This window comes from Amblyomma maculatum, chromosome 11, assembly GCF_055883805.1.
Source record: "Amblyomma maculatum isolate TAMU_Amacu chromosome 11, ASM5588380v1, whole genome shotgun sequence".
NCBI lineage: Eukaryota > Metazoa > Arthropoda > Arachnida > Ixodida > Ixodidae > Amblyomma > Amblyomma maculatum.
In genome coordinates, this window is record NC_139354.1 from 40,789,104 (window position 1) to 40,861,192 (window position 72,089).

A 72,089-nucleotide genomic window follows, 5' to 3' on the forward strand; every position below is an offset into this window, starting at 1 on the left:
CGCTTCGACACTACCCGATGTTCTTCAACAAGCTATTGACGCAGATCTTCCACCCGCGCAACGCGATCAACTCTCTGCCCTTCTCCAGAGCTTCACTTCTGCCTTCGACCTTCCTCACACAGCTCTGGGCCGCACGTCTGTCGTTACGCACACGATTGACACTGGTACAAACGCACCATTACGACAGCGTCCTTACCGCGTGTCAGCCTCTGAGCGTCAAGTCATTGCTGATAACGTGGACGATATGCTTCGCCGGGGCGTCATACAGCCATCAAACAGTCCATGGGCTTCTCCGGTTGTTTTGGTCACCAAGAAAGATGGTTCCAGCCGGTTTCGCGTCCATTACCGTAGGCTAAACAAGATCACGCGCAAAGACGTCTATCCTGTGCCACGAATCGACGACGCCTTGGACTGTTTACAGGGAGCCGAGTATTTCTCTTCTTTGGATTTGCGCTCTGGCTACTGGCAGGTGCCGATGGCTGACGATGACCGCTCGAAAACTGCCTTTATAACACCTGATGGCTTATACGAGTTTAACGTTATGCCCTTTGGCCTTTTCAATGCCCCGGCTACTTTCGAGCGCCTGATGGACACTGTTCTTCGTGGACTCAAGTGGCAGACCTGTCTTTGTTATCTGGACGACATCGTAGTTTTTTTCTGCCGACTTTTCTTCTCACCTGCTCCGCCTAAAGGATGTCCTCACGTGTCTCGCCGGCGCTGGCTTTCAGTTGAATTTGAAGAAGTGCCACTTTGCCGCTCGAAAACTCACAATTTTAGACCACGTAGTTTCTAAGGACGGCATTCTTCCCGACCCCACCAAACTTCGCGCAGCTGCCGAATTTCCGAAGCCAACCTCCCTGAAGCAGCTCCGGAGCTTTATCGGGCTCTGCTCCTACTTTCGACGTTTCATCTAGAACTTCGCCTCTATCATCGCTCCTCTGACCTAGCTCCTTGCCGGCAGACAATATATATAAATATTGTCATGTGTTTCGGGGCGTCAAGGGAAGGAAGAAGAGGTTGGAGAGAAGAAGAGACAGAGGCTACAGTGGTGTGTGCTGATGTTCCATGCGGACTTGCAGCGCTTAGACTATCAATAAACACCCCCGACACGTACTGAGTACGTAACAATACATATATATATATATATATATTTAGGGAAATCAGGGTAACGCATGCATGAAGCAAGCAGTTGGCGAGTTCAAGGACAGGATGTGTGAAATTTTCATTTTGTTACGCTATTGACCTGATGAATATTGTGATCATTATAGGAACAAAGATAATTTTTAATTAGAAACCGGAAGGAAAACAACCACACGTTAAGGCAGCCGAACCCACGACTTCCGAAAATCGCGTCCCACGCTCTTACCAACTCAGCTACAGCGACGACTACCCAACGTTATACTTGATTGGGTACTTAAGTTGCCTGTAACCGAACTTTGAGAGCGGTCTCCAGGGCCACCCTCATCCACAGCGACAGCCGTAGAGCTTCCTGTGTTACTGTGAGTATCACGTGGATAGTGATTGAGGGGAAGGGCTGAGGCTGCTCGAGATCCCTCTTGCGGAAGCGGCTAGCGGTAGAGCGTTTTTCTCGGAATCATGGGCGCATCTCCACGCCGTGGTTCTCGTTATTTTCCTTCAACCATCATACATCTGGGAATAAAATTGCTGCTTACAGCCTTTAGTTTTCGTACGGTAGGAAAATCAGCATCCGCGATGGTGTATTGCCGTATTCCAGTCTGTGGATTGATTGGGAAGACAGTAAAGAAATTCGCACTTTAAGAGTTTCGCGTGACAGAGATGTGGAAAAAATATCTAAAAGAATGGGCAGACAGAAGGGAAGCTGCCATCACAGATAAGTTCCTGTGGCTGCGAAAGCAAAATATATCTGAAACATTGACGCTTCACATGGTGTGCGTACGGTAGGCCCCTTCTTTACCGTACATGTTCACTGCATGATCGCTTTTGTTTACGTTTACACGCCCGTCATTTTTGCGCGGATATTCGGAGCAGCAAAACTGCACACTTTTGACTTCACGCTGCGCGCCATCAGGACTTGCGTCTATTCTCTCTTTAAAATTGACGTTAATTTCCAAGAACTGAAAAAGTTTAATTATGTACAAGCGGCCGCAGAAAAGGTTTTCAACTGTGAAATTCAAAGCAGATGATTTCAGAGGTGGCCTGAAGATAGAGAACCTCAAGCTGGACTTCGTGCCGTGGGCTTTCACCCACTACCCGACGTGTCAGGAGCAGCAGGAGAAAAATGAGAAGCGTCTTACAAAATACTAAGCTGAAAAAAGAAGTGATGCTTGTTGGGCGAGTTGGTGGTTCATGATGGTAAAACAGCGCGTAATACGAAGGAGAAAGACGGAACACACAGACAAGACGTGCGCTTTGCACGTCTTGTCTGTACGTTCCTTCTTTGTCCTTCGTATTACGCGCTGTTTTACCATCAAACTGCAAAAACAGCTCCTCCCTCATAAAGAGGGGCCAAGGCGCCTTGACAACTGAAATTTGTAACTATATATTTTCAAACTTTGCAGCATGATTCAGTGGTTTTTAAACAATCATGTAGAAAATTAATTATTGCTCTGCTTACCTCCGTTAAAGTCGTGCTACATAAACATTTGCTTACATAATTTTCATCAGTTCAGTTCAGTCGTTCAGTCGTGTCCGACTCTTCGTGACTCTATAGACCATGTCACGCCACGCTTTCCGGTCTCTCACTATCTTCCTAAGATCACATAACTACATCTGCAGTGCCTCGAGGATGCCATCTAACCATCGCGTTCGCTGCCTACCCCTTCTCCGGTGACTCTCAACCTTTCCCAACATCAAATCTATCTCCAGCGACACCTCTCTTCTCATCAAATGACCAAAGTAGCTGAGCTTTAACTTTAAAATTTGGGTGGATGTAAATATGACTGATGACTCTGTAGTTGAGAACTCAGTCACTATGGACTTACCGCTGCCCATTTTAATGCAACAGCTACTAAATTGCCAGCAGCTGGCAGCCTTGGACATCATCAACGGGAACATATTCCTCAAAGGCAGTTTCTAGAGGCATTAGTTGGTCACAAAAGGCTTTTCACATCACCCTGTACAAGAATCCTGCCCCGATAATTTTCCTGAGCCCAATGCCAGTACAAAATGAGGAAACGTAGGCTTAGATTGAATTTGGTGTAGTAGACGCGACAGCACCTTTAACAGCTTCTTTTCATTACGAGAATCATTTTAAATCTCTAGATGAATCTCTGACATGATTCATACATACAACGCTTCATTGCGTCGGCCCAGGCCCTCGGATCATGCAGAGGGCCTGGTAACCCACACTGTTGGCATCGAATTTATTTGATTGATTTCCGTTTCGTTTCCGACACGTTTTTTTTAATGTTATGTTATGGTGATGGCAAGGCCTTTAAGCCTTAAGAAGGTTTAAATCTTATTAGTTTAAATCACGACACTTGTGCAACGAGGGCACACAAAGTTAATGTTTTCAGGCATAACGAAACTTCAACTGAAGCAAGTGATTACACTGAAGCGGAGATGGCGGAGTTTCGAAAAAAATAGAAACACGAGTGCGAGCTGAGCTGTCTGTACATAGACAGCAGAATAAAAAGACGGTACAGCTTGAAAAAGTATACATTTGCAATTGTTCATGTATATTCGGTGTTGATAACTTGAGTGCTCAGGTTAATCAGCAAACATATTTCACAAATATCCTAACTTTACCGGGAACGCTGCAGCAAGGTGTTGCAAATGCTCATTTACTGCAAGAATAGGTTTTATCTTTCACCAAGCAACAGGCTTGCTGACGGGAGTAAACAATCCGCACTTGTGTAAGTTGACGTGCTAAAGGTCTCCTTACTTTTACGACCCGCTTCGAGAAACGCTTCTATCGTTTCCAATCCACTGGACACTGAAGAGGCGTCGTGATGCATGCAGAGGAGAACTGGTGTCGTCAATTTAGCAAAACCTACAAATGCAGGCAGAACTTCACTTCTAGCAGGAAAATTATTTCACCTCTATATCAATAGTGTAGCCACATTTTGTTATTCGCGTTTTTTGCTTAGTGACAACCGAGCAATAAAGGAGCGCCGACTCCGCTTTTGGGAAGGGCGAAATTCTGCTGCATTTTAGATACCTTTGTGGCGGTTCCGATAGACGACACTCCGATTAACCATCGACGCGGGTGAAGCGTGCCGCCGCGTCGGTCATCTACTTCGTGTCGCTGACGTTTCGTGTCACTTCTGTCAACGCTGGCAAGTATCACTGACCATCGCATTGGTCGTCTTCATCGTGATAGTTCATTGGCGTTTCAGCGTTTCATACCTTGCCTGAATCAACCCCGCCCCCCCTCGCATATATCCCTCAGAGCAACATTTGTCGTTTGCTTCATACAGGCCACATTCCACGCACCGCTGGCGCCTTCGTGTATGGGCTGGCCCCATGAAGACAATGAGTTCCACATCTGTGTTTTCTCTTGCATTCCATAAAGAGCAATTCTAAGAGCATTATAGACGTTCTTATGATTACAAAAACGGCACGGTTTACTTTTTTTTCCGTTGCGATACTCCGGTTCACAGCCAACGGCAAAACACTTCATCGACTAACTTGTGCTTTCGTACTATCAGCCTTGAAATAACAGTACACAGTGTGTGCCTCTCACACGCTTGCCGCTCCGTGCACCACACCGTACGCGTAGTGATGACCTCGGTGCGTGGTTTACAGCCTGCATCCCCTGTCGATTCATTCTCTGGAAAAAACACGGGCGCAGCTTTATTTTAGCTTGTTTCTCAAAAATGCATGTTGTCATACGCACAACGAAGATCACGATTCCACTTGTGTGTTTTCTGGATAGGAGACAACGCGAAAAGCTACCACTCTATCTGCTCTTCGCCTGTCGGTCACAACGCTCGCCCGGTAGCCTGGACATAGCGCGTAGGAAAATTTCGTTTCCTGTCAGTGTCGACAGGTGGCGCGTCGATGAGTCTTTCTTGAAGGAGGACATGGAGAGGAGGAAAGCGTGTCATAAGCCGCGTCGCGAGCAAAGGGGTGTGGAGGAAGAGAATACAGTACGAAACTAAGCGGCCGGACGCGGGCTCGGTGTTAGCGTATTGAAATCTGCCTAAGCCGAATGCATAGGAGCGCACCATAGGCGGCGCTGCTCTCTTACCTTACTCCGTTCAGGTGACAAACGAGATATCCCTAAAGCAGAATAAAGTTTCAACTTTATTCAACGAAGTTGAGGGTGGTCACGATGAATTTCGTAAAGCCGGGAACTTTGTTAAATTTGGAGTAATTTCTTGGTTACTTAAACCGATGTATTTCAGTGTATGGTGTGGTTGAATCTAGCAAGGTACCGCGGCTTCATATTGGCAAAACGCAATTGCACTGAAAATCCAATAGAGGCACGCAGAATCCCCTGACATCACTAGAATGAACGAGTAGAAGAAGCAAATATTGCTTCTTGAACGACAAGAGCCCAAGGAGCTACAAAGTTATATACCAGCAAGGAAGTCGGTAATGCTTGCACGCGCTTTTTAAGCTAACACCGCTCGGATTCTTCGTAAGTTTGGTGTGCGTTCAGCAGGTCTTTTTTTTTCGCTCGTGTGTTTTGCTACAACCGAATAAAGGCACCCACCACTTCATCCGCCATCTGGCGAATCTAATTAAACATTATAAATATAGTTTTGTACAGTTTCGCCAAAGCGGGATGAAGGCGCTGCGCGGTGTTCCCGTTTGGTCGCAATCAATTATCTTTTGGGCGTTCTCAATGAAACAGATCCAAAATTAGTCTTGTACATCATAACGCTGTTTTCAGTTTAAAGAGGTTCTCTAATATTGGGGTAAATAAAAACATTGGCTTTGCTGCTTCCAGTTGCTCAAACATTAGACTATGAGCGTCTGAGGGAAAATGGGGATATCCTAATTTAATCGGACGTTTCGTTAAGTCGGGTTTTGTTAAAAAGTATTTTGACTGTACCAGCTTACAGCCTCAAGTGGCGTACAGCTTTTTTGGCTACGCCGCGAAGTTTACGAGTGAAAGACGCCGGCTTCTACGCTGTAGACCAGATGAAATGCCTACCCGCTAGTTTGCCCATGAGGCAGACATTCGTGACAAATGGCAGAACCTGACTCAGTGACACTAATTAGTTGCAGCCCCTTTATCTTCACAGTGTCCGCCCGGCTTCCCACGTGGAATCAGCTCGCCCATACCATTCTGCGAGCACAGGTTATTGGGAATTCATGACGGTGGGATAAAATTGTAATGACACCATGCGGGTGAGGAAGGTCTGACCAGAAAAAGTGTGTAGGCGTTTAGCCACCTCTCTATATGCCAGTAAAGATGTCAGTTATTGCTCCAAAATAAAGGTGTGTTGCCGCTGTGGAGGAATCTCTATCGTACCGAGAAGCTAACTTCTAGGTTTGGCAACTTATGTGTTATCACGCGCTCGAGAGCTGAAGATGTAAGCCTGTTTTGCTGGTAGCTTCTCTTGTAGCTTCCTATTTATATAGAAAGCTGTCTCCGATTATAGCATATTTTCGCTAAATCTACGTAACGTCCTTGCGATGCGTGCTTACTAAAACGGTCCGGTTTAACTCTACCTTCAATGCCGCATACCAGATCGAGGGTATGGTGGGCGATGCCTAGGTGAGGGTATATTAGGATCCATTATTCTGGACAACATAGAGCACCATCCCTTCTGAGAAGGGATGGTGCTTAAATCGATGTATTTCAGTGTATGGTGTGGTTGCATCTAGCAAGGTACCGCGGCTTCATATTGGCAAAACGCAATTGCACTGAAAATCCAATAGAGGCACGCAGAATCCTCTGACATCACTAGAATGAACGAGTAGAAGAAGCAAACATTGTTTCTTGAACGACAAGAGCCCAAGGAGCTACAAAGTTATATACCAGCAAGGAAGTCGGTAATGCCTGCAGGCGCTTTTTAAGCTAACACCGCTCGCTCGCCCTAAGAGTGAGCGAGTTATATAGTTATAGTTATATAGATATAGTTTCGTACTGTATTCTCTTCCTCCACACCCCTTTGCTCGCGACGCGGCTTATGACACGCTTTCCTCCTCTCCACGTCCTCCTTCAAGAAAGACTCAACAACAGAGGGATCGTCACTGATTGTGAACTGCAGAACAATATCCACGAAGTAGTGCCCTAAATGACCCACAGTATCGAAACGGTTGGGTGACAAAGGATAGAAGCATCGATGCCACGTACAATTATTAAACATGTCGAAGTGATAACGTTACAGGCCCTGTTCCCCAAAGCGCATCTTCGGCATTCTCAGTGCAGTTAGGGACAAATCACGCACGTATCTCTAGCAAGCGGTATTCGGTGTAGCCGGACACTAAACGGTCGTGCGATTGCTTTACATCATGAGACCACATGGCACGGCCACTTTAATCTACGCTGACTCCTCGGGCTTGTTTTGAGGAGTGGCTGCGATCGGAGTGTAGACGTTTGGTCCCGAGTTTCATATACCATTTTGTTGTTAGTGTATTGGCAGTGGGCTCCTCGATTGGACTGAAGCCTACAGGTTCCTGCAGCAGTGGCGCTCGATTTTGACTTTAATAGGTTGCACGACAATAACCACCAGCTGCGAACATAGGCAGCGCTTTCCAGATAGCAATCATACCCGCCTAGATTTTTGGATGCAGCGTCTGGTACACGAATCCTAGGCCTGAAAACATTCGTACAGCTTCGTTTAGTGGGGTTTTCTATCTCGGTTATTCCTTTAAACATCGACAGAGTAGATAATGTTATTGGTCAGCTCAAACAGAGCAAAACTAGGAAAATTGTAATATAAATTTAGATACCCTTGTTAACCGTCTTAAAGCATGAAAATTGGATAAAACATGACTTACTCAAAGTTAAAACTAACATCAATTATTTTCTATCTCCCAAGGACAACGCGGTCAAAGGCCAGGAAGGTTTTTTGAAGTCTGAGGATGTTAGCGCTTAAATCTAAAGATAATTTATTCTGAAATATCAGAGCAAAGGCCCACTCCATCCAACATCCCGCGTCGCCGCTGTCAGCGGAAAAGCAGCAGAGTGCTTATGATACATTGCAGTTGCTAGGTGACATGCCTAGGCGCTAAATGCAATTCGGGTTTTGTCACGTCAGGACAGCCTATGGCATTGCCGCTTTGGCCGGAGCAAGCACCTCGGGCAGCTGATTTCGGGTGGGAGGATGAGATTTGTCTCGGACCCACCGGAGCCCTTCGCCCACTCCAGGCATGCAGCGCCTAGGCCACGGAAGCAAGGTTAGACAAAGCTGCGGGGTTCTATACGTGGCTGCGGCTCCGCTCTCAAAAACCAAACGCCACTCTGCCAGCTCACACCACACTGATGGCCCTAATGACAAACAACACCGAAGACCAAAAGGTTAACCATTTATTGGAGAGATTCTCCGTCGGTCTTTCAAGGCCGCGCGTGCGATCATGCAAAAGCAGAGATGGCATCCAGGTCCGTATGGCGTCGTGGACATGCCCGCCTTAGTCCGCCCCCTTCGCTCGTCCGATTCGCACTCGCTCCTCAGGGCACACTCACGCGCACTCACTCACTCACTCACTCACTCACTCACTCACTCACTCACTCACTCACTCACTCACTCACTCACTCACTCACTCACTCACTCACTCACTCACTCACGTCTGCCGTCTCATACCGCCACCCCCACTGTTTGTCGCCGCCGCAACAGGCAAGAGCGGGAGGGGGGGATAGGAGGCTGGCCACGTTATCTGGAGAGGAGAGGCCGCGAGCTTTTCCTCCCTCGCTGCTGTGGCGTAGCCAGGAGGGGAAGTGCAAGAGAGAGCCGGAGAGGTTGTGCGCCTTCCCACAAGCTTTATTTCTATGTCGTGTGGTTTTTATGTAAGTTGGCATGCTTAACCGTATGTCTTACTGGTTTTTCGTGTGCAATGAGGCTAAACAAGGTGGCGTCCATGAGCTGTGCGACGTCAGTGCACGCTAAGAACCCCAGGTAATCTACGTTTCCGGAGTTCTCCCCTACGGCGTCTCTCATAGTCTGAGCCGCTTTTTCAAATTGAACAATTCGAACAAGCAATGAGAGAGGCTAAAAAAAATGATTAGTGATAAGCGAGTAGCAATGTCTCCACACGAATGAAGTCGCCAAGGGGAGCGCGGTGCTGAACCATTCACGCTGTTTGCGTCATATCCTTAAAACGGAGGTTAAATGACAGGCACAAGTCAATAAAATTTTTGCATGTTTTCTATGATTTTTTATATTTGAGAACGTTTTTACTTCGAGAACGACGATTATTCTAACAAAGGATTTCAATATTTGCAGTTCTTTACCAATTCCTTTTTCATATAGATAACAGTTCAGAAAAAAATATTGACGAACACAATCGACAAGTTTTCAGCAAGAAAAAAGGCAGAAAATAATTTGCCGCTTTAGTACGACACACGATGCGTTTTTTTCTTTCTTTTTGGCTGGTAGAGTTCAGGTTGAACTATATGCTTGCGATGAGAACAGGAAATTTTGTTTAGGCATTCACACAGCTATGCAACCGCTCTCACTCCGAGAGCAATTGGCCTCAAGATTGAGCAGAGTCGCCACCTAGCGGCATAGCGGCGAACCCTACCCAGTGTGGATGCATGTTCGCGCCGCGTGCCAGCCCGCAGTGATTTACGTGCGCGCGCGTGCGGCGTGTACAAAAGTGCTTTTGCTTGTTTCGCGATTCCTGTGCGCTTTTGCTTACATATCTGCCTCTTGCAAAACCACAATAACAAGCTATTACCACATGCTCCATTAAAAAAAAAAAACAACTTGTGCATATCGAGTATTTCACGCTGGAAAGGACATCATCAGTCGGGGTCTTCGGCGCTTGAGGCTCTTTGACAAACGGTATTTGAAACGAAGCGCTGCGGTCGTTAAGCAAAGCAGATTGCCGCCGACAATACACCTTAATGAAAATGCTCAAAATCGTATATTCCCGTTTCTGTTTGAAATATCACAACTACTGAAACATGCGACCGCAGACTGCTGCATATTAAAATCCAGTTGGAACTAGCCACTCTGTGCCTTCTGTATCCACGATAGAGTTATCTGAGTACTTTTTTTTTTTTTGCTGTTAAACCTTTGTCGCGGTATCTTAGTGGTAGGGCGCTCGACTGCTGATTTCGAGAACGGGGGATGCGATCCCGGACGTTTCGAAAGGCGCTCCTCGGCTGTGGGGTTTGACCGCACGTTAAACAATCGTAGTGGTCAACGAGACCGAGGCCTTCCATACATCACCTGTCATACAGCCGATGTCGCATGGTAAGTTAAACCCATATATGCATTTCATTTTTTTTCGTTCAATGATTGTTATCCTCCGTAACAGTGGTAATGAGCACATTTTGCTTCAGTGATATGCTCGAACGTTTCAGATACATCATCGATCGCAGCACCTGTTAATCTAAATAGTACATAATACACATACTAGATGGATGTTCACTGGTAGCAAGTTCATTAGAATAATTATACCACTTTTTCGTCTGGGCTGTCTTTCGAGCAAACTGGTTGTTTCTTACAAGGGGAGTAAAATAGCTTCACACGGGCTTAACCATCGGTGTGTAGTCAAAGAATAAATGTATATTTATAGTCACATGATAAGATGAACTCCATTTGTTTCAGGATAGTTTTATATCCGGCACCTGCTTTGAAAGTAAACGACAGAACCGTCCCCCCCCCCCCCCCAAGCCACTGCTCAACAATAATTACAATGATAAAGAAATCTTCATCCTTCAAACTTCTTTGCCAGAACATGACAGCGAACAAGCGCCGTTTTTACGATGTCTTCGCAGCAACTGATTCGTAGCGTGCACTGTAACATTACTGAAAATTAAACACTGATAGTCCTAATTTCTGTTAAGTGTGTAAAAGTTCTGTCATATGATGAAATTCAATATCATTGAAAAAAAATAATTGCACTACTAATTTCCTGTTTAAAAACATCACACACATAAGAAATTCCTTATACATCTTAAGGTTTCAGGAAATCCTTTAGAGTCACTTCATAGTCCAACACAAACAGCATATCTGACGCAAGAAGTCTCCGCTTTGTTGCGAGCTCGGCAATATCAATCCACTCACTGCTCTACACGGGAGCAGTCAGCTTGCCTGCGGGACGAGGTTTCTTGTACAGTGTCGGCGCAATCTCATTTTTGGGGTATACATTTGCCTCATTGTCTAGCCAGAGTTGATGTCCACTCAGTCTTCGGAAACATGCCGAGCTGTACGCTGTCTATATACATTAACCCTCCTTAATCCTCGAGTCAAGTACGATGTAATGAACCAGGCTGTATCGATTCATTCTAAAGCACTGCAGGTCAGAGTACGAACCTTGTATCTCCGTGGGCTTGACACTACATTTGCCTGCCTAACTCGTATAAGACACACGCACTCTGTTGAAAAACCGATGAGATATGTCATGTTCAGGCTCAAGTATTAGACCTTTGAGCGCGGTACAAAGCAAAAGCGTGCAAAGCGATGCCAGTAAATCTACAGACGGGTGGTTGCGTGCCTTGTTTTCTTAAAATCCGCGCATCTTCTTTTGTTGCAGCATTTGCGAAATTCACAGATTTTGTTTTTGAATATTGGAACACTAAACAATAAATCGCTAATCCATTGCATAAGGCACGTTTTCATCGCCAACAAAACTGCCGTAAACTCGGAAGCAGACATACGCCTCGTGCGGTTCTGCGAGCGCCGCCGGCTGCTGATCCCCGCCATCAACACCATCAAAGCGACGATGGCGTCACCTCTAGGTCGATCTCGCGGCGAATGGCTGTAGGGTAACGAAGCAGCTGCAGTCACTGCCATTTGGCCGATGCGAGTTATTTAAATATGGGGGACTTGCTTTTGATGCGCTATCTCTCTTAGTCTGCCTGTTTTCACATATCCACTTCGACCTTTACCTCTCTGAAGTCTGCCTTCAAATATGCAGCTGTCAGATATCCAGGTCTTTGAGCTACAATTATTCCTGTGCGAAGTGCAGAGTGCAGAGAGACCATCCTCTTGAAATGTGAACACATTCTGGCAAGCATTGTGGTCTTCTTCTCCGAATAGCGCAATCGAGGAGCTGGCGCTGAAAGGTCTTTGAACAAAGAACTTCTTTTCTCTTTTTTCTTAATTTCTGCTTTATGGTGGCTGCTCGTCGAGAAACAAAGGTCATTGTAGCTGTCAATTTTGCAAAAATCTCTGCGAAGCGTAAAATGGGTTTATTATTATAATTCGGACGTGAATGTATATATGTGACGTCTTTTAAAGAAAGTGTCGTCGACTCCGTTGAATCTTTATTCGGACAAAGTTTTCGGCATATTTGCAAATCTTCGGCTGTGGAGACGGATCTTGAGTATTTGGCGATGTCGAGATTGAGGCACAGTTTCTTGTGGTTCTGCCTTATTGCGAACAGCATTGCAGCTTACCGGCAAAAGAGTAAGTTTTTACCATGATCAGTGACCCTTTATTTAGAGAAAATTTGAAGTTACGTTTAGCGTGTCAAGATTTGTAATAATGAAAATCGAACAATTGAAGTTGGTAAAAATTCCAGCAGATATTCCACAGATGAAAAAAAAATGAAGCCTGATGACCATGTTCATAAGAGGGAAGTTCGCCATGGCCTCAGATAGACTCGTGTATACAATTCCCGAAAAGAAGGAAAAGTAACTTAAGTAAAAATTTTAATCACTTTCTGCGTCGTCCTCTTAGCATATCCATGCTTCTCCTTAATCGTAAAGATGAGAATATTTCTCTTGCTGGAACCGTATATGCCAATCAAAACTTCTAACATTTTATAATTATTCAGCCGAAAGTAAAAGGAAAACCCCCAGAAAAAAAACACTGGTGTGTAGAACTAGACCTAGAATTGTAAAGGCGATTGTAGTAAAACAAGTCCTTTATGCAGATGCGCTTGCTTAATTCCCTTTGCACTAGCGCCCTCACTTTGCTCCAGTGCGTGCGATTACGTCTGCTGAGTCACGACATATTGATAATCGTATGGCCTACAGCATCCCTTTGATGGTTGATTGAAAGGAAATGTCTACACCAAATGCCTGTTCTGTGCCGTTTCCTATTCAGATGTTGAACGACATGTGTTGATGTTTAACGTTGATGTTTTGTTTTTAGAATAGTTACAAGATGAACCCTGTACCATGTATTTCTGTTTTATATTATTGTATTATCGACCAATGTATTATGTCACGGTTGTTCCCCCCCTTATGTAATGCCCTAACAAAAGGGCCCTTAAGGGTAAATAAATGATGATGATGATGATGATGATGATGTGTTGAAGCATTCAACTAAAGGGCTCACGAGTTGCAAGGAAACGCTGATGCGCGCGAAATCACAGCTACAGCCATTGACGCGCAGTTTCCGTCAAAAGAAAGAAAAGACAGTAGGGTAAAATTTTGTAAACACATTGCAAGATCTCTGCGGAGGCGTACTATATGTTGTGGCAGCAAAAAGCATTAAAGAAATACTTTTTTGTATCTATTCCTTTCTTTACAGTTGTTTAAAAATTTGCATACGCCACTAAACCTGACCGCAGGTTCGTGTGCTAGACATTTTGTGAACGCGCCGACTGGACAAAGGAAAGTTTATTTAAGAGAGGACTTTGAGCGAAGTGCGATGCGATAACAAGGCTGGGTGTGCATGCGTGTTTTGTTGTATGTGTGTGTGTGTGTGTGTGTGTGTGTGTGTGTGTGTGTGTGTGTGTGTGTGTGTGTGTGTGTGTGTGTGTGTGTGTGTGTGTGTGCGTGCGTGCGTGCGTGCGTGCGTGTGTGGCGCTGCTGTGCATTTCTCGTCTATTCAGTTGCGTTTTTCATCATGTAACAAGGCTGGACATTCAAATGCTAAATTACCGAAGCTCGTAGCAGTGCATTTTTGTGGGGGTCCTGAAGTCAGTTCACATATTTATGAATACCGTGTGCGTCGCGGGGTTTAAAAAAGAGTTTGCACACCTTCGTTCAATATTCCTAAAAGACACGGTTTTGGATACCACGTGGGGAAGCGAGCAAAGACTCCTAAATATTACGCGTGATTCTGTATGTGCCTGGCTTGTGGACACTATTTTAATATTTAGGTGGAGCTACGGCGCATGAATTTGCGGTACAATCATTTCCGAAAAGTTTATAACCCTCCCTACAGCTGGCAACAACCGCTACCTCAATCAACCACGTGTCGCAGAAATCCCGCCATCTTCATTTTATGCGCCCCTAGCGTAGATCTTATTCGTAGCCGAACCCAAGGTGCATCATTTGAGTGGAGATAGTAGAAGAGACGGCACGGGATGTGCGCCATGCGTCACTTGAACTATGAAGGCACTTGGCAACAGCAGCAGTGGCTCCGTCGACAGCGTATCGCCAGTCGACAGCTGCATTGGTCCTTGTATGATAGTGGCAACCTCTCCGCTAACATATGTCACTATAAGCAGAGCCAAAGCGTGCTATGGCAATCACCCACCACGGAACAATCGCCTTAGTCACTATGGTTATGTCGTTTTGCTCTTTTGAACAATTGTGAAGCACCAAATTGTGTCTGCATGTGCGAGTGGAATCACTGATTGAAGACATAAGCGCTGTCGTATCACACGCCATTAAACACGAAGCTTAAGAGGGCTTCCATCTTTTTAGAGAAATAGAGCTTATTCACGTTATGGGATTGCGGCTCCACTGCAACCATGGGCCGCTGTGGTTTTGGTGACTGATGGAACGGCGGGAGAGACTTCGTCACAGTGAGGACTTGCCTAGGACATTTATTCTTCAGTCGTTAGAAAGGAGCAGCCGCGCAATAATTCCAAATTTAAAATTCACATCACGAAGAGAAGAATACCTATGGCGCTTCTTGATACCAAGCCTCAATGATATACGAGCTCTGGTTGGTCGTCTGGGAGCACCCAAAATAGTCTCGTGTGTCGGATGAACAAGCGACGCCTAAGTATCCGGAAGATTTTTTTTGACATTTAAGTTTCGAAGAGCACCACTATTTGGCTCTTGCCGCAGTGCAAGGATGTGCCACCACTGCCACCCGCTACATCTGATAGTGAATAGTATCTATAAATGCCTTAGTGTTAGTGCGAACAAGATTTCCTGTCTCGGTGGGGAATAAATGGAGATGGGCAATAATATTGTTAGGTGGCGGCACGCGATGACAACAGGAGAACAGAGGACAGAGAGAAGATGCTCGATGGTCGTGAGATGACGTTTAATGAATCTGTGAGCGGGACTAGTGTGCGCGCTCTGCCCACGCCACTGCCCTCTTCTTCCTCCTTCGTCCGTAACATGACCCGGGACCACCGAGCAATCGTCCCGATTGCTCAAGGAGGCGGTTCTAGAGAGTCAGAAACAACGCCTAACAACAACGCAGGCGGGTAGGGAAATCCTGTCAAAACTAGGGTTATGGCAGGCACTAAGAACTTCCGAGATCAAATCACAAATTCCGACATCCACAAGATACAACATCTATGTGAACCCGATACCTAAGCACATGCACCATGAGTTACAGAAGGGTCGAAGGAAAGCCAGTGTGAAATCATTAGAAAAACAATTTTCTAAAGACGCGGAAGTTGTCTACGTGGACATAGGGGCTTACGGCGAGCCTGGCAAGTTCACAATAGCTGCAGTTGACCACCAGAAGAGGCCAATTATTCAGGCTTCGATCTATGCCAAGGATCCTGCGGAAGCGGAATCACTGGCAATAGCCGTCACCATAGAAACACAAGACCACCAAAAGAAGTCGTCACACGTAGTGACGGACTCCCAACCAGCCTGCAGGGACTACCTGGCCGGAAAACCTCACAGAAGAGCGTGTGCAATATTACGTTCCATCTCCCAGACGCACACAATTACATGGACACCGGGACACGAAGGCCTAGAAGGAAATGAGGCAGCGAATGATCTAGCCCGAGCTCTCACAAATCGGGCGGATCCCCATCCCTACCCCACCCCTCTCCTAGGACCCTACGGCGACAGGCTGGAACACCTACGGTTAGAAAGAAGAATTTTCTCACCACCACACAAACAACTTCCTTCCTCGGACGCTATAGACTGGAGAAAAATACAAACAAACACATTCCCTAATCTTCACATTTTAAATAAGATAAGCCCAACAAAATACGCGAGTTACTGTTTTTGGTGCGGTGCAAGCCCCACACCCTATCACATCTCTTGGGAATGCCAGGACAAACCTGACCCAACGTTACTAGTGCCATGCCCGACACACGAGCAGTGGGAGGCGGCCCTGACCAGCGACAACCTGGACCAGCAAGCCTGGATTGTCCAGCTAGTCTGCAAGTCAGCTGCTGCCAGCGGAGCCCTGGACTAGGGGCGCCGACCACCCAGCTCCTGCGAATTCTTACTGATTATTATGCTCATTAAAAGTTTTCTCTCTCTCTCCCGATCGTAGACGACGACGTTTACCGATGATGTTTCCATGGTATGACGATTCTTGGCCGATCCCCATGTGTGGGTATGTGCCATCAAATTAGAGGAGAACAACAACAACAACAGTGGGCGCGTCTGGATGCTTGAAGAAGAGCAAGTAGTAAGAATAGAATGGCTTGCCGGCACGATGTCTGATGCATGGGTGATCCGCCTCCGCTGGAGCTGTCAACCATTTGTCACCAGAGTTAATGGGACGATGGCTCGAGTTCACGTCGGGCGGCTTGGGCGGAGGTTTCGTGTTCATGTCCATCGGTTCCTTCGGGTCATTCGGCTCATCTGGGTTCTTCGTCTCGGTTCTCGTTGGTGTGTCTGTTCTCCTTGTCTTCAGGTCCGGGCTGGGCGGGGGTAGTTGGTCAGGTCTGGGCTTGATGGGCAGGGGCGAAGCTGCTCGGCGATGTCCTTGGGCCCTCGGTCGATGGTCCCGGCTTACAGATGGCGTCGATTCCACAAGGTGAGGATGGAGTGACATACGCCGCACCTTCAACCAAATGTTAGGTGGCGGCAAGCGATGACAACAGAACAGAGGACAGAGAGAAGATGCTCGATGGTCGTTTGGTTTGGTTTGGTAAAACGTTATTCCCACAGTAGGGGTCCTGAAGGACACTCGGCTAGGCGCCAGGTGTAGAGGCGCGCTGTCCTGTCGTGCCACTGCCCTCTTCTTCCTCCTTCGTCCGTATAACAGTCGCCATCGCGATGTGCACTACGCCCCAGGCTCTCTCGTTCTGCTCTGGCTCCCATTACGCCGGGTGGGCTTGTGCGAAAAACTTCTACCACGCTACTCAGTCCCCTACCGTATCTTGCGCCGAGTCACCGGCGTCACATACAAAATCGAACCTTTGAACCCGAAGTCTTCCGCATCACAAGCTTCCGACATTATGCATGTGACACGACTCAAGCCGTATTATTCACGCCCAGCTTCGTTTACCTAGAACGCAGCGGGACTGTGCTCCTGCAGCGGGGGTAGAGTTATGTGGTGTATCATGCTGGCATTCAGCAAATGAAGAAATAAGTGTCTGGGTGTGTGGACGAAGACGACGCTATGTGTTGAGTTTTGCGGCTAAGCGGTGCCCAGCGATTTCAGAGTGGTGTTACCCATCGGTGCGTCATTTCCACTCGTAACAATATACACCAGCGTTGAAGGCCCAGTACTGCTGAAAATAATCATCGTTGTTCTCAGCGGAAAATCACCAGCGTATCTCTGGTAGGTAATATCGGCCATTGTTATCTGGTCTTCGAGCTGTTTAACGTCTCAAGACTACCTAAAATGCCCGAGTTATCAGGCGCTTTTTAAGTCGGGAAAATTGGAGACTAAGATGGTATCATATACTCCAAGGCCGTTCGATTCCGAATAAAACGTTCTTCTAGTTGGTAGCACGAGTACGTTATTATCATTTTCAAGCAAGGCTTTATATCTATTACAGGATATCGAACGTAATATAATAACTTATGAGAGTATGCTAATGACAAGTTATTATAGAAACTAAATAAATACTAACAATTAGCCGAGTAGCGAAGCGCTTACGCTCAAGGAAGCGTCCAAAACGAGATTTGTTAAACATCAGTCTTCAACACTGTCGCGTTATACCGGTAAAGTCGGAGCTTAAAGGTCGACGGAAACGGCCCAAAAAAAAACACTGATAAACGTGTTCAGTGTGTAGAACACATCCTTTTGAGCATTAACGCAAAGTATAACTCCTTGGAACAAAGCCAGCGATTTATTATTAATTTTTAAAAACAGCGTTTTTTGAAATTCGCGGGCAGAGAGAATGTCGCTTGGCGGTGTCGCATGGAACCATTTCCTAGTCCCGAGACGTCACGGGTCGGTTGACTGGCAAGGCTTGCTAGAAGCTGCCATTCGCTGCGGTCACTGCAACCATGACGTCACGGACACACTTACGGTAGCTGCGAAAGTCGTCTGCTCGTGCGCTGCTCGAACTCTGTGCGGGCTGTTACACAGCTCGCTGCCCTTATCGGTTAGGTGGCCATTGCCCATTAAGTGCAACAACCGAAGCGACGCAGGGATCGGCAGAACGAAGCTGCATTTACAAATATCTTATTTATATGACGTGGTTTCAGGAGTATCGGAGTGTCGTCCGACGAGGCGACAACAGCACGGTCAAGCACCGCACAATGGCAGCACCTCCTCGACCGCCATAAACACCGCCGCTGTGGCCCCTCCTCCCGCATACCGTTCGCGAACGACACGGCGGATCGTTAGCACCGATGTCCGAAATAAAGCGTGCTAAAATTTGTTGGCTCTGGAATACTGAGCCGAATATCAAGTATGAAGCCCTCCTGAGGATCGCTGACCAGCAGCAAATTGCTGGTAGGAGCGATAGCCGTGATACAAGCTAGTTTCTGCTCAAGCCAGGTGCCGCTGGTGCATTTCGGCTGATCCGATCTGCTCGTACTAGCTCTGCGAATAATGCGTCGGCAGAGTTAATCCTATAATTATTTTACTATGGCAGGATAGGGATCACTATAAGGCAGTTTCATAAGTAGACGATTTACGACAGCGTTGATCATGTTCCAAAGGATCGACCGCCGCGGCTTCGAAGCGAAACAATGTAGGCCTAGCGACGACTAGGGACGGTCACGCACGGCGCCGGCGTTCGCCGCGCTCGCACGTTCCACCCCCGCGGTAATTGTGTAACGTACCTCAGCCTGCTCGCGGCATCCCGTGCTGCAAGCGTTGCAAACTCGTGTACTTTCATAGCTAAGGCCGCGTATTTTTTGACGTTCTGCTCAGCAACAAGCCGTTCAAACGATACTGTAGGCAAGACAAGGCTTCAGTACGCAGTCGCTGCGCTGTCGGCCGTAATCGAAGACGTCGGGCGGCACCATAATCTATACATCGATCTTTAAACGTGATACAGTGGCTAAATGAATAACTTTGTGAAGCGGACCCGCTCGTACGTTTCGCGCACTCGGGCGCCGACGAGTAGCTTCCGTCAACAGACGCCGTCATAACCTCGGTTAACGACGCAAACCGAGGTCGTCAAGCTCGGTTTGCGGTAACCGCGGTTAGTGGTGCAACCATGGTTTGGTCCGCCGTGTAACATAGGATAACCACGGGTTCGCGGTTACACTAACCATCGCTGCGCGAACTGGCGAACTCCTCAGGCGTGTGCGCGCGAGGACGGGTTGGCGCGAGTACGCCAGCGAGCGAGCGCGCGGCAACCGGAAGTTCGTCGAAGTGACGTATGTCTGGGCGGAGCTTTGAACTTGCTTGTATTCTTTGTTTTTTATGGCTCCCTTCGGCGTACGAGTTGAGAGGGAAAATTCGAAGGGTCATTTTTAATCGCCGATATCCTGGTGTTGCAGAAGCTAGATCGAAAATTTTTGCGGGAGAATGATGGGTGGTTCAATAACTATCAGTGTTATGGCGTTGTTTACCCTTCTTTGTGACCCCTTTCAGGGGACCTTTAAGTGTTCTCCAATGTTCTTTATGCACCTTCAGTTGTCGCATATGTGTCAAGGAAGGCATGACCACACGGCATGAAGCAAAATTAATTTTGTATTTTGTTGCTGTATTGAGAGGCTTGTTAGATGAAGAGCCCTACAAACAGCACCTTAATAGAACATTCTGTTGAGCGAGTTGGTGTAGGCTCATTGTTAAAAAAAAACACATTGCAACTAGGGACCAGAATAAAGATATACACGGGACGAGCGCTTATCCTGTGTCTGCCGGTTCCTAGGTTTTTATGCGCTGTCTTTTTCAACAATGTAACTTCAACTATTAGAGCGCTGCTCTTACGCACCCGATCATAGATTCCGTGACGTCGCCTTTGATACCAACGGTGGGGAGCTATAACGTGGTTGAGAAAGTCGCCCTCACACAGCCAGCAATGGACGACCTGGGGCGTGATTCAGCTCAACCTCCTGGAACCCTCCATGCTCATCCAAAATACATACTTCCCGGACAGTGTTATGGATAGCAGCGTTAATTGCCGAGAAACCTCTTGATGCTGCCACGTCCTAAACCTAAATGCGAAGCTTAAGTGTACCCGGGAAAGGAAGGGTGTTCCGGATGGCTACCATACTACAAGTGGCAAAGGCCAATCAGGGGCGTAAGGCTTTCCTATGTCTTGGCCAGCGTTTTATATCCATACGGACTTTGATACATCTGTAAGTGTTGCGAACGGCAGAACAGCAGTAATCAGGCACCCATTAACTGCCTAGCACTTTGGGTTTTTGCATTAGATGCGAATGTTAATTACCACTAATAATTTTTTTATATTAAACAAATATCCGAAAGAATAACGCTAAAAAGGACCCAAAGTGATCACAAGTGTATTTTATCTGCCGGTTGTCCTTTAAAAACTCCAACGCGAATACATTGCCGTGAGAACCACCATTAAGTACCGCGCTAAATGGTGTTTTGATTGCTATCACAAATATTATCCGATTTGCCGCCCTATTGCCACTGCTGCAACGGAACCTGGGGAAATTAACTTCGCAAGATCTTTTTTCACTGGTTCTTAGGTAGCGCTAATCAAATAGGAGGTATGAAAGCTATGTATTCCAGCTAGAGTTTTGACTAGGGAGCCCACTATACACCTCCTGCATAACTTCTCGGTAATTATATTGAACGAGTCAGTGGACTGTGACGCTGTGCGATAGTACAACTGAGAGAATAGATTTCTTCTTGTCTCGCCGCCAACGACAGAGACATCAGGTTACCTGCGAAATAATTAAAATAACCTCAAATTTTGCCTCAGAGGTACCAAAATTGGTGTTTTTTTTTACAACTATGAGGAGTACTGTACCAAAACAATGCCACCTTTTCAAAGGCCTAGAACGCACTTTGATTGTTATATTCATCTGCAAGTAGTGTAAAATTGAAGACGTTTCGAACATAAAGCTGGAAATATTATCCTGATATGGAGTTGTCCAAGGCGAGATGCCTACCGTCATTTTCATTACCACCGATGTGCTAAAACCTCGTCCCGCAGAAATCAGGCATCGGCGTCGCGGGCAATTTTTACTGGCTTATATCTGGTAGGAGATAGCGGGCAGGTCGCAAGGCCCACCACTGATTTATTTCCTGGTTGTACGACGTCACGATACCACATGACATGTAGCAGTTGTAGGAGCTGATATTCTACTAAATTATTTCACATGAGACAGCGATATGGGAATAAAACCTTTTTATGACTTGAATACCAAGACACAGTACTATTAAACCATAAATACGCGCCGTCATCCTTAAACTGAAGAATCATGGTTTGTGTAGGTGGTCTTCCATACCACATGTAAGCTGACTGCTACATCAAGATTACCGCGTGTGTGGGATAACAGTGGCTCAAATCAAGGAATTAGTGATGAAGCTAGTAACAAAGCTTATATACCCTCAAGCTCTTGAGCCATAATATTAAAGGCAAGTTCAAGTGCTTTCTAAATTTAATTTCCTTCACATGCTACCCCCTTTCTTAAAACTGACGTCTGGTTATGCTCGTTCTGTCGTGCAAGTGGCTTCAAATTTTATATTTTGAAAAGCTAGGAAGTTGCCTTATAATTCCAGTTTAAAAGGCAGTGGTAAATACTTCCATTCGACCTGTTCAGGTGTTTTCCTCACCTAAAGATCTGATCTGTGTCTCTATGTGCTTTTTAGCTGTAATAAAACGTTTACTGGGTCAGTTATACAACAAAAGGAAATTTGCGAAACTCAATGTATATGGCAACTGTTTGAGCCCTATTGCATTATTTGCCACCGCTGGCGGTCCAACAGCCTCCAAGAAAGCAAGAAATAGAAGGGCAACGTTCATAATCGTGCACAGTACAAAGTTAAATAAGGCAGCGTTTAAAATGCCAGAACCGCAAAATATCTTCCCCAGCAGTTGCTCTTTTGTATATATGATGACTTGACTCCTTAGTTCATATGTGTCTTGAGTTCCTTGCTGAAGATGTAAATGTCAAAGGCCGCCATATGGTTTTAGTCTTAAGGGCAGTCGCATTTTTTCGTATAGTGCCGTCTCATTCTAACATTTTGAAGCCGTGGACTGCAGCCGTTTTTATTATGGCGAAAGCCTTTAATGTCTCATACTGTCATGGACAAGGTGTGTCCCGCTTTTGAGGCGGCTGTCACATGGCGTTCCTTGGCGTGCGTTCAAGTGTGGGATTGCAGATGGCAGGAACGCTAGACAAGATGAAACTTGTGGAGGAAAAGCGCGGTATCTGTCACACTTTCTCCGACAAGTGTGCGTTTGGATGGTACGCTATCGCTCTTGTCGCGTGGCGTTCATTGACGCTCGTTGAAGTGTAGGATTTCAGATGGCAGGAACGCTAGACAAGATGAGACTCCTTAGGCTTTCGCCTTTCACTACTTTAGTCGCTAAAGTCCCTCGTATTTTTTTTTATTTCCCTTCTCCGCTGTCATCAGTAAACATATAATTTCGCAAACGTGCGAAATGTGAAGCACTTATAGCTTCTAAACTTGTCTTTCACACTAAGACCTCATTCGTATCGTTTGTAGGACCTCATTAGTATCGTCTTGATCAATCTTCCTCATAGTCGTATATTATAATATTGGTTTCGTTTTATTTCTTCTCGATACAACGTCAATTGTTAGAAAAAAAAAGTCGATGTGCTTTTAACGGAATCGGAAAAACCTATGAACATCCCACAGCCACCGCAATGTGCCCGGTCTTGTCACGAATGGCGTTGACACAGTTACTTTTCGTGAAACGGGTTCCTATTGCTAAATCCGGTCAAGTGCATCAAACGCATGGACATGCTTCGTCATTCGTCGCCGTCATTGCCGGTCTCTGCGGTTGGGCGCTGAATAGGCAACATTGCAGTCTTTATCGTTCGTGTTTAAGTGCTAAATTGGCAAGGACTTACGTCTAATGAAAACTTGCTGTGAAATTTGCAGAAATAGCAAATTCGCCTAATTGAGAATGATGTGAAGGCAGGAAATGTATTCGTTCGGGTAATCTCTTTTTGTTTTGGCCACAACCACCGAACCAAACTTCAGGAAAGTACATAGCAGCCATAATCATTGCTGTAGTAAGCGCTAGTGGCATAGTGCGGCATTGCTCTATCAGGTATGGCTGCTCCAATGGTATCTCGTTTCCGATTTGAATAGCTTTTCGCGGATTTGCTCCGTATACCAGGCACAGTCTTTATCAGATGTTTAGAACCCAAGCGGCGTGCTTTTAAATCCCACCGTGAGGCTCGTAATAAATTCCCAGTGATCCAAATCACTAGAGGTTAAGGCTATTGATCTTACCTATCCTGTTAAAGGGAACAGACATTACAAAGATTAGAACCATACCGCCTGGGCGCTAACTTAAAAAAAAATCCTCCGCTTTTTACCATTCCTTAAGCGATTGCTTCATGCATGTTAACAGCCTTGGAAGAACTTCAAAAGTGGGTTTAATGAAAGTTTAAATACAAAGCGTTCCCCCCCAAAAACTGTAGCTCCTTCACTCTAGATGGAAAGCTGAACCGTGCTGCGAGCAATGATATTGCGACCTGGTGCTCTCAGGTGGCGCTTGAAATAAAAGAAAACTAAAGTGGGTTCACGCGCTCTCGGCGGAACGCTGCTTTATCATAAAGCGTCGCCTGCCTCTATCGTCAAGTCTAGACCAGTTTTCTATGGCGTATTTTGGTTGAGGTGCTGGGTGTCGATCCCAATATATGTCCCGCACATTTCCGCAATCTCCGAACTCAATTCCTGTTGTGCCAGTCGTCACCCCTGCGCACCATGCTCGCCGGAGGAATTAAGGCCTGCCCCCTGAGCACGAGCCTTTTTAGTTACGCATAGCCGCCCTTCGACCTGCTATGCAAGCTCCAGGTCGCTAGACCCTGCACAACTCATGACTGCCTCAGCCTTTCCATGGAGGTCAGATCGAAGACGTCGAAGACTGGCTCACCCAGTTTGAATACGTCACCTAGTTTATTCAGCGGGACGACGCCGCCAATCTTAGAAACGTCTTCTTCAGGCTGGAATATGGCGCTCGTACTTTGTACGAGAACCGAGAAGACGCCCTAACATCATGGCGCGAGTTCTGCCGATGCATCTCTGAGACCTACACCAGCGTAGATCAGTGAGAACTCGCACTACGGGCTTTAAAATCTCACATGCAGATGCCGAATGAGACTGCAACCATGTACGTGCAGGACATGACTCGGCTTTTTCGACGATCTGACCCAGCCATGCCTGAAGACAAAAAGATGCACTACCTCATGCGCGACGTTAAAGAGCAACGGTTCGCTGGCCTCGTGCGTAATCCACCTAGCGTGGCTGCCGAATTTCTTGCAGAAGCTGTCGAAATGTAGAGGATGCTGCAGCAGCGGTCTAGAACCTACGACAGACCGGTACTCGTCGCTTCGATTGCGGAGCCGCTTTCGGCCTTTGGGGCCACCCGAATCTACGCGACATCACCCGCTCAGTTTTGTGCGAAGAGCTCTAGACGCTTTTCGGCACTCCCTATTCGATGGTCAGCTCTGTAGCTAGCATTGTTCGCGAATAGCTTCAAGCATTGAGGCCTTCGGTACCGTCTGCTGATCCGCCACCTTTTCCCATGGAGTACTACTGTCCAACTATGCATGTATCTTACAGCCGCCCGATCAAGGCTCACTGTATTCCACACGCACTGAGCCGCATATAGACAACCGATGACCATCCCAGCGGTAGGCGGACCTGTGGCACGCCCAAAATCGCCAGCGCATGTGCTTCCATGGCGGGAAAGCATGTCATCTGTATCGCCAGTGCCAATATTGTCACCTGGGACTGTACGAATGTTTCATCGACATGCCTCGCCCTCTATTAGGCTGACGGCACCTTGAGATTGAGGACTACTTAGCCCAAACGCGCATGTTGCCAACTTCCCAGCGGCAGTCACGCTCCCCATTGCCACGCCGACCATTACCGCAGCCCAGATTCTCCTGGATTGCGCAGCGGTCGACAGCGGCCACGTCCTCGTCGGGAAAGCTAAAGACAGCTACCTCACGGGATCAAGACCGCTTGCAATCGGCGTGACGAAGACCCTCGACCACGAGACCGGTGAGCGAACGCAATTTTACGGCACCGACGACAGTTCCTACACTTGAAGATCGATTCTCGCTTGACATACCCATGGTTCTCAACGGAAATAAGGTTAGTGTATTGGTGGACACTGGTGCCGATTTTTCGATTTTAAACGGGAAGCTAGCGGCGCTTCTTAAAAAAGTAATTACTCCATTATCTGGCACGCAGATTCGCACCGCTGCTGGACATGTCGTAACTCCGAGTGGCCTGTGCACGGCATGAGTTCAAATTTGCAGCTCCACGTTAGTTGGCGCAGCTGCCTCGTTATACCTGACTGCGCTCGTGACTATCTTTGGTGTTGATTTTCTCCGGGCGTATGACGCTATTATCGACCTCCGGAAACGTACAGACATTTTCGACCGAGAAAGCTTCTGGCACAAACACCGAGAATCACTAACGCCGCGAAGCTCTCCGAGTTTCCGCTAAGAGCGTTTCGATTCTTCCACGCGCCAGTGTTTTTGTGAATGTTACCTGCTACGAACTGCGTGACGGGCTTGCGGTCGCGGAAGGCAGCCAGTCTCTTTTGTTCACCCACAGCATCTGCACAGCGCGCAGCCTCATTCACTTACGGGGCGGCCGGTCTGAGCTGCTGGTGACTAACCTCATCAACAAACCTCGGAATCCTTTTCTTGATACTGCCATCGCATTTGCCTATTCCTATGCGGATGTTTCTGAATGTTTTAGGTTTGGAACTGTTAGCATTGTGAACCTGTCCCTTGACCATCTCGATATTAGTCTGGATATCTGGGAAACACAGAAGCGCGACATACGGGCCCTGCTACTAGAGTACAGCACGTATTTCCCGTCCTCATAGAAAGTACGTCAAACGTATCCTGTGAAGCGCCGCATCATTACTCCTGACGACGCCCGCCCTATACGCTAGCAGCCGTACTGTATCTCAACCACGGAACGTGAAGTGATTCAGAAACAGGTTCAGAAGATAGATGCTTTGTGATGGCGTCATAGAACCGTCCAACGTCCCGTGGTAGTCCCTTGTCGTGCTGGTAAAGAAAAAGGATGGGACCCTTCGCTTCTGTGTAGATTACCGAAAGTTGAACGACATCGCTAAAAAAGACATCTACCCGCTGCCCGTATCAACGATTCGCTCAACAAGCTTCGCCGCGCCCAGTACTTCACCTCAACTGACTTGAAGAACGGGTAGTGACAGATTGATGTCGAAGAGCTGGACCCCGAAAAAACTGCTTTTGTACCCCAGGTGGACTGTACGAGAATAAATTGCTGCCTTTCGTTTTATGTGCAGCGCCGGCTACTTTTCAGCGCATGATGGACACTGTTTTCGCCGGCCTCAAGTGGCAAATTTCTTTAGTTTACCTCGACGAGGTTGCGGTGTTTCCTGAAACCTTTAGGGAACACCTTGAACGCCTGCTTGTAGTATTAAATGCCTTCTTGACCGCTGAATTGACGCTCAAGTCCGAGAAGTGCCACTTTGGCAACAAAGAGCTGAAGTTTCTTGGTATTCTTGTGAGCGCCGCAAGAGTTAGATCACACCCCGACAAATCTGCTGCTGTCGCCAATGTTTCCGTTCCTGACACGAAAAGGATTTTGAAACGCTTCCTGGGTCTATATGCGTACTAACGCCGTTTCATCGCCGACTTTTTCAAGTTAGCCGCACCCCTGACCTGCCCCACAGGGATGATACACAGATCGTGTGGGCCACGGAATAGCAGGAGACTTTTGCAGAGCTGCACAGATGACTGAAAACTACCTCACTTCTTGCGCACTTTGATGAAGATGCTGCCACCGAAGTCCACTCTGATGTCAGCAACATCGATCGTTCTCGGTGCTTTACTCGTTCAACAGCAGCCAGGCGTGGAAATGGACATTGCGTATGCAAGCCCCACGCTCTCCCGCGCTGAAACAAACTATTCCACTAGGGAAAGGAATGCCGCGCAGTTGTATGGGAAACCATAAAATATAGGCCTTACCTCTATGGTAGCGCGTTTAAAGTGATTACCGACCAAATTCTTTGTGCTAGCTGGCCAATCTGTGCTACCCATCGGGGCGGCTAGCACGATGGAGCCTTCTTCTTGAAGGATTTGATTACAGAGTTCCATATAAATCTGGTCAGAAGCAGGAAGATGCTGACGCACTCTCATGGGCACCCGTGGGATTAGTCGATAACATCACGGATGACAACAGAGGTTTCTTGGATTAGTGAATGTCTTAGACGTAGTGACCCGACAGCGAGCTGACCCCGAATTCGACCTGTCATTGTCCACATGGAGGGTCGCGCTGCTGACTGCCATCGCCATTTTGGTCGGAACCTGTGGGCATTCTCTCTCCGGAATGGTGTTTTATTCACGAAAACTTCCAGCACTTTTGACCAAGCACTGCTCCTCGTCGTGCCGGCCGACATGCACGCCGATATCCTTTTTGCTTACACGATGAACCCACCTTCGACCACTTCAGCTTTGCAAGTACAAGCCTGTTATTAGTCAGCTTTTCTGACGCCGTCGATCACTTGGTTAGAGGTTGCCGAGAGTGTCAACGTCGAAAGGCGCCGCCTCTCAAGCCCACAAGATTGCCCCCACATATATTCCGCCGCCTCGGACGCCGTTCGAACAAGCCGGCATCGACCTTCTGAGCCCATTTCTGCTGTGATCGGTGGGTAACAATGGATTATAGTCGCGAGCTACTATGTCACACGGTATCTGGAAACAAAGATGGAGCCGCTTGGCACATCATTTGAGATCGCTCAGTTCTTTATGCATCAAATCTTATTGCGTCATATCGCACCGTCTCTAGCCGTAACCGATCGAGGCACCGCGTTTACGGCACAGCTCATGCACGGCCTGTTTGAGCATAGTCATACGAGCCGTCGCACAACCACTGCCTATCACCCGCCGATGAATGGCCTCACGGAGAGACTCAACAAAACCATCGCCGGCATGATCGAAATGTACATAGACTTCCAGCACGAAACCTGGGATAAGATTCTCCCTACATCACACACGCCTACACTTTGACCATCCAAGAGACGATACGTTTTACACAATTTCGCCTGGTCTATAGACGCGACGATCAGATGTCTTTGGATGCCATGCTTCCATGCTGGATAGATGATCATCCAGTCACGCCAGACGCCGAAACGTTTGCTCAGCGCGCCGTCGAAGCACGTCAACTTGCCCGAATTCACATTCAGCGACAGCAGGGCATGGATGCTCGCCACTAGAACATCCGTCATCGACACGCCATATCCCATCCTGGAGAGAAAGTTTGGGTGCGGACCCGGTGCGCTGGCCTGGCTTTCATGACAAACTGATCTCACGTTACATAGTACCTTAATAAGGTTTGTACTGTGTCGCGGAAGGCACATGTGAAGTCCTTTCAGCAGGCACTGTACAGCCCTTGCGACGGCAGCCACTCTCCGAGATCGTGCACGTTGTCCGCGTGCAGCCGTATTTCACGCGGTATTGTGCAACGTGCCTCCCCGCCTCCGTTGTCTTTTCGCTTGTACCGCCCATTGCTCGTGCTCAGCCTTAGCTTTTATTTTTAGGAAGGGGAGTAATGCCACCTGGTGTTCTCAGGTGGCGCCTCAAACAAAACGTTGAATTGGGTTCGCGCGCTGTCCGCCGAACGCTGCTTGCTCATAAAGCCTCGCTTGCCTTTTTTGTGAAGTCTAGACCTGGTCTCCGTGACAATATGTAGGATGCGAAAGTTGAGTCTCAAATGTGAGATGTGGGTGTGTAGAAATGCGTGCATGATAGCAACTCACTTATGGTTGTGAAAGAGAACGTAGCTTTGTGTAACACTGCGTATATAGCTGAAACGTATTTATTTTGCTTTCAGGATACACTCAGCAACCTGAGCCTATAGGTAAAGGCGTCAAAGTACACGTGCAAGTCTTGTACGATAAAACATTATTTGAAGAATATTCTGCACGTAGACTTGAAGGAGGCCCGGAAGCTGCTACTTTAGAAGATTTCAGAGCAATGTTTCGCAAGGTAAAAATTCGGGGGCGGGGAGTAGTGGGCTGTGTGTTGTCCGGGATTTTCGCTCAACTTTTGAAATGTTTTGTTCAGCGGATATATTTGTCCTTTGTTTAAAGGGCCACTGAATGCCGACTGTCAAAAGCTGCCGATACACGGCGCGAACACAGTTTGTACATGCATAGAAACCATTCTACCTTGTAATGAATCTAGTTAGCACATTTGTTTAAAACGCCCTGTAAAGCGCGATGTAGTTCTTGGCTCACATTCCCCTTCGGCGAAACCACCGTCACCGCTCAGTGACCGTATTGCCGCCACCGCTGCTCCGGTAACACTAATCGGAAACCGTCCGCCCCAATAATGCTGTGAATCACTTCAGCTAACCCCACAACAGAGGGCGAAACTTTCGTCTGTAAATAATATTACATACGGGAGAAAAGAATGTCGGAAATGGAAATGATCTCTGAGGGGCACTTTTGATAACTAGAAGGAAACAAGTGGGTGCTTAAAAAAGCATAATAGATGCTGCTGCCGTTGGGTACGCCGTTTCATCCGGCGCTGCTTTACTCAAGCTAGTCTGCCAGCTGCGGCTGAAATTACCGATATATTTCTCTTACTAGGAGTAGTTGAGGTTAACAGTAAGACCGTTTGATAAGTAAAGCTTTAATTATATGAGTGATTATTTCCGAAGATCTACCGCCTGTGGCTTCCATAAAAAAACAGTAGAGCCCTAGGAACAGACAAGTAACTCGCAAGGAGAGGGCCGTCGTCCGCAGCTGGCAGGGCTGCGGTTTGCTTGCAGCACCTCGCCCTACTCTGACCCCATGGAGACGTACGCGTAGAGCCTACAAAATTGCAGGCACTCTCGCAGAACGTATATCCGCCCCCAGCAAAGTTAGATGGTGACGCTTAGAGACAGATTCATACAACTCACTAGCCTGTTAACACACAACACATCCTGGGTCCTGCGACCCCAATCCAGGTATACACCAGATGATATTAACCTACCGAAACAATTCACCTAATGACCCAACGCAATGCCCACTACTGAGGAATAAATGCCTGTCTTATTCATCTCCTACCTTGAGTCCGAAAGAGCCCTCGCGACACACAGATAGTTGCTGTAGCCGCATGGGTCTGAAAGTAGTTACAGCTAATAAATTTTGTCACTCAGTGCAGAGCTGTAATCGTTGCGAACATCTGTATGTTCGAGGAGTTCCGCTTACGTCGAAGACAATGAAGAAAGGCTATGGAACGCAAAATTGTAGGTGTGGCACAAAGAGATAAGAAGCGCCCAGAGCGGTTTAGAGAAATAACTCGATTTAATTACATTTAACTTGAAATAAAAATTAAGAAATGGGAACAGATAGGACATGTGCAAAGGAAGCATAATCACTGGTGGCTAAGGTGAAAAATTGGGCTCCAAGGGAAGGAAAGCGCAGCAGTGGGTGGAAGAAACTTACGTTGTAGGATGAGATTAGGAAGATTGCACGGGTCAGTAGTAGCAGCTAGCACAGGGCCCATTTAATTAGAGAAGTATGGAAGAGAACCTATGCCTGCAGTGGACATAGTCCTAACATGATGTATTTTCGGAACGCGGCTTGACCTGAATATTTTTAGACGCTGCGCTTAACAATACGCCACTCAAACCATGCTGCAAATGCAGAGACGTGTTGACTAGGCTGCATTACGTTTTTGCAACGCCTTCGGCGATACGCAAAGCCTTCATGAAAGCGCCATTTAGCAGCCCTCTAAACGGCGCTTCTCTGCCAAAACGAGATGGATAGACCTCGTTTGTGGTAACCGCGACTAGTGGCATAATCATTTCTGATTTGCCGCATGTTCTAACCGTGATTACAACGCCACTAAATGCTTAACGGGCACAAAATATGCCGCGCACAGATTGATGGGCAGGGGAGCCAGTTTATTCCGTCAGTGACTGTCTTAGTTTATGTATCAAAACCTATTCACGACGAAGCAGTTCAGCACATATTAAAGAATCTGCCGCATCAATAGGGCAGAAATTGAAGTTTTTCTAGTTTTTGAACTTCGGGATTGCACATCGAGAAGCAATTTATAATCCAAAAGTTTTCATCATCCTAGTCGGCAAAAATTACAGATTCTTTTTTTTTATGTTACGACAACATTGCTGTTCGGTTTTTGGCAGGAAACTTGTTGTGAAACAAACACTTCTGTAATAACAACAGATCTTTCTGCAGTTACAGTATAAACGTACTACAGAAGTACACACAACAAAAAACTACTACAGAAGAAAAAATACCGAGCTACAATAAATCTTACGTTTACGACAGAAATGAGAACTTTAGTGCTATTGTTACATTGTTTTGTAGTTTTTTCGGGTGGTCATGGCGTTTAAAGTTATCTCGTCTTGGGTTCAATATTGCGACAATCATGTTAAGTATCCTATATATACTGAAAGAAAATTGCTTCGAGAGGAGAAAAGGCTCCCAGAACAGATTTTGATCTGCTGTTTGTCTAAGCAATAGCCAAATTAGGATTGCTCTAGGCGATCTTTTGGTATACTACTGCCTATACAGTAGAAACAGCTTTTAAGTACGTGTCCAGATATATATTTTCTCATTCAGACGTTATGATAAATAATAATATTAATAATAATTTATGTTTAAGATAGCGGTTTAATTTGTTTTTGTATATTCTTGTTTCCTGTATAGGTACAAGAGGTGTTTAACAATGCCTCAGTGATGATTGAAATAATCGTTGGAAGCATTACAAAGGTGAGTTTTCTACAAATATACATGCTTATCAGGCCCAGCTGCATTGGCATTTGACTGAATATAAAATCCACTGTGGAGACAATTCAACTACTACCTCTTTGAAATTAACGCATGGTGATACTTTTAAGTCTACACTGTTGAGAATTATGCGTGCTGGCCAGATGGAGCAGCTGCCCCAGATATTCCTGAGCTGTGCCTTGCAGAAGGCGTAATTCTCGGCACTCATACTACGACATGCATGAAAGACCATAAATAGCGATGTAGAGCTACGTGTGCCAATTATTAAGCGCACCACATCGCGAAGGAAAGTTCCTAGATTCATGTTAACTAGATGTTCACAGGTAAGGTCTAAAACTGAAAAAGAAAGTGCCCTTACCATTTTACCGTCTTGATTTTTGCACAACAGTATACACTAAACATAGATAACCTATTCGCTGTTTCAGCTAGCATTGGAAATTGGCTAAGAAAAAACATTTGCGGTCTTTCACCGAGCCTATCTAAGAGCTTTCGTTAGAATGCTCTTGATCGGCATCGGTTGCAATCAAGACGTCATTCAAGACCATAGTCACCAGAATAGTGGGCCCTGCATTTGACCTACAGATTTATGCTCGCACTCATGGAGCACTACTGCAACAGCCCGCGCTACGGTATGCGAAAGATTGAGTTCAGGCGCATTGAAATGGTACCCAAGATTTCATTCTCGAGTACATAATATACCAAATATGTGAATGCATTCAAAATTACGACGCTAGCTTCTTAGTACGTACATCCACATTTTCAGTGCATTTGTTGCTCACTCACACGAAGCCAAAGAACCATGCTGCCAATCCATAACAACAGCGCGACAGGCAAGACGTGGTAGAAAGGACGACAACACAGAGCGCTGACGTCCCGTCTGTCACGCTATTGTTATGGATCACCGTGCACACCAACTCACCCAACAACTGGTATTGTCGAACTTAATGCTGCCAAAGAGGCGTCAAGTAATTTGCACTGAAAATGCACTGAAAAGGGCGTGTTTTAGTGAGTGGACAAAAATACGCTGATGCCTTCGGTAAAATTCCACCAGCCAAGCAACTACTACGGTACTTTTAATGGCCAGTCAGTGAAATTCTTCAATGAGAAACAAGAAAAGAAGCCAAATAAATACACTTATTTGCTATCTACGCAGGCATTGCTATTAATAATATCAGGCAGTCACTTTGTGTAGTGCATATGTTTTAAAGCCCCTTAATGACTGTGCCTAAGAACAACGACGTAGTGGAGGGCTCAAAATCTCAGACACCTGCGCATCATTAAAATGCACTGACATCGGACATTACTCTTGCTCTTGCGTTTCGCTTCCATGAAAATACGGTAGCAAACGACGATATAGAACCGTCGTACTCGGACTCAGAAATCAATTGCCCTAACCACCAGGCCACTAAATCAGGGAAACAATGAGAAACATCTAATGCTCCTTCCACAGTATAGAGTAGACTTAAGCATGAAATGGCTTCCGGCATAGCAAGTAGTGGGCAGGGGCAAGCATTTTTGCTGTGGCGTAGAACCCAGAAAGCTGTCGCTTAGCATAAAAAACATTCTACCTCTCCTTTTACCGGGCTCCATTGTTCGGCTTAAGCAGCTGTGACGGTGACGGTGTTGAAATGCATAGAAGAAGAATACTAATTTATATTTACAAATTACAGAGCGTATGCGGCCTCGAAGGGATGCTAGCCTGACTAGTAGATGCGCGTTCGATTGTGCCGCGAACGTTCATATACCGATCTGCTATAAACGAAAACGCAATGAGGCTACTCAGCAACAGAACGACGGACTTGATTTCAGTGTCTGAACGTGTTTCAAGGGGCTGCCAGCTGGACTACCAGCGTTGTAGGTGGGGGGGATGCGCTGAGTTCGTGTGTGTTTGGGAGCCTACATGTACCGCACGTAGGCTCCCTAGAAAGTGTGGCACCATGGTACCACTCCTGGCCAGGAAATGGAAACGTTAGATTGGAGAACTCGTGTCGTTAATTACTATTTACTGCAAAAATGTTGAAGTTTTGTGCCCGGATGAAAGAGAGACACTGGATGCTCACGGTGAGTGTTACATACACGTCACTTCAAGGTCGGCGACACCGGGAGCTAATACCATTTATTGCTTAACAATGAGCTACAGCCAGGAAGTCTATGGATTCTGAGAAATAATGAGATATCTGTCTTGGAAGAAGAGCACATTCCAGAGGTTTCAAGCAGGGGTTATGTGAGGCATAGTTGAATTATTCAAGAGGGCAGTTTCGCTGCCTGAAAAAGGGAACACTTACAAAGACAAGGAGAAAAAGGCCACGCGACGGCACGGGAGCTACAGCAAGACGAGTGACCCAGGAGTGTAGTGGACATCACGGTGGCGACTGTCGTACCGGAACTTTTGAGAATCTTGGGATGCAGAGAGCCTGACATGAGCTATCCGGCGGGCATCATGAGCGCGGGCTACGGCATCACTGGCGTAAGTACTTGTGGCGTCTGCCGCAGGTAGTGAGGTGTCGAAGGGCAGTAACGGGTGCCGGCCAAATAACAGATAAAATGGGGAGTATCCAGCGGTAGAATGGACTGATGAATTGTAGGCGAATGTCACAAAGGGTAAATGAACGTCCCAATCCCGGTGGTCGTCAGACACATACATGGACAGCATGTCTGTGAGGGTACGGTTTAGGCGTTCCGTGAGGCCGTTGGTCTGGGGGTGATAGGCTGTGGTGAATTTGTGACGGACGGAGCACGAACGGAGAATTTCGTCAACCACTCGCGACAGAAAGCAGCGGCCATGGTCAGTTAGTAGTTCACGAGGGGCACCATGATGTAGAATCACGTTTTCTTGGAGGAAGTCAGCGACGTCTGTGGCGCAGCTGGTCGGGATGGCTCTGGTAATAGCATACCGCGTAGCATAATCGGTAGCGACGGCGATCCATTTGTTCCCTGAGGTGGAAACTGGAAAGGGCCCAAGAAGGTCAACACCTACACGGGAAAACGGGTCAGTGGGTATGGGGATCGGCTGCAGATGGCCTGAAGGCAAAATTGTGGGTTTCTTTCGACGCTGACACAATTCACATGCGGCAATGTATTGCTGGACGGAGCGATAGAGCCCCGGCCAGTAGAAGCGTCGGCGCAGGCTGTCGTATGTGCGAGAGACACCCAGGTGGCCAGCTGTTGGAGCATCATGAAACTGGTCAAGGATGGTGGAACGCAGATGTTGAGGAACGACGAGCAAAAGGTCTGCGCCATCTGGTCGCATATTGCGTCGGTATAGAGTGTTCGCGTGGAGTACATATAAGGCAAGAGATGGATCAGGTCGGTCGCAGGTCAGACAAAGGATAATGGAATGGAGCAAAGGATCTAAGTGTTGTTCGTCGGCAATGTTAGAAAAGGCCGACACAGACAAGACACATGCGTCATCGTCAGAGTCGGTAGGGCTAGGGGAGTCGATGGGATGACGGGACAAGCAGTCTGCATCTTGGTGAAGCCGGCCGGACTTGTACACGACGGAAAATGTATACTCTTGTAATCGAAGCGCCCAGCGCCCCAAACGGCCTGTAGGATCTTTTAGGGAGGAAAGCCAACACAAGGCATGATGGTCTGTTATAACAGTAAAATGCCGGCCAAACAAATATGGGCGGAATTTTGTAATAGCCCAAATAAGTGCCAGGCACTCTCGCTCTGTGATAGAGTAATTTTGTTCGGACGTAGATAAGAGGCGGCTGGCATATGCAATCACCCTTGTGTGGCCTTGTTGTCGCTGGGCAAGTATAGCTCCAATGCCGTGGCCACTTGCGTCGGTGCGGAGTTCAGCATTGGCAGATGGGTTGAAATGGGCCAAGACGGGTGGAGTTGTGAGAGCAGCAATAAGTTCCGAGAAAGCTGCAACTTGTTCAGGCCCCCAGGAGAATGAAACGTCTTTCTTTAGGAAATTCGTGAGAGGACGAGCTAGCGCTGGGAAATTCGGGACGAATCGTCGGAAATAAGAACAGAGGCCAATAAAGCTTCGAACATCGCTGGATGAACGTGGAGTGGGAAACTCTCTGACGGCACGAATCTTATCGGGGTCAGGCTGAACGCCGGCAGCATTAACCAAGTGACCAAGGACTTTGATTTGTCGGTGACCAAAGCTGCACTTTTTGGAGTTTAGTTGCAGTCCCGCGCGGCGAAAAAGTGCTAGAATTGTAGAAAGGCGACGGAGATGGCTTTCAAATGTAGACGAGAAAACTATTACGTCGTCAAGATAACACAAACAAGTGGTCCACTTGAAGCCTCGGAGCAAAGAGTCCATCATAAAGTTCGAAGGTTGCTGGGGCATTGCAAAGGCCAAAAGGCATGACTGAATTGATAAAGGCCGTCAGGGGTGATGAACGCTGTTTTTTCACGGTCTCTCTCGTCGACAGAGATCTGCCAGTAGCCGGAACGAAGGTCGATGGACGAAAAGTAGCTGGCTCCGTGCAAAGTATCAAGCGCGTCGTCTATACGCGGAAGAGGATACACATCTTTTCTAGTTATCTTATTTAAATGACGATAGTCAACGCAGAATCTCCAACTGTTATCTTTCTTTTTGACCAACACAACAGGGGATGCCCATGGACTGCTGGAAGGCTCAATTATGTCGTTCGCCAACATTTTGTCGACCTCTGTTTGGATGACGCGTCGCTCGACAAGCGAAACTCGATAGGGTCGCCTGTGAATAGGACTGGCGTCACTGGTGCCAATGCGGTGACTGACAACTGTGGTTTGACCCAATGGGCGGTTACCGAAGTCGAAAAGGTCACTGGAGGTGAGCAAAAGCTGTTTTAACTCTGTGGCGAATTCAGGCTGGAGATCAGCTGCAATCATGATTTTAACAGGATCAGTGCGCGATGTAGAGGACGAGGGAGGTGTTGCAGGGACGGCATTTAGATTATCGGTAGTCAGAGCTGAAATGGCACAATCGGTCATCGGCGACAGCTCCGCTAGTGAAATTCCCTCGGGCAAAACTTGAGTTGATAAGCTGAAGTTAAGGACCGGGAGGGTGGTATGGTTCTGGGAGATATGCACAATCAGATGAGGAAGGGTGACGTGCCGCTGCAAGATGACATCAGTAATGGTACACGCGAGATAGTCGCCGTCTGGGACGGGTGGGAATGGTGACATAGAGATGTAGACGGCAGCTTCAGGAGGAAGGCGGCAGAACTGTGCTGATCGAAGGCGGGGTGAGCAGGAGGGGTCTTCAGAGCAGAGCGGAAGGTCCAAGCGAAGTAGGCCGGTAGAGCAGTCAATGAGGGCAGAGTGGGCTGTTAAAAAGTCAATGCCAAGGATAACGTCGTGGGGACATTCTTGGAGTACGGTGAACAACACTGGAGTATGACGACCACCAATGGTAACTCGCGCTGTGCACATGCCAACCACGGCAGCAGGGCTTCCATTGGCGACGCGAACTGTGGGCGAGACGGCTGGAGTAAGGACTTTTTTGAGGCGACGTCGAAATGAGGAGCTGAGAACGGACAGTTGGGCGCCGGTATCAATGAGAGCAGAAGCGGGAACACCATCCACAAGGACATCGATGCGATTATTTTGTAGGACAGGGGTCAGCAGAGGCTTTTCAGTCCAGGTCACAAATGCAGCGTCACCTCCGGGAGCTGCATTGGCTAGTTTTCCGGTATGTGGCTGGAATAAGACGGGGACAAACGGCGGCGAGGAAGAGGAGAACGCGAGCGTCGGGTCTGCGAGGATGGTGAACGGTTGGCATCACGAGCAGGGACACCGGGGTCAACAGTGTTCTGGTCGGGGCGAGGTGAGGTATAGCGAGGGGCATAATCTCCGCGGCGGTCGACGTAGGTGAATTGACGAGATGGCGTGTACCAACGGCTACGGCAGTGACGGGAAATGTGGCCAACGCGGGAACAAGTAAAGCACATGGGACGATTGTCATGGGTACGCCACTCATTCGGATTGCGGTACCGATATCGGGGCGAGAAACCGGCGGTGGGTGAGGCAGCTGCAATTACTGGAGGGGCAGGTCCTGAATCTACGGTGTCGGTTCGGCAGGTAGAAGGAAGACCCATATTGGCAACCTCTTGGCGAACAACAGCCTGAATGAGGAATATTGTAGCCAAGGTATTGTCGGGGGTAGGCGAAAGTGAAGCTGCAGGACTCATTGCCTCGAGCTCTTGGTGGACGATGCGGGTCAAAGTAGTGTCATTAGTTGGCGGTCGAGGAGGCGGAAGATCGACACAGGAAGAGCTGGCAGCTGTGTTTGGTAGACGGCCGAAACGATGCGATATGCGCCTCTGTTTCGCTTGTTCGAAACGTCGGCACACTTGTAGTACAGAGTCCACGGTGGAACAATCTCTGCATAAAATGAGGTTGAAAGCATCGTCGGCAATGCCTTTTACTATGTGGCCGGCTTTATCCTCCTCAGGCATGGCGTGGTCGACTTTGCGGCACAGGGATAGGACGTCCTGTATATAAGTGATGTAAGACTCTGTAGACGTTTGCGCGCGAGAAGCGAGCGCCTTTTTCGCGGCAAGGTGACGGCCAATGGGCTTTCCGAAGAGGTCGTGTAGCTTCTGCTTACAGATGTCCCAAGATGTGAGGTCCTCTTCATGGGTCTCAAACCACACCCGCGCTGTCCCAGTCAAGTAAAAGATGATATTAGCAAGCATAAGTGTGGGATCCCACCTGTCGTGCTTGCTAACTCGTTCGTATAGAGCCAGCCAGCCGTCAACATCAACGTCGTCGGTCCCACAGAAGGTTCCGGGGTCACGGGGATGGGCCATGACGACAGCAGGTGCGGCGGCAGACGATGTAGCGGCGTCAGTTGTCATAGTGGTGGTAATGATGCGTCGGCCGCTGCGGAGATCCAGCTTGTGACGGGGATCGAAAGATTCACCTCCACCAAGAGATGTTACGGGAAATATTCACAGTAAGGCAGTTGTCCACACCACTGAGGATGATCCCAGCAGAGCACTCGCACAGCACAGCACTCGTCTGCGTCTTCTTTTTCTGGGAGTCGGTCGCACTTCTTTTTCGTCAGCACGACCAGCGAATACCGCTCAGTAACAATATGGTTGAAAATACAAAAAATTGTCGTGAGAGCCGTGAGAAACGTGATTTTTGATCTAATTTTTATAGCACACATTTACTAAAGTTGCACGAAAGCGCATCTGCATCATGTTGTAAATGTGGGCATGCTTTTTTCCTTTTTCAGAACGACAATTTGTCCGTTATATTCCACGGAATGCAAATATCACTGGATGGTCCAGAAACGCTGGACCATCTTAAGAAGTATGGAGAAGGACAAACTAAATCGAACGACACTGTTTTTTATTATTTCACTAGGTAACTATTTTATGGTACGGGTGCGCATGTGCCTATATGGATATGAAATTACTGGTCATCATACGCAAATAAGAATAGTGTGTGGGGATTCTCGCGGGGCTCCGGCTCCGCTCTGAGAACCGAAGCCACACCACTACCTAGGACCAGGTAGAACGATCTCATCGAGGCATACATAGCCAGCGGGCCAAGTTTTTTATTGGGAACGCCCAATATTCTTCCTCGCTGTCGTAACAGCATCTGCGCGCTTCAGCGTCGCGGCGTCGTCTCTCTGGATGCAGATGCTGTCCGCCGAGATAAGAGGGAAGGGGGAAGGAGAGGCCGCGCGGCGCGCTACGCCACTTCTCTCATCCGCCGTCCCCTCCGCCACAGCTCCGGGGGAAGAATGCCAGGAGAGGAAAGATGAGGGCTCCTCATGAAAGAGAGGGAGAGGGCGTTCGCCGCGTCGTGCGGCGAGGGGAATGTTGAATTCCCACAAGTATTATTACAGCTTTGTAGCAGTTGTTTTAGACAGTAAGTTGTTACCAACGTACTGCTGGGGAGCGTTGAACATAAACTGATGATTTTAAAGCATATTGTCATTAGGCTACGCCTATAGGCGCTGAAATGAAATACTGGAATGATGGGATATGTGCGAAAATCGCTGGGGAGCGGTGAACATAAACTGATGATATTAATGCATATTGTCAATAAACTATGCCTATAGGCACTGAAATGAAATACTGAAATGATTCGATGGTGCAAAAATCGCGTAACTATTGTGCAGGTAATGTTTCTGCTGAAACCTTTTTGTGCATGACACAGAATGCCTGGTTGTGCGTTTAATATCACAATTTGACAATAGTTCTTCCTTTCTTTCAACTTGTTTAAGGGGAAGCTCCTAGTGCGTCATACCTCTTTGTAAGTGGCGACCCATTGTAGGTCACACTAGCAAACGATTCTCTGTATCGTCCTTACAGTTGATATACATCGCCAGCAGGCTAGTTGAATGGCATGCACGTTACTCGGTCAGATCAATTAGTTTATATATCAGAATAAAGAATATATCAGAATAAAGAATACTATTTACATAATCTCTAACATTTTTCTTCAGTTCAAATGTCAGTTTTCTTTGCGTTTTGCTGCGAACATATATAAATTGATCATAAATAGACTATACTCGAAGGCCCATATTAGGAAAGCCCATCTACCCGCAAAGATGGCACCTACTCTTACCCCCTCATTCAAAACGCGCCTCGCTTCGACGCTGCACCTCCCATTCGTGGAGCAAAGAGAAAAGGCGCTACTCTACTCCGGGGCCGACTGTGGTTCATAAACGTCCTAGGCCTTTTCTCCGGCAAGGTCTCTTCGAGAAATCTGCCATTCGGGCGATCACAATGGGTATTTGGTGGCAACGTTAAGGCCGAAATGGGGTTCGAAAGCTGCATGTTGAAGCCTGCCTTTCGAGTCTTCTAAACGACCTTCGCTAGCAATGTCGGCGTTGACACCCTAGTAAAACATGTTTTATGGGCTGTATGAACAAGACGACTTGGAACATCTTCTGGAATCGTTTTAACTTTAAGCCACAGTCACTTTCGGTAACGTAGAATTCACGCAGGTGTAGGAAAATTCCGCCAAAACGTCCAGTTAATAACGTTTGATATGAAATTTTTGTTATGTGTGCCCTTGGCCTTCGGAAGCCTTGGAGCCGAGCGCTGTTATACATACATGCTGCTTTGCACGCATTGTGTCTCAAAAAACCGAACCAATCAATTATTGAAGAAAACAGCACTTGCCGAGGTAACAGAAGGAAAGAAAAATGCAAAAAACATAAGCATAATCAGTCTCGACTTAACTGAAGGGCAGCTGTAGGCTGCACCCAGAGGCAGCCTTGTTACGTTTTACATTGACAAGCCTTTGGCGGAACATTCTGCTCAGGCTTACTTTGCTATGAGGCTATATTTTCAATGTTTGTAATTTCTTTCCCTTTGTTACCTCGGCGAGTGCTGGTTTTTTCAATATGCTAAATTTCCTTTTACATTTTTATATATCCCGCGTGCCACAAAGGGAGTGGCTTGAGTGTTGACTACTGCCGCCTCGACAGCTCGCTTCTTCCAGAGCAAAGAAGGTGCACGTTGTGCTTGTCTCAAACATAATTAGTCTGTCCGGTCATTGTGTCTTGTGTTGTGTGCCACCAAGTAGCAAACCTTTGCGATTCAGCTTCGTCCTTCGCAGCATCGGTATATGAGGCGCCTTCAAGATCTCATAAAGATCTATGCAGGCACTTGGTTCTCGCTTCTTGCTAACGTTTTGTTTCTGGGAGAAATCGGGGGCATGCTTTTCGCTAAGGCCGCTGACCACGAAGACGCCACATTTTCTGATGCATAAAGAGCTGCTCTCAAGTTTCTTATTACTGAGTACACTGGCCAATGGTATCATTGTCTTCTTTTCTATGTGAGCTGTATTGTTCATGGTATTAAGTAATTATGAATGTTTTACTACTATATAGAGCTGTAAAAAAATACGAGGCAGGGAGACAATACTTAGTCATTTTCATCCGCAAAAATGTCTTGTTGAATATTGATGCTGATAAAGTTTCCGGTGTGCTTTCTTGCAGGAGGGATATACTTCGAGCTACAAAACGTGGTGATCAGATACCAATTGAGCTAATGAGTGAGCATATTATTTTACATATAATTAATAGGCATCTCATTTGCGATGGTTCCTTGGGTAAGCTGACAAACTTGGGGCCCAGCTATGTCGAGCCAGGTTACATAGAGCGAAAGCTCCGCTAAACAACTTCTAGCCGGCGAAGCGCCAAGGCCGCCACTGGGATTAGAGAACAGATACACCAGGTCACAAGAAGACCTCGCCGTAAAAGGCGAGGGCCCTTGGCGTTCTCACCCCCGTGAGACCGAAACAAGCCACCCTCCACCGCTGTCTGTCTCGGGTTTTCCAAGCGGTGAGGGGAATTTCTCTTCCGATGGCGAGCCATGACTAGTTTTTGTCGCATTTCTTTACATTTGGCCACGTGAAAAGTGCTGAAAGATTCATAAATACGCTCCATGCCAACCGATAGCGGATATCGCCAGGTGCGGCAACCGATAACCTATATTTTGGGAATTTAGGTTCCAACGTTGGCGAATCGAGTTTGCTTAACGTTATGTCAAACACAGGGGTCGAGCCGCCGAGATACGCGCTCGAATAAACGTGTCACCGAAACTCTTCGAATCATGAAATATTACCCCAAGGTGTTCTAAGCTTTACTCCGGTGCCGCTTGCCCAAGGCGGATGGCAGATTGTTTTCAACATGGAAGAACGCTACAGGAGCCCTGGCCCGAAGGAAGCCGGAAAAGGAAACCAAGGCTTGGCATATGAGCGATTACCCATAACGAAGGCAAGTCCAAGTTGCCCTGACCAAAAGTTTAAAATGGAAGTTAACTTCTTATATTTCGAATATAGGTAAATATATCGCTGGAACCTACCCTGCGACGAATTTTGGGAGACATAGAGAACTCTTGACTCGGAAGGTGACAACTGGACTAAAAGCTTTTTTTTTGCAATGCTCATAGACCTCAACGGTTACAGAGTCAGTTCGCCAAAATAAGTGAAAACGAGTCATCGATCGTATTCTCCAACATCATAGTTTAGTCTCGAATTGCTCTAGCCTCGTAGTATTCAAAGTATTTGACATTAATAAGCTTTTAAACAGCATCATATGATGCGCATTACTGTTATAGCTTCAAACCTGGACAGAGCGCTCTTCACAAAGCCTGATGGACTGTCTTCTGCGCCGCATTATGATACATCACGTTGGCTTTATAGAGGAGCCTCTTTTATAGATGATGGCCCAGCGGATCTACGCACTATGTGCAGTAGCGTAAAATTCGATATATATATATATATATATATATATATATATATATATATATATATATATATATATATATATATAGGTTCAACTGTTTGAAGTCATGGCTACAGAAGTACGTTCCTCTTATATGTCGACGATTGACGAAAAAGCCAAGTTTCGCCACAATAGGCGGCTGAAGGCCTTCATCTTAATTGCACCTTCTATGAGCAACATCACATGGCGATGCTAAATGAATCGCTCAGCAATTTTAAATTAAGTGTAGTAATTACTTTCATGATGATAATGTTCGCGACAGCCTCACAACTCGGGCTGGTAGCCTGGGGGTAGATCCCTTTTGATGTTTTGTGCTTAGGCGTCGTGTGCATCTCAGTGTCCCTCAGAACAGTTGGGGAGCAAATGTGTTCCGAAGCGCAGCATCAGCAACGTCATGAATGGCACGAAACAATTGAGTTCATATGACACCAAGAAACTCTGCTGTGTGTGTCTAGTGAATTCCTAGTGAGTGATATTTATAGAAGCAGTTTAAAATCCAGATATAAACTAGTCATTAATATGCCATGCCGGACTAGCTACGGTTGGTTCAAGATAGTTCATCCAGTGAATAATTGTTTAACTCGATGCCGGATATCGACATAGAGTCCGCAATTTACGATTACTCCATAGTTGCATGGCTGTTGCGCTGCTATCACGCCCGGCACAACAGCGCGCAGCGGTGGAGCGCTGGTTTGCAGTGCCTCCGAAGGATGGCACTAGCGGTAGTCAAGGGGTATGCTCACGCTTTAGGTAAGTTTTTCCAGACATATCTTTCATGGGGGAAGTGGCAGTGGAGCTTCTGCACAGGGGAGATTACGCCATTCTGAAAGCTGCAAAAATATTTCGCAGCATTGGCTCTTCGCCTCGCCTCATGACCACGTGTATGTTGCGAGGGATGGAGTGATGCTGAGCGACTTTATTCTCTCTCCAACAATTGCACGTTTACAACGATGGCCACAGTAACAAAAAAAGGAGCCTTATTCACGGACGAATAAAGACGCTACAGATGTTCTTCCGCTCAGCGTGAGCCATTGAGATCAACCAGAGAATTACTTGAAAATAGGCGAATCGGGGTAGTGTGGGGAACTGACGGCTGTGGGCCAAGCGAAGAGAGTTAGTGGTCAATCAAAAGCCGCAGGAATAGATTGACGCTGCCATCCGCAGTAGCCACTAAGCTCGCGATTCTCGCAGAAAAGCGCCCATAGGCCGTAATTGCTGACTAAATACCATTTCTTGATATTGTACCAATAACAGAACAAGCTTAACTCGGCACTTATTCTCGGATTTCTTTTTTGCCTTTGTTGTCCTAAAAACACGCAAGACAGTCAACCGGCTGCAACCTAGTTAGGCTTAATCGGCGCTTCACTTCGGCGAGTTTGTTATTTTGCATGCCTAGAAATGAATCCATAAGGAAGAAAAGCAGGAAGTGCACTGGTTCTTGGAGGTTCGTCATCTGCTTACATCGCTGACTATACCTTTTCTCTACTACGGTTTCTAATCGTTTTTGTCTCGTCCCCATCGCCCCTGGCTGTACATGAAATAGTATGCGTATTTACATATAAGGCACTAAGTAGGTCAGAGTTTCTTTAATGTAAAGTCTGTGGGGTCTCAAAAGTTCCACTAAGAGACTGCTATATATGCTGGTTTCCATTAGATGCAGTAGATGTCTTGTCAACAATTTTTGTTTTCACAGATTGTCTCCAGTCAATGTAGAATGATTCTGTGGTTAATGTGTGGTTAACTTAGAGTTTTCGTCGCTCTCTAGTGGGCGGGAAAAAATCAAATGTTGGAATTTTTTCTGAATTTTTGTGTCTCTTTACACTAACAAGAATTTATACCTTGGAGAATGCCATAAACCAAATTTGTATAGAAAACAAAAGTTGTTGCAAGCATAATCTACCAATGTGAAGGGCGATTGACGTAAATAGCTCCATTTCGTTCCAACCGAACAGGCTGTTTAATTAAAATATTGCACCCTTGACGAATGTAGAAAATTTGGTCATCAGCTCACCGGTTGATTTGGAGCCATTAAACTGAATGTCTCGAATATATAGGGGTTCAATAAAAAATATATTTGCAATCAGTCACTTAATCCTATCCATTGAACTGTCTTAAAGTTTGCAACAAGAGGATGACTCAACATGCACTTCAGTTCTAAAATATGTAGCGCGAAAATATGTTAGAACACATCCTAGTGAATACTTTGCCGATAGTGCAAGGATAAAAAGGCGTCAACGATTTTTTATATAATATGTTCTAGTTCTTGCAGGACTCTTTTTTATAAGCTTCCCTGGTGGTCTGTATTCAGTTATGTGTGACGGAGAACTGTTACAACAGCTTAGTAGAAAATATCAACGCTGACGGACAGTATCAACTTTCTTCACAGCAATTGAAACCCCCGGATCATTCTGCACACAGGAAGTAAGCGCAGCTTTAGTAAGATATTGGTCCGGAGCATATCAGATTCCTGCTGAAGCATTGGCGCGAATGTAAGTGTGTGGTTCCTTTGGATAAGTTTCTTATGCGAAAGATATAGTGCAAAGCTCTCATTTCAAAAATTTCAGAAACTTTCACAGCTGCCGGCAGCAAAGAGCTCCAATATTTCATTTTGCTATCCTTACACAGCTCTGCATTTACTTGTTCTAAATGTAGCTTGGGGCCATGCCATTTGAGGCAGTGTTAACCATTGTAAAACGTCATGTGCGGCTTTATCTTGTGCCTATCGTCTTCTTACATATACTCGAGGGCGACTGCGTCCGCTTACTGCGCACCTACTGAGCCCTTTAAAGTAAACTGTAAGGCCTAACCTCATTTTCGTTCATTGCAGTATCCAGCAAGCAAGCATAACGAACTTGTCAAATAAACCACCAGTTCACTGTTGCTCGCTGCTATTGCTGCCGGCTGCCTTAATTTCTCGATTACAGAGCTTTTATTGCGTTTCAACGTATAAAATGGCGGCTTACAAGTGGAGATATTTAGGATAAGATCAGAGAGTATTTATCAATTACCGTTACTGGACCATGGCATGTTGTAGAAAAATGGGCAAAATATTTATTTTGGAATCTCAAAATAGAGAAATGGCATCTCTGAACTACGACCCTTGAAACCTACAGTAATTGTAATAAATACACGAGCTTATTTGCTCTTTCATTTCTTATTATTTTCCGCAGCTTCGGCTCGCTCAGGTACCCTCGCTTTTACAGGCGTGACAGAATGCTCATGAACAAGACCTTCTCGTAAGTATTTGTCTGTGCTTTCACCTCTAGTACGTTTTGCAAGAAGTAGTGTTATTAAATTTATATTTGAAATTGGGATTGTGGACGTTGTTGAAATATGTAGCAGGAAGTGAAATAATTAGGAGGTGCATGTAATATTGACGATAAAAGTGTTCAAACGTCTGCTAATATATACACGCCCTAGCTACCGAAAAAGGCCGAGCTGATATTGAAAAATTTGCTATGTAATAGTTTAGGCTCTGTGTAAGAAACTGGGAATTCAAGACTTGATTACGCAATGGATAAAGAGCCGTAGGAGCCCCTCTCATCTCATTTATTAAACAAGCAGCAGCATAGTTAAGCATGTAATTGTAATTCTTTTGCTCGCGTATGCATGCAGGTGGCACATATTTCCTTTGTCTTGTGATTTCCTTTCTTAAGTCTTATGTTTATAGTTTTTAAAAACAGAACGTTTTGATGCAGGGTACAGAATTGTTCTCTTGCCTACGTTCTGTTTCATTTTTCTCTGGCTTCTATCCTGATCATTTTGATGACGGCCACCAACGCCTCTTATCCTCTTGTGTCTCCAGCATTCTCTCATCTCTGCGTTCACTCAGTTTGCTCTCTGACACATTTTGCTGGGAGGTTTTGAATTTTATTTACCACATCATAGGAGGTTATAAAAAAACTGCTGCAGTGGAAATCGCCTTACATCGGCCCATGGTTTGGGGTGTAGCCTGCGATGGCCATCTCGAGGGGGGCAAGAAGCAGCCCGCCATGCTCTTGGCAATGCAGTTATCCGCATTGCAAGTGTGTTTCAAGTGTTTAAGACTTTTAAGTTCTGGTTCTATGCTATGGCCTATCAAGTGAGGGATACTAGATGTTTGTCAGTCGATCTGCACCATTTAAATAATTTTTAATACTTTGACGATATCCGAGTATCTGGCATTTTTAACACTATCAGTGCACAAGTCAATGTTCAATCTTGATGTCAAGCCTTTGAGACCAACCATAGAAACTCAACTCTTATATAGATGTGTAGCTTATATAGAGTTTAATAGCACTATGTAACTGTAGGTATTATTAAGCATAGTGAATTAACTCATTGCCTATCTGTCATTCAATCTTAGACTTCATGCGACATCACGTATAATGGTAGATAGCTTATGTCGAGTGTTACTATTACAATAAGCTAATTCGGCACTGCCCCATTTCTGTCCAACCCAATATGGCTGATGCCGGCTTCACTTGTTGGGCACCACTTCCCCTCCAGCAGTTTCAATATATTCTTGCTGACCATATGACAGCTCAGAATCTGGTCCATGTAACTGCGAAAGGTGCCAATAGTAGCCATGTGCATTCTCGTGAGCAGTCAAAGAAGGACGTACGGCATTGTATTCACTACCACTGTAGCCCTCAATATTAGCGAGCTTTTATTAACGGCAAGACAAGGCATTGCATTATTGAAGCGTAGTTAATATTTTGCCCTTTAGCCACGAACAATACTGCAACTGCTTTCTGTGCCACTCTACATGTAATATCGGCAAGGCGTAGCTAAAATCAGACATTATTGGATGAGTATTCGAACGAATTTTTTATTGAAATTCGCAGAATTTCCTATGCGACTAGCTCGGGGACATCATTGCAATTCCAGAGCGGGTTTTCACACTATCAGGACAATATTTGGAGACCTGTTTGGCTTGTTCGAGTTATAAAGTGAACATTTTCTCTTCTGATATTCAGTCGGTAAACCTGTGAATGCAGCTTGGAAAATAAACAGCGCACACAAGACAGGGAAAAGGAGACAACAGCGCAAGCGCATTCGAGACTAAGCATTTATTCACAAGACGCAGAAAATATATTCTCGAAGGTAAAAAACAAAAAACACGCATTCATGCAGGCGCTCCTAGATATCAGAACTCCTGTTCATGCAGGACAGCAAGTGGGTTACTAACATATGTAGGCTGATTGACGACAAATCTCATTATACAAAGATTGTTTTTTACATAGAAAAAGCAGCGCGTGCATGCAAATTATGAGGATAAGTTTCATTGTAATACCAGTAAATAACTAAGTCTAAGAACTCATTTTACTCATTGAAGTTATCAGGCATGCTCTCGTAGCAAAGTTATAGATAATGGCACCTCAATAATATTCAGTACTCAAGTAACGTGCCTGTGCCGGGAAATGTGTATATTTGCACCAAGCTCGTCCCTGGAATGACAGAGCTTTTTTCTTAATGCGCTACTCTCGTCAAGAATACGTGTTTACAGGCAACGAAAACAAAATTTCGCTCTTTGCCAGCACTTTGGTCTCTATCCCCGAGTCCGACAAATCACGGTTTTGACGGAGCTGGTTGAGAGCTCTTTCTTCAAACTATTTGTTATCCAGCCAAGAGTGGAACACTATTACCTTCTGCTCAGCATTCACATCCTTGAAGAGGAAAGCACCATACCCACCGTCAAATTGAGCAGGAGCTTCCTGCTAATGGCTGCGGTCTCGCTTGTTTAATTACACGGATTTGGTTAAAATTTTAGGCACACATGCAGGGAATAGGCGCTTCATTATAATTCTACAGTATAAAATGTCCATCAAATGATATTGTTTCTAGGTATCTAATGATAGCATACAAGCTGACTGCAGTTGAGAAAAGGTATTACGTTTAATCATATCCTCATACTGCGATGACAATGCTGAGCGTTTACGCCTGCCTGGTCGCATGTGTCATGTATAAATAAAAACCTTGATCTTGAACCTCTTTACATTTCACCGAAAGAACCAAGGCATGTCTGTTTTATGGACGTCACGGTCGCCTGTGTCGTACAACGGAAATGACAACTAAGGGGACAAGTTCGTGTGCCCCTTGCTTTTATATTCGCACTCTACCTTTGGCAGGGGAAGATGTTTTACTCTGTGTGCATTGTAGGCGTTATCACGCTTATTGCCCAGTAGCTTACATTTGCACGAATAAATGCGAGCATTTTTGCAATCCGTTAAAATATGTTGGTTCCGGGGTAAGCCGTGGCTCAAAATACTTCGATGGAGTCTAATAAGCTACCCCAACCCAGATGTAGGCTTTTTAATTTTGCTGCGCTCAATACCCATTTGCGAAGACCTAATAAAAGTTGCGAACGTCGATTTTGAAGCGAAGGCTTCACTACGCCATGTAAAGCCAAAGTCAAGCCGGAACCGCAACTGCGCACGCGCCGTAACCATGGCAACCAGCGGCGCCTTCCACAGGTGTTCCAACACAGCGCTCGCTACAGAGGAGGAGGGTAACGTCATCTCAGCAGATCAGCGGGCCAGAACGGAGAGGAGAAGAGTTGTTTCCGCACTACCTATGCGCGCGCCGCCGCGGAAAATTGACCGAGTGGCGCAGGAAGTATTGAACGGAACGCTGGTTGTGTTCGATGCAAAGCAAAGCTTGGTCGCCCGCAGCCAAGGCCATCGCAGTACATTTGGTTCAGCAGCGCTGAACGCCTGTAAGCACTTCCAGAATAATTAGGTACAGAGTGTATCAAGACATCTCTAAACCTCCAAACTTCTCAAGTAGGGAAAACTGAAAAAAAAAGACCCTCACATTCTAAAAGCAGAGTGTGAGTGAACCTAGAAGATTTGCACATGCTTTTCCGCATTTGAGCATAACACGGCACCATTCAAAAGTGCCAACAACGTTTTGCTAAAATCGTATCGTAACGGTAATATTACATATAAAGAAAGATGATCATATAGTGAAGACTCTAAACGTGCACTGAACAAAACAGGCTAAGTCGCGCTGCCTTGTTCCTATTGGCGAAAGTTACTCAGTCTTGTCGTTCGGCCGTTTCTTCCTTCACAGTTTTGGTATCAATCTCTTTGCTGCTTTGTCGCCGTTAAATGACGCCTCTGTTTTATTGCATTACAGACATTGTCACGTCAGCGCTTCGAAGGAAAGTCAAAGGAGCAGCGACGGAGGAGTAGTGGAAAACTAACGAAAGCAGTTTCTGACCGGCTTTGAATACTTTTGCCTACCATGAAATAAAATTCTGAATACGTATGTTGGCGAAGGTGGCATGAAGGCTTGAACACGTGATGTACAGCCGTAAGCAAAAGTGGTATACAACACTCAGCCCGTGACGGAGTCCGAGAAAAGGGCATCCCAACTTTCTGTACCAACAGTTATCTGAAATCGAGACATGACTGGCGGTGCCCCCTTTTATCCACATGCATGTGTCGATGCCGCATTCCCTTCCACTGTCGCTAGGTGGTGTTTAGGAACAGTTTTCCCGATCTCTGTCACTGGCTGAGTGTTGTATACCACTTTTGCTCATGAATGTACATGCACGGAGTAATTGATGCGCAAATGTTAGGACTAACTATTAAACGTAGTAACTTGCATGTACAATCGAGGAAAAATGTTTTCAGCGTAGAAAAAATTTCTATTCAGCAATTGTCTTCGTAGAACTATCCAGATCATAGCAATTACTTGGTTTCACTGTCTCACTACGCAGTAAAAAGGTGTACCTTCCACCTCGACTAGTGTGTGCTCTACACACCTGCTAATAACAGAGCTGTTAATACGCATTTCTAATGGTTCGTGTTAGAAAACGTGGTCCCCAATAGCACCTAAACGAGGATGGGCACGGGGAGGCGGAGCTCGGCTTAACTTTACGCTGTTTCGTTATACCCTTAAAGATGGAGCTAGAGTGTCCCCTGTTTTTATCATGATAAAAATGGCCGGCCTAGCTTCAAGCAGTGTGAAACGGAAACAATAGGCCCCATGTCCAAGCGTCAAACTCTCTAGAGATGTTCACATGCGTTTCAACAGTGAAAACTGCATCAATGCAACATCAGTTTCTTTGAGTAATAGGGAATTGAAATATTCAACTAAATCACTTGGGCTTGAAAGATAATATGATGCGCTTTTGGTTTTTCACGTGGGTGTCAGATGGAGATTGTCGGCCTGTGTGTTTGTTGCTTTTTTGTTTTGTTCAATTGCGTCCCTATTTATTCACTTGCCTTTCTCGAATAAACCTTAGCTGCGAGTTAGCGCCTGTCCCTGTCGTTCTTTCTCCGTCCTTGTTTCCAGTTCGCGCTTTCTTCAGCCAGGACTAGGCTCAATTGGTACGCGAACAGTTCTACTTCAGGTGAAATGTGGTATCAAATCCAGAGTGTCAAATTACCACTGTACAAAAAGCAGAAAGTGTACAAAATCTGCCTCTTACCAGTACTCCACTAGAAACGTTAACAAAAAGTTACAAAAGCTAGCAATACGTTCTAACTTGAGAAGAATTTAAGGAGCTATGAAAAAGTAAATGATGCGCTTGATATTAGAAAACACAAAGTGAGCAGCATAGAACGCATTATAAACGCGTGAAAATCCCATCCTAATGAAAATAAATAACATAAATTGGCATGGGCACTACCTGTACAATTAGGCAGCTTGTAACACATTAGCTTGGAGGAAGATTAATGATGTAAATACATGGCTTAGGTATGCATTGTTTAAGATACAGGAAACCGAATGTTTAGCGCAGTGATCTCAGGAGAAAAATGGTCCCGTTCGTGAACACATGTCAACGTTCTAAATTGCGCACAAGCTCACACGAAGGTCTCTCACCGCCGCTGCTGCACTTGATTCCTCCTCTCTCATGCTACTTACAAAACAATGCATATATACGGCGCAGGGGAAGATGGAATATGTCAGACATGCCTAGAAAGCATAAGCTCTAAAGGCTGACCAATTGTATTGAAAGACAACCTCGAGCTTGGCATCTGACGTGCTGGCGGCGACGAGCTTACGGTCGCTAATCGTTTTGTATGTAGATGCGTCCATATACAGAACGGAGGAAAACTAGAGGGCGGTACATGGAAGGAGAGAATACGAAATGTAATTAAAGGCATTTTGGTGCCGATGAAGACAACACAGCCAGAAGAAGAGATCGCAGAGCCTTAGCCTTGACTTGAGCCAGTAGGCAGGGACTGCAAAGCGATGGACTGTCAGGCTGAAATGAGGACGCACAGAGGATACTCGCGGCAGCGAAGCCACGAGTATCCTCTTTGAAAAAACTCAACACAAGCACAGAACTAACCAAACATTCAACAAAGCGTCATTTGACAAGGGGGGGATAAACGCGACAATGCGGAGACCGTTGTCTGAAGATTCATTAACCGGAGTTTGCCGGGCCAACGTTCCACCACGCCAGTATGATAATTAAGGGAGCTCGTAAGACGTATTCGGCTCCGGCGCAAAACCTCTACAGAGCACATGCCACCACCCTCAGATGACTACAGACACGAATACTCATGCGGCGCTATGTTTAATGAATGTGATCGACTAAACACGATAAAACGTACGTGCTCCGGAGCTACGCCATGACGTACCCCACCAAAAAGACCTGTTAAAAATTGCGTTTATGACCAAAGATAATTAGCCCTATAGTCAAAAGTAGAGGGAGGAACTTCTAACTCCGATACAAACACACAGCTAAATTATTCGGCTGACGATCGAGGGCCAATGAGGTGGCCGGAGCTAAAGGGGATCTTGGAATACAGAAACCCGGCCACTGAAGCTCCATATCTATGTCTCCCTAACTTCCTATGCCATAACTCTTCCGAAATAAAAGATTTATTGTTATTACTTGACTGAAGCGTAGGCGAAGATAGGAAAAAGGTTCTGCGCAAGAGGATAGAGGAAAAGGAACATTGGCAATCTCGAATAATTTTAGTCTTCTCCAATCGTACTTTTTGACCTACGCGACATGCCTTACTACAAAAGAGAACACGGTGGCTATATTTATCCTCTAAGTCTATTTAAGTTATCACCACAGAACTACACACGTCATCATGGCTGCGTCATTGTCTGCACATACCACTGGTTCCGGGCGACGTACGCAAACCCGCATCATCTGCTCTATTGTATTACAAACACATACATTCGCCAAGTCCAGATTGTAGGTAGCAAAATAATGGGAATGAAAACAGTGGTTAAAGGAATCAGTCTTCCTTGCTGCCATATATTCTCTATGACTATATTTATGCAGCTCTAGGGAAAAGACCCCTGAAAGCAAAAGCATTTTGTGGCAATATAATGAAGATCTGTCACGAGGAGATCCTTGCGCTAGTGAAGCTGGTACCTCCAGCGAAGCTCCGAAAGTTAAGATTGCCAGACTTGTTTCCATTCAGTCGTTTTCTGGTTTGTTTACTCAGTCATGGAAATAAATGTAAGCATCTCTCCTTTGTTTCCAGCAGAACAGGGTGCTTCAGCCTGTTTGGTTCAGGAGGCTCTATGAGATGGATTTATGAACGGCATTGACCACTCGCATTCTTTATGCCCCACACAGGTGTTCTGAAGCCGAGTAGTCAATTTTCACAACAACGAAAACGCTTTGGCATGAATGACACAATTTGCGAAGTGTTCTTCAAGTGTACCGAGCACTGAGATATCATCGCCACCATACACAATCGCCACATCCACAGCGCCCCTTGGGCACCAGAGAGCAACTTCCCGGGCCACACCTATTGACGCTCTAAACGGTTTACATATTGAAATGCGCCCATTTTTGTGGAGACCTAAGGCTGGGCATCGACACGGCCTTCCTCAAGAGCATTCAATAAACGTAATAAACACTACTCTATGTAATGCCTCCGGCGCTTTGACCTTCGACATGAATGCAGAGGCTTCGAAGGCAGAAAGCATCGTTCACTTTGCGCCAGGCCGCATACCAGTAAGGAGGCTCTACGGTTTTTGCTCACGTTCGGGTTCACATGACGTTCTGTATTTGTTTTATAATCGAACCTTGTCGACGATAACCTCTGCAGTCGAGTCCAGTTTGGAGCCTCAAGTGCAGCTCAACCTTTTTCCTAACGGAGGTGCACGCGCGGAATAGCAAAGGATGAGTGGAAAATACATACGAAAAGAGCTGCTTCAAGTGAACGTTTATTAAGAAAAAAGAATTAAATAAAGAAAAGTTGCTGAGCATACTCAGTCATTAGCAATTTGGTGCTAAGTAGCCCAGCCTGCCAGGTTGTCTCACATTTATCGAATTTAGACAGCGGCCTTAACATCTCTTGATGCTTTTGCTAGCATGACAAAGCAGAATAGTCTTCCACAGCTAACCCACATTCCCTAAAATCCCTCCACTTTGCTGTCTTCTTAGATACCTTTCGGGTATAGAAAATGGATTTTGTCGATAGGGTTGTATGTTGCTTCACTGCATCCAGCACGGGAAAATGATAACCAAAACTAGATGGTACAAGAATAATGCTTGTATTGGAACTGTGAAAACATCTGTTTTGAAGTTATTACGTACAGGTAGGTTTCATTTATTTAGATTGTTTATGACTAGGAGGATGGGACAAAATTTTCTTTTCGGGAAATATTGAAAAGTTGCAACCGCTAGTTTGGTTTTATTGCAAGTTTTACAATAGACTTCACGACATGCCTCAAGTTCGGTTAGGGTTAGGTTATACATGAGAACGTTCCATTCAATTGATGCGATCATGCGACCTAAATTTTTGGTGCTTGAAATGTGATGTGGGATGTCAGTGCTCAATGTGACGTGCCTGAAACAGATTCGTCCCCTTAAAGTGAGTTTAGTGATATGCGCCTCATTAGCAGGGCGTACTTTTGAGATTTTAAGTCTGAAGGGCCGAATGTTAAACTAATTACATAATTATGTACAAAAAGCAAGAGGTTAGCAGAAGCTAGAGCATTGTATATGTATGGACAGATAGTCACGTCTAAGTGGCGCCACTTACCCCCTCATTTTCACACCAATATTTTGAGCAGCTTTTAACAGTACTTTGAAATACCCTTGCTGGTGCTATAGCCTACTAGCATTGAAATGTTCCTATATACTGAGTTCTCAGCATTCAAAGATGGCTACATGAGACAGTAAGCACAGAATAAGGTTAAAAATCTCTCTAAAGATCCATTCTTCTATAAGAGCTATTTCTACATTTAAATGTTTCAACATTGCACTGTGCAAAATAATTGTGAACTAGAACGCATTTTTATTTCAGGTTGTTGAACAAATTTATGAGACAAAAAGGTTGTTTGAAAATGATGTGTGCAATTCGCTTAGCGAGTTAGATGTATTATTTCATCTTTGAGTTGATACATGGTGATCCAGTAATTACCACTTGAGTTTCCTTGTTAACATCCACACAGAGCGGCAGAATTTTGCCGTTCAAAGAATAACTAATATATGTCTGACGTTAGCTCGACAGAGCCATTTCTGTAAGTTTTAGAGCGGCTATTATGAGGAGGGTTCAGGTGTGGCCAAGAATGACGAAAGAGGTAAAGGAAAAGACTGACAAGACACCGTTGGCGTTTGCGGAGCGCAAGTCAGAAATATTTTGAGTATCTCTCTCTCTCTCTCTCTCTATATATATATATGTATATATATATATATATATATATATATATATATATGAACACTCTAACACTCAAGGTTCGTATACAGACATTAATACCCAAGAAAGTAGCAGGTAGGACAGCGGCCGATGTAGCTCAGTTGGAAGAGCACCGGACGCAATATTCGGAGGTGGTGGGTTCGGTTCCCACCATCCGCACGTTATTTTTCCTTCTACTTTGTGTTTAATTATAGTTCCCTTAAACAGATTACAGTACTAGTTTATGTGATTACCGAAATAAAAATAAAAAAAAGACAAAGTACACTCTCCAATGCTTTCCTTGGCCTCGCCAACTGTTGGCTTCTTTCCTTCATATATATATATATATATATATATATATATATATATATATATATATATATATATATATATATATATATATATACAAGTGAAAAATTGCTTCATACTGTTTCCAAGTTCATACTGTTTCCAAATAAGCTTGGAAACAGTATGAAGCAATTTTTCACTTGTATGTAACCTCTAGCAACCAAGTACGTCTATTTACTTATGCAATATATATATATATATATATATATATATATATATATATATATATATATATATATATATATATATATATATATATATATATATAGCAGGCCATCGATGTATAAACGAATTTTTTTTTTTTTTTTGGGGGGGGGGAGAGTTGGCTTTAATGAATAATTTATTACTTTGAGGAAGAAAGCTCAGTGCAAAAGTTGTACATTGGCTCAAGAAACTTGCTATCTAAGTTATTTTCGTCAAGCTATGATTTATGGACTTTTTTATTCCCCTTAGAAAGACGCCCACGAAATGCTAGAATACTACATGTTAGGGCAGCCGTTTACGCGCTCCCAGATAACCAATTAACTAATGTAATCTGTTATCTCTGCAATGCTCCCCCGAATGGGGTTTAATGTTATGCGATGATTTTCTAGAAGTTCGTCCGGAACTGCTTATTGGCCATTACAAAGACAGCGGGCGCTTATTTTCAAGGAAGCCAGCTTTGGTAGCGCCTCCCGATCGGCACGCCGCAGCAAGCGGCGGCGATGACGACCCGTCACTTTTTCAACTGTCTTAGAGTGAACACCTACTTGCTATTAGATTTGTCCTGCAATCGTCAAATGAAGTTCGAACACTCAGGGCTACAGAAAAGGAAGGAAGTCAGCCTTGAATAAATGTTGCTGGCAGGACACTTTCATTGCAAAGAAAAATTCCGCCGTTAACACCTTATTTACAACAGTCGCTGGCACATACTGCTTCACCAGCGCAAAATGCGAAACCCTGTTTGGGGCAGCTTTACGATGGAAGAGTTTCGGGACTTGGTCGGTCGTATGGGAATGCAGTAATTGCTGCCCTATAACGGGGTTATTTTCTAATTCTTGGTCTTTCTGCGAAGGCCAATTCAGATATGGGAATTGTAGCATGAAGGAAACAACACAGCTAGCCTAAAGGTCCGCTTCCATCGTCTGCACGTCTTTAACACAGCTAGTCGTTTTTGAGACCGTCCTTACCTGAAACCAATAGATAAAAAATGGGAAGTTTATCTATGAGAGTAATGAACACCCACGAAATAGAAAAAAAAACTGCACCATAGCATGCCCGACTGTCAACATCATTCAGCTTTGAGTTAAAGGAGCTACGACGCACCATTTGTCTGGAAACCTTGGTTATATTTTGGGGTGGGAGTTTTCGATGTTTATTCTTGGAGAATTCGGCTGAGTGTTTTCGGTGTTCATTTACAAGCACGACTACAATTTTTTTTTCGATTAATATTATTTTCTGCTGAAGTAACAGATTTTTTTTTCGGTGAGATAAAGACATCCGTGTAGAGGTAAAACTGACGGAGTGTAAATTTTGGCTTTTTTTCTTGCATGCTGTTTTATGCACTTTTATTTAGTGTAGAGTTGGTCATATATACAGCCAGAAACCTGGAATAAAATGCTAATTAGTCGACGAGATCCTACGGCTGTGCAACGTTCGTCATTGTTTCACGACTGCCTACCACCCACAGACGAACGGGCTTACCGAACGCCTTAACCGGACACTGACTGACATGTTGTCTATGTACGTTTCTGATTACCACCGTGACTGGGTCATAACGCTGCCATTTGTGACATTCGCTTACAATTCGTTGCGTCACGACACTACCTGCTACTCCCCCTTCTATCTTCTATACGGCCGTGAACCTCTGCTTCCTTTTGACAGCCTGCTCCCGTCTGTCACCACTGCCAGCTCATATGCTCGTGACGCCATAGCCCGAGCTGATGCTGCCCGCGTTGTTGCTCGCAACCGACTCGCAGCCTCTCAACACTCCCAGAAACGTCGCTATGATTCCTGTCACCGCAACACCGAGTATTCTTGCGGCTCTCTCGTGTTGCTTTAGACTCCAGCTCGCCGCGTTGGCCTTTCGGAAAAACTTTTGCCCCGGTATACAGGACCCTACCGTATTTTACGACAAGTGACACCAGGGACATACGAAATTGCGCCCTTGCATCCCGTCCGCCATGCCTCTACACCACGCACCGAGACGGTCCATGTTGCACGCCTAAAACCGTACTACATGGACCCTGGTTTGGACGCTAGTACGCACCGGGACGGTGCTTTTCAGCCGCCGGGGTAGTGTCACATTAGGCGGTGCATACGCATAAGGAAAGAAGAAGACTCACGTGAGTTTTGAGAGAAGACGACATTCAACAGCTTCGGCTGGTGCCTACAGAGAACGTCTGTTTGAAAGCCTTGTCTTCGGTGTCCGCCCTCTGCTACAAGCTGAACTACCCCGTAACAATATAATCAAAACCCAGCGTTAAGACGAAATGCACATGCAAAAGATAATTCCACAATTTTGAAAAGCAGTAACTGAAATAACAATTATTACGATCAAATTTTTGCATAAACCAAATCTCTAAAATGACAAATGCGCTTCTCTCGACTTGTGTTTGAGAAGTGTCACATGGAAAAAAATTGGCGGGCTTTGGTTGCCGCGATTTCCTGGATACAATTGCGCTGCAAATTCTCTGGTATGTCCTTCACCCCTCGAAGTGCCTGCCTTGCCGCATGCGTCCCTCCTCGAACGCTCGAGACGTCTATGAGCGTCGGGAAGCACGGCTGCTTTTCTTTTGCCATTCGTGAGACCATGAACAATGCCTCTAAACCCTCAACCGCTGTACTTAAACCAACAATCCCCCTGTCAAATCATGCCTGTGTACATAGCCCTGTTATAATTTTCTCCTGTCATCGAGAGTTTGCGCTGTGCATGAAAAGGTACTGACTTTTATCGGTCAGTATTTTTTCCGGGAAGATTTTCAGGAAGATGTTCAGCGAACACAACTACCGTTTAGATCTCGTGCTGGACTGTATGCGTAAAGCCGGCCATGTGCTGAACTCGAAGAAATGCCGCTTTGGAGCTCGTCCAGCCCTTATTCGCAGATGAAGACAATTTAAAACCTGATCTCGCCAAGACTGAAGCGGTCGCGTCCTTCCAGCCACCCCAATATGTCAAATAGCTTTAGATTTTCTGGGCTATATGCTCGTGGTTTGGCCGTTTTATTTATCGCATTGCGGACAACGAGCAACCCCCTGACAAGCCTCCTTCACAACGATGTGCCTTTCGAATGGACATATGAGTACGACTCGGCCCTCCGCCAACTAAACTTCCTTCTTACGTCGCATCCCGTGCTCCGACACTTCGCTTCATCAGCGCCTACAGATGTTCATACCGACGCGAGTGGTGTTGGAATCGGCGCAGTTCTTGTTCAGCAAAGGCGATGAGCATATTGTTACCCACGCCAGTCGATCCCTTAGTAGACCGGAACGGAATGACACCGTCAGAGAGCAAGAATGTCTAGCATCGTCTATGCTACGCAGCGTTTTCGATGCTATCTTTATGCACGCCGGTTCACTATTGTTACCGACCACCATTGGTAAATAACCTCAGGGAATCATACCGCCGCTTTGCACGATGGGTCCAGCGGCTACAAGAGTATGATTTCACAATAGTGTTCACAGTTGGTCATCGGCACTCTGACGCAGACTGTCTTTCACGCCTGCCCCTTTATACGACGAGCCTGATGCCGATAATTTTGACAGTTGCGTCGCGTCGGTGTCACCGGCTCTTCCCGACATGACGACGCTCGAGAAAGAGCACCACAAAGGTCTAACCCTACAGTCTCTGTACGCAGAAGTTCGAGGCCGATCAGGTGGACAAAACTTTTGTGTCTGTGATGGCCGGCTACGGAATAACTATTCTTCTACGGGCCCCGGCTTCCTCCTGGGTGGTCCGAAGAACCTGCATAACTCTGGTTATCAGGCCATGCACGATTACCCTACCTCCGGCCATCTTGAAACTGCGCCGTCACCACCGCGACCGGGAATGGTTTTATTGGCCGAAAATGCGACTTTTGGTCGAAGTGTGTAAAAAGCATCGAGGTTGTTTCGGTCTACTTGAAGCGCATCCGTAAGGTGCAGCTCATCATCAATGCTGTTGTAGAAGAGTGTTTCGAAGGGGCACTTCAAGAGGCTGAAGAGGCCGATCGTTTAGTGGCGTCTGGAAGCACGAGTGTGCAACAGCTCAGCAAAAAAGGGCCACATAATAGGCTTTTGCCGCGCGAGGCGGACTTAATGTTGTCCGATGGCGGAACGTAATACTGCCACACCGGCGCAACTATTTGGGTCGTGACCCCTTTTCCCAAGCATTTCACCCCAGAAGAGTCGAGCACCAGACCGGGGGTAACCGGCAGCACTAGGAATCGAACCGAATGCCTCCCGAATGCGAGGCGGATGCTGTACCACAAGGCCACCGCTTCTTTTTTTTCTTTATTGCATAGTTGTGCCGATGTGTCAGTGATTAGTTCCGTCATCGGACAATAATAAGTTCGCCTCGCACGGCAAAAGCCCATTCTGTGGCCCTTTTTTCTTCTTGAACCAACATTTTGGTTCATGGCTCCTTTTCCCAAGCATTTCACCCCAGAGAAGCTGAGCATCAGGCCGGGGGCAATCTTGTACTCATTGGAAACCGGTGGGTACCCGGCGGCACTGGTGATCGAACCCCGTACCTCCCGACGATTGAGAGGTACGTAGCCAGCTGCACACAGTGTCAGCGCTATCAACGTCCCACAAGCATTGCAGCGGGGCACCTTCACCCCGTCACTCCTCCCCGTGTACCGTTTGAGCAAGTGGGCGTTGATCATCTCGGCCTCCTATCGCTATCGCATAAAGGAAACCGTTCGATTGTGTTTTGTGTTGAGTACCTGACTCGGTATTGCATGAGATGCAATACCGAGTACATGAGATGCGGTACCTGACTCGGTACCGCATCTCATGTGTCCGGTTTTCCCCTTCGGGCAATAGTCCTACGCCACAGACCCCCGCGAGATATATTGCTAGCAACCGTGTTCGCCAGTTCACCGCGGAGGTTGTGGAGCAGTTGCTCCGTTCGTGTGCCTGTCATTTGCGCCATTCATCGCCTTACCATCATCAGCCGAACGGCCTAACTGAACGTACAAACCGTACTATCATTAACTGGCTGTTCATGTACTGTCTTTGTCAAAAGTGTTGAGCCCAGGGGGTCTGCTTCTGAGCCGTTTCGTGCGGCTTGTAATGCATGTCCAGTGTTCCGGATCTTTTGAAGGTAAGAAGAGTTTTTGTCCTACCCTCCCAATGGTAAATACCTTCCTTAACACTAACTCAGTGCTGCTATACGGCTTAAAAGCAGACCCCTCGGGCTCTACACGTTTGACAAAGCCTACGTTGATTACAAGCACACGAACTGGGTAGAGTCCTACCATGTATCACATACGCTTTTAATACCGCCCTCCATGAGACTACTGGCTTCAACCCATTCTTTTTGCTTACGCTCGCTCCCCACGATACAGCCCGAAACCATCCTCCCCCTTCCTCTCGGTCGTGATGAAGATTCTTCTGTCGCGGAGACACTGCGCCTTGCCAAGGAAGCTCACCGCCTTTCCCGCCTTCGTATTTTCGCGTCTCAAGATTGCTCAAAAGTACGCGACGACGCTTACCGCCGTCACATCACTTATCAACCTGGAGATTTAGTCTTGCTGTGGCGGCCTGTAAGGAAGCGGTGCTTGTCCCAAAAGCTGCTGTGCCACTATGATGTACCCTTGGTCGTCCTTGCCCAACTTACTGAGCACAATTACCGCATCGAACGCCTCACGACCAGCGGCAGTCGTTCTGCGAAAAGTGAAGTCGTACACGTTTTTCGTTTGATCGTTTGAAGCCCTTCTCATCACGCGACTTCATTTAACTCGCCCTGCGGGCTTCGGCTGCGTAGGGGGAAGTGTGACGTCGAGATCGAGACGACGACGAGAAAGGGGCGATCGTTAAAAAAGGAAGAGATGGAATGGTCGGCTCGCGCGGGGGGCTCTAGCAAGCGGGCTCAAGCTTGCTATGCTTCTCATACAGGTAATAAAACCTCGCTCGTAACAATATCATCTCTCTCTTGCGAAGAGCCTTTCGTGGTTGCTAGTGATGCCGAGAAAAAATTAAATGGTGAAAAAATGCTGCTGGCGGACCTAGTGGTACCTTCAATGGTGCAATGTACTAGGTCGTGCACGCCTTGTGCGAACACGAGAGAAAATTGTCCTTTCTACATGGTAGCATCGAGTTTGACTCGCCAGCATAATGAACCGTATTGTCGCTCTCCCCAAAGCACCAATGTGTGCCACTAAGCAGATATGGGTGCAAATTATCGCTTGAATAATGGAAAAGGGAGGCGGTGAACTGCACCGTCTGTCACTTCGCTTCGGTTCCTGCACTTGGCTTCAGTGCATCGCTAAGTAAAAAGCAACAGGGTTTTGAAAGCAGCGACGATCTACTCGAGTCTTCACAGCAGGAGATAAAGATCCTGTACACTGAAACACATAAATGCGATACGAGACCGAAGCCGAGGCATTGTTTACGCTAGTCACATGTGTCGTTTTCGTTACTCTATTTGTTCGTTTTTTTTTTCTAAATATGATATAATCAAGGATGCAAAATAAGAAGCTCTCCACACTGAAAACTATCCCCTATTTAGAAACAACGAACGCCATCTGCACTCCTAGAAATTATACATAATGCCACGAAACCTTCAAATCTGTATTTGTTGTTTTTTAACAGCTGCCGGCATACGGCCTTATTACTCTGATTCTGGATTTCGTATCAGTTCTGTATCCTTTGTTGTTAATGCTCGATGTCGCGAGTCGCATATTTATCCGTTCCGTTGTAGCGCAGTACGCACCGAGATCTGTCTCGAAGGTTCCGGCCACTCGTGTGTCTTTCTACTATGCTCCAGCTTGTGCTGGTAGCAGTTTCCGACGGTATCTAGATTGTTCTGAGCAGCCTTTAAATTGAGCGTTGACGAGTGTGACGAGCATTCTTTGGTCGACGATCGACGAGCACGTTTGTTGCTATCGCCGCCGCCGAGTTGCTTAGTTCTTTTGCGGGCGCAAGTCAGCCCAATAAAGAGTTTCTTCAGTGCAATTATCGACTCTTCATTTGTGTCATCGACCTTGTCACCACCACGTGACAATATTAATGGGAACAGATGTCTTGACGATAAGGAGGAGTTGATCTACGCATTTTAGAGACGAGCTAATTTCACGTCTTGCGTTGCATTTCAAATCAACGACTGCACTTCTTCAAGTTCGACAAATGGTGTAAGGTTAAGGATTTTATATAAAGTACATATAAATTACAGATAACGATGTTAACCTTCGCTTCATTGATGTATAGCCAATAAGCAATCTTGGGAATTTTAATACATTTCACCATCATGGGATATGATATCATTAAAACGTGTCAGTAAGTTAACCATTTACCACAACGGAAGTACTCTGGTATATAAACAGTATTATCTTTTAAATGAAGACGCTTTCTTTCTCGTAGGAACTCTCCTGTAGAATCATGACAGTATCACGGTTTCTTTCAACTATGCAGATAAGACAAGGTTATCTTACAGATCGAAGGAAAAACACTGTGCCCGTTGATGACAATATAACATTAGTACGCTTGGCGTACTCGTTCATAAGCTTACATCTTTTAATGTAGGTCATACACTTTTGACAAAATGATCCAAATATAAAACTGAAAATTCCTACCCCGTGTGTTCCAAGCATTTTGCACAAGTTTTATTATAAATATTACGTCTCTCATTTCATTCTGCTCTGCCTTAACAATGAATGGTTTAACATAGAGCATCGTTGAATAACGCTGGTGAGCCGATGACAGCAATACTAACGTTGCTGCAGGCTGTTTGAGAAGATCTATGTCTTTGAAACCATTCCTTGAGGAGTACTTCCTATTTTCCCTATTTACTACATGTCTAACGTTTGACTTTGATGAAAGGGCAGTCACAAATTGTGTTAAGCATTTTGACTTGCCAAGAATCGGCACCGGTCGATAACGGACAAAGGTTTACCATAGTTGCCTCTTGTATTTAATGGCGGGCATCTCCTAAATTGACAAAATGGGCTTGTGGTTAAGTTCATTGGCGAATCTAAACCCATAATAGGTGTCATGAAAACTAAAGATAACAGCTCCTTACCTTATTGATAGTCTGCTTTTCTTTCGCTAACAGCCATGGCCGATAGAATTAAAGCAAGTCACTCATGAGCACCATGTAAACCGTCTCAACGTCTATACGAACGGATCAGTGAATGCGTGAGTTCTTCAGGCTCCATCGCCATACCCGCAAGCACTACAAAATAAAAGTTAGGACAATTCACCGGACTTCTTCGACAGCAGGCAGAAATAATCGCTCTTTGCGTCGCAATTAGACATAGCAGTCAGCAGAGCCCCAGCAGTGGACTATTTGCACAGATTGCAAAGCAGCCCTGCAAGCCTAAAAGTGGCACTTCGCCGTGGAGCCCATGAGCAACTCGTCGCGGAAATACTACAACCGCATCCCTATGCCATCAATAAAAGACAAGACATCATATACCAATAGCTTCCAGGACACAGCTGCATAGCGGGCAATCTCCGTGCGAACGACGTCGCGTGAACCACCCACCAAGATGGCGATTGTGTGTTGATCCTGTTATCCAGAGGAGACTCAGCGGGTGGGCTTACCGCACTTGCACGGAAGGTCACGCTCGCCTTGTGCAATTCTGGCCAGTTTGCGAACTCCTGCATAAAATCCCTCCACCCTGACCTGAAGCTCCGGCTTCCACTCGTCTACACCGATGTGAAGCAACTTTGCTGTGCCGCCTGTAGGTTAGCGTAGCGTTCACAAACTCTTATTCGTTTGTGATAAATATGGCTAATAGCCGTGCATGTGCAACCTGCGGGTGCGACGAGACTATAGGTTACATTCTTTGTTAGTGCCAAATATACAGTCAGTGGGAAACGACAGTGTCTCTGTCATGCGCTGAAGCGTCTAGATGGACGCCCACTGACTGAAATGAAGATTACAGGTAACTGGCCGCGGCAATCTTCGAGAGTGAAGGCTTCCCAGGCACTGCCCTGCTTCATGAAAAGCACAGGCCTGACTGATAGGCTGTGATTTTGCTGTGATGTGACTCGATATGAATCTACCGTGATGCGATGTAATGTGATATGACTGTGATGTGATTGTACTGACTTCACCTATCCCTCTCTTACCCCTCACCTTTACATTCACTCCCCCCCCCCCCCCAGTGCAGGGTCGCAAACTGCTTTTTTCTACGGGTAAACTCTGTGACTTTCCTCGTACTCCTACTCTTTGTTCAATATACCAGGCGCATGCACTGTATTCAGCAAGGCACTCTGCCTGGGTGTATGCTTTACATTATTTTACCTCGATGTATAGCGGTCATTCTTAATACGTGTGGCGGGTTATTAAGGTCCCTTTCCGCTAAAAAAATGAACATCAACCATCTGTACTGCGTGTTCGAGCAAATGCTTCGTGCATCGGCTTCTGCGCTAAACATGGACAACTCATCAGTAGCACGCGCTGATGATTTTTGTGAACTAGCAGATGATTAAGAAGAGTCCACTGCTGTGTCGAAGCTAGGCTGTGAAGACTGCGAGATCTATTCCAGCACGGCGCCTGCCGATATGTTCGTGGAACCCTTATGGGAACATTATTAGAAGATAAGGAGTGTAACGCTGATTGCAAAGAGCGAGGTTTCCTTCGGTGCGTACAAGTAATCAATAATCGAATTTGCTCATACGTGCCCTTGCGATTTTGCACCCGTTGCTGCCTCGTCATTTTACGTAGTCCTGTCTTGTTTGGGGATGCACATTAAGTTGGAAATAAAAACGACAAAGCTCTTGTAAGAAAACACACTTCGGAACACGGCTTTCTCATGAAGGTATGGGTGCGGAGGAGCTGCGGCTTGGCTTTCAACATATGTCAGCCGTCAATTCACTAAACGTGTATTGTGACAGAACGATAAAAAGGAAAGGCTTTCAACGTTTGCTAAATGTCGTATGACTCAAGCAGTATTATGCGCGCATTTGACTTGGTCTCCAGCACAATGGCCCCGTCAGTGCCTCGTATACATTGCAGAGCTCCACAACCGCGCTTCGCCTATTGTTCATAATACCCAGAAATGTGGCGCATCAAACACAAACGAAGAGACACAACACACGCGCACTCTACAAACTGTAATATGGATCTGAAAACGCTTCCTCTTCCCCACTTCTCTTCTTCTACACTCAAGTACAGCTTCTCATCTTCCTCTTCTTTGATCATCATCATCTGCCTGACTATACCCACTGCAGGGCGAAGGCCTCTCCCATATTTCTCCACTTAACCCGGTTCTGTGCTAGCTGCATCCACTTAACCCCTGCGAACTTCTTAACCTCATCCGCCCACCTAACTTGCTGCCGCCCCTACTACGCTTTCCTTCCCTTGGAATCCAGTTTGTTACCCTAAGCGACCATCGGTTATTCTCTCTTCGCACTACATGTCCTGCCCATGCCCATTTCTTTTTCTTAATTTCCACTAGAATGTCGGTAACCTGAGTTATTTCTCTGACCCACTCTGCACGCTTCCTATCTCTTAATGTTACCCCTACCATTTTTTGTTCCATAGCCCTCTGAGTTGTCCTCAACTTAAGTAGAACTCTCTTGGTTAGCCTCCACGTTCAGCCCCAAAGGTGAGTACAGGTAAGATGGAACTGTTATATACTTTCCTCTTTAGCGATACCGATAAGCTGCTAGTCATAATCTGTGAGTACTTGCCAAATGCGCTCCATCCCAATCTTATTCTTCTTGTTATTTCCTTTTCATGGTCCGGATCTACGGTTACTACCTGTCCTAAGTAGACATATTCGCCTACTACTTCCAGTACTTCGCTACCTAATGTAAACTGCTGTTCCTTTCCGAGGCTGTTCCTCTTCTTTGCCAAGGGGATGTTGGCACTTTCTTCCCCGCAGAACATAAACATCGTCCAAGCATGGCAGTCACCAATTCAACACTCACTTGCTTGTCCACACCTTTGGTTTGCTTTGAAACTAATACCACGCTGGACAGTCACGAAGACCACCACATAGTCCCATAGTCACACACTAATAACCACCACCACATATGTGCAGTAGGACATGTCCATCCACAACACATCACTTGTGAAGTCCCTATATATTGAAAAAACTGTAACCTGCCAACATGTCTACGAACCAACGAAGTCCATGTACTTGAGGGAAAAAGAATCTTTACACTACCATGGCCACAATACGTGAGAGGTGTCCAAGCATAACAGCTTTAGGCCCAAGAATAACAGCTTTAGGCCCGATAATAAACTCGTTCTTTGCATTACTCACGAAGATTGCTCAATAAAGGTAAATTCTTTTCTACGTAAACTCAGCGAAGTCGTTTGGTTAGGAAGGAAGAAGCTGTTCTGCACCAGAACGCTAGCTTCACAGCTCTGCATTTTTTTTCGGATATTTGTGCCATAACAATTCAGATTTCGCACTTTTGTGCCACAGCGATGGATGTGGAGACCACTGGGTCTCCTTTGAATCTCAGTGCGTCGGCAGCAAACGCGCAGAGAAAGCGGGTGTACCAGATGAGCGACTCGAGCAGCCTCGACAAACATGTCTCCTCGGCAGCAAGTGATGAGTTGTCGGCAACAAGCGATGAATCCTCGGCCGACGACGACGGATTCGTGCAAGTTGTCAGCAAGAAGGCCAAGCGCAAATTGCGAAGAGTCGTCATCGTCATGCTCGGCAACGGTCATCACGGAGCGTCGTGCAGTGGTGCATACTGCCTTGTTTGTCCACAACAACCTACGGACAACGTGCACCTCCTTAACAGGCAAGTCACATCAATATATCTTGACAGCCTTGTACCAGGACGAGTTAAGGACGTGAGGGTAAACCTTAACAAAAACATCATTGCAACTGATGTTACGGACCGAAGCGCACTCGACAGTTTGGGTAAAATCAACAAACTCGGCAGCATTAACGTCCGTCCCCTTGATGTGCAAGAGAGCGGGACCAGGGCTGGCGTAATCTACAATGTGGATGTCGAAATCAGTGACGCTGATTTATACATGCTAATCAGGCCCACGACTAACAGCACTGCAATATTTCGAATTCAGCGCCTTGGAAAGTCTCCCTGCATCAAACTCACATTCCAGGGTGACTGCATTCTATCACACGTCAAGGTCGGGCACTTCCGACCCCCAGTCCGACCCTTCGTACCAAAACCACTACAATGCAGGAAATGCATGAGGATCGGTCACGTCAGCAGCGTCTGCAAATACTCCATTGTGTGCCCAAGATGCTCCAAGGCACACAGCGGTGACGCTTGCCAAGAGAATTCCTTTAAGTGCGCCAAATGCCATGGCCCCCACGACGCTTCTTCGAAGGACTGCCCTCGGCTAAAGGCTGAGCGGGCAGTACTACGAAAGATGATTCGAGACAATTCTACACACAAGGAAGCCACTGCCAAGGTGCGACGACGTCGTTCACATCGAAAAAGATTGTCAAAGAAGGTAACCACCTCTTAAGAGCAGGTCTCCAGCACTACTGTGGCTTGCCCACCAACAACCACAGCCACCCACAACATCCCTCACCCTGGTAACGTGATACTTGGAGCCCATGAAGCGTCTTGGTCACCGCTGCCGAATCCAAGTAAGCCCACTCGTCCAGAGACCTTGTTGCACTCCGACCGTCCAACTGAGCCATCCAAAGGGCAAGTTTCAGACTGCGGCCAAGATAAGCAAGTGATTGTCATGCTTAAGTGTCTGATGAGCGCTATGCGAATCCTGCTTTCGAACATGCACACGCCAGCAGCGAAGAGCGCTTTGCAAGTACTGGACGCATTGCAACCGGTTCTTGCAGCTTTACAGTAGACAGCACCATGGCTTTCTCGGGATTACCTTTTCACAAAAAGGTCAAGCAAGCATTCATCTTTCAGTGGAATGCCCGTGGACTACAGTCCAAGATTTCAGATATTCGACGCTATGTTTACGAAAATAAGTTCCCTGTTCTCGTTATTTCCGAGCCGAATCTACCAAATACTTTGCGAATTTCCGGTTACGAGGCATTTCCTTCGCCAACACTCAACAGACCCAGCAAAGTCGTCGTCTATGTACGCCGTGAACTACCATGTTACAGCTTGTTGTAAAAGGTCATCTTCGCCAGGGCCAGATGGTGGGACGTACTCTGCGCTTGCCAATATAGGCCAAGAGGCTCGACAGGCTCTCTTGCAGACATACAACAGGTCATGGAGCGACGGCAAAGTTCCTAGTGTACGGAAGACAAGTCGTATCACTCCACTTCTAAAAACCGGAAAATCACCGCTCGATATTAATTCATACCGCCCCATTGCGCTCTCCAGCTGCGTCGGCAAAGTAATGGAAAGGATGCTATTAACACGCATTGAGTGGTACTTGGAACGACACGAAAAATATCAAGATTTCATGTCTGGGTTTCGACGCGGCCGCTCCTCGATAGATAATGTCGTAGACCTGGTTACGTCACTCAATGTCCAAAAGAATCTGAAAAGATTGACTGCGGCATTGTTTTTAGACATTAAAGGTGCCTAAGACAATGTAACGCATGAAGCCATCCTAGATGCACTGGAAACTGCTGATATCGGAGGACGAACTTATAGCTGGATACGCAGTTATTTGTCAGACAGGTCACTGTTCATCCAGACAGAGGACGGACGAACATCCTCACATAGAACCTCTCGCGGAGTTCTGTAGGGTGGGGTACTGAGCCCCACTCTTCAATCTTGTGCTCATCGGCCTAGTCGACCTGCTGCCTCAGTCAGCTCAGATCTCCATATATGCGGATGATATTTGCATTTGGGCCTCAAGCGTGACTCGACCCCAAGTTCGTGCAAGTAGAAAAAGCGGCATCGATTGTGACGTCATATCTTCGTGTACAGGGTCTTACTATCTCAACAGAGAAGTGTTCTGTAGTGGCCTTCACACGAAAATCAATATCACAATACGCAGTATACATAAATGGCAAAGCTATTCCTTATGAAAAGAGTCATCGCTTCCTTGGAATCGTCATTGATAGGAACCTCTCGTGGAGTCCACATATCAGTGGTATGAAGAAAAGACTGACGGCGATTGCCCATGTTCTCTCCTTTCTAGGAGGCAAGTCCTGGGGCGCGTCAGTGCATTCTATGCTGCAACTATACCGTTCACTTTTCTTGGGTTACATGCGGTACAGCTTCCCAATATTCAATAATATTAGGAAGACGAACATCGAGATCCTCTAAAGCGTGCAAGCTCAAGCTCTCCGCATCTGCCTTGGACTGCCAAAATGCACCTCAACGGCAGCAATGGTTCTTCTCTCCCGCGAGCATCCCATAGCTACATATATTGCCGTTGAAACCATGCGGACACATATACGACGCCTCACCCGGGTTTCCCGTCACCACCTGGCAACTATCCCAACAATTAGACCACATACTGCATTCGCCAAAACAATAGCAGCTCATCGCACCTACCTTGCTTCACAGTTCACTCCAGCTTCAAGATCGAGTTTACCCATATGGAGCCTACATGAACCGAAAGTTTACCTATCTATTCCGGGAGTAAAAAAAGAAAACGGGTGTACCATTGCCTGCCTTGAAGCAAATGACGTTGGGTCACCTGTATTCTATGCACAATAATCGTGAACACGTCTACACCGATGGCTCAGTTTCTTCAACAAGCTACGCGGGGTCCGTAGTGATACCGTCGAGGTCCATCGTGCTGAGGATCAAGACGACGTACCCCACCTCTTCAACTGGTGCGGAACTGGCTGCCTTACGTGCCGCTATTGAATACATCGGCCAGGAACTTCCAGGCGTCTGCTCCATTTTTACGGACCCGAAAGCAGCGCTTCAAGGCGTTCAAGCTGCGCTACGTCGTGGATCACTTGAACAACTAACTGCCGAGATCCGCGTGCTATACCACGACGCTACATCAAAAGGTCATGATATTATTTTCCAGTGGCTACCTGGACATTGCGGTATTGAGGGAAACCACCAGGCAGACCAAGCTGCCCGTTCTGCACACAACGACGGAACTACAGTGAACATTCCTATATCTAGAGTTGACGCAGCTTGTCGGCTTCGTTTCTTAGCGGCGGAGCTAACGCTTTCAGCCTGGAACAAAGGAGAATTTTCCACTCGACGCCTCAGGGAACTAGACCCTGGACTGCGCCTTCGTGTTCCCCCTAACAAAGGGCGGCGCGAAACAACACTGATGTGTCGTATGTGGCTCGGCGTTGCAATAACCAAAAAATACGCTTATGTGATGAGAATGGCGAATGGCCCTAACTGTGAAAGATGCGGCTGCGAAGAGACCACACAGCATCTCCTTTGCGAGTGCCCTGCTTTTTCAAGCGAAAGATATGCGCTGCGTTCGGCTCTGGACCATGTTGACAGACGTCCTTTCACAGAGGAGAAAATCCTCGGCCCATGGCCACAGAAGGCGTCTAACGACAAAGCCTTCAAAGCACTTATGTGTTTTATGAGAGACACAGACTTGATTGAGAAACTGTGACTGTGCTCCTCGCCGCCTTAACTTTCCTATCATTCTCTTCTATCTTTCTCCTTTAAACTCCTCATTCCCCTTCCCCTGTGCAGGGTAGCAAACCAGAAGCTTTCCTGGTTAACCTCTCTGCCTTCTCTCTCTCAGC

The 72,089-nt window shown here is 46.2% G+C and overlaps 2 long non-coding RNA genes across 2 annotated transcripts; both read left to right on the plus strand.

Moving 5' to 3' along the window:
* The first annotated feature begins 32,137 nt into the window (after window positions 1–32,137).
* On the plus strand, window positions 32,138–42,189 carry LOC146173623 (uncharacterized). The gene is made up of 3 exons (XR_014702111.1): window positions 32,138–32,202; window positions 39,410–39,540; window positions 42,134–42,189. It is a non-coding gene; the product is annotated as an uncharacterized LOC146173623 (long non-coding RNA).
* A 3,620-nt stretch (window positions 42,190–45,809) lies between these two features.
* LOC146173624 (uncharacterized) lies at window positions 45,810–50,674 on the plus strand. Its single transcript, XR_014702112.1, has 3 exons — window positions 45,810–45,912; window positions 46,594–46,659; window positions 50,543–50,674. It is a non-coding gene; the product is annotated as an uncharacterized LOC146173624 (long non-coding RNA).
* The last annotated feature ends 21,415 nt before the right edge of the window (window positions 50,675–72,089 follow it).